The sequence below is a fragment of the Dama dama genome, chromosome 20 (genome assembly GCF_033118175.1).
Source record: "Dama dama isolate Ldn47 chromosome 20, ASM3311817v1, whole genome shotgun sequence".
NCBI classification, from domain to species: domain Eukaryota; kingdom Metazoa; phylum Chordata; class Mammalia; order Artiodactyla; family Cervidae; genus Dama; species Dama dama.
In genome coordinates this window covers 105,966,510-106,027,457 of record NC_083700.1, presented here as the reverse complement: position 1 = coordinate 106,027,457, position 60,948 = coordinate 105,966,510, and the positions used below count along the sequence as shown (strand labels likewise).

The window sequence follows — 60,948 nt, the reverse complement described above, 5'->3', positions numbered from 1 at the left end:
TTTGCATAAAGGGTTGTCGTTACCATCTTTCTAAATTCCATATATATGTGTTAGTATGCTGTAATGTTCTTTATCTTTCTGGCTTACTTCACTCTGTATAATGGGCTCCAGTTTCATCCATCTCATTAGAACTGGTTCAAATGAATTCTTTTTAACGGCTGAGTAATATTCCATGGTGTATATGTACCACAGCTTCCTTATCCATTCATCTGCTGATGGGCATCTAGGTTGCTTCCAAGTCCTGGCTATTATAAACAGTGCTGCAATGAACATTGGGGTGCATGTGTCTCTTTCAGATCTGGCTTCCTCAGTGTGTATGCCCAGAAGTGGGATTGCTGGGTCATATGGCAGTTCTATTTCTTAAAGCATTTACTTTAGAATACATGTAACTGAATTCGTTTTCTGCCCTTTTGAGATGCGTGTAAATCTTTTTAAAAGCTAAATAGGCCTCTTGCCAGTTTTACCACTCAGGGATGTCTTTCTCAGGGACCCGAGAGTGGTCTGTTTGAAATGTAATCATTAAGAAAGACAGAGCCCCTGTCTCCCAGTTTCTGCAGGAGAGCAGGAGCTGGTCTCCAGCTCAAAGTTGCAAACCTCCCTCCTCTTATGAAGATACGAGAAATTTATTTTTCCCTTGAATAAAGGCAATTAGCAAACCCAGGTGGCGCCCCCATTTCCCAGCTGAATTTAGGATGACCCTGTGTGACAAATAGTGCTGTCAAGTCCTCTTGCTTGAGAACTAGTTATTGATTATCTTGAGAAAATGTATGCAATGAGTTGTACCCGCTTCACTGTGTAAAAGTGTAAGACTTTTTTTCGTCTTTGCAAACTCTTGAGCTGCTTGCCCATGACATTCTGGTTTAATTCTCACCCAATTAAAATTTTTTTTCTTCCTTGTCTACCCTTGTGGATAGGTTTTCTAGGCTGGTGGGAGATTTTGTTTTTAATTATATTTTCTTTACAGGGGTTACTTGTTTCCGAGGTCTGTTCGCCAAGTCCCCAGTTATCTGTGACTTCTTTGGTAACCATGGCCACTGTACCCTGGTGGTCATTATTCAGGTTTCCATCACTAGAATGGGAACTCATTGAGGATGGACTAAGCCTAGTCATTTCGGAACCCTACTGCCAGCACAGTGCCTAGGTGCTAGGTGAGGGCTAGTTGAATGAAGGAATTAAAGAAAGAATAAATAAATGAATGGTTCTGAGGAGCACCCCACCCTCACAATAGCTCTGAAAAGAAAAAGAACAGAGATTCAGGCACACTCAAGAGTTGCTCAAAATCAAGCCAAACCAAATCAGACCATAAACCACTTTAAGAGACTGGAATTATAGGATTCAAGTACCAATTATAGGAAACAAAGGCTAGTGAGCAGGCTGGACCAAGCCTTGTCTGGCCTTTGAAGTGGGAGACCCGGCCCATGGAGATTGCGAAGATGGGGGAGGGATGCTAAGGGTCAAAGACAGGGGGAGGCTGGGAGCCTTTCTGCCTTTTCTGGAGCTGAGTGGTTTTTTAGTGACGGGCTTACTGGCATTCTCTTCTCTGGATAGCCCAGGCTTATCAAAGAGCAGGCCCAGGTGGGGAGTCCCAGGAAGCCCTAGAAGCCCCCAAGACCCTCCGCCCCACTGACCCGGAGTCCTTGTAGTAGAGGGAAGTCAAGCAGAGGTTCAAAGATACTGTCGTCCTCTGGATGTGGGACTAGGGGCTCTGGGGTCCCCAGGGGGCTGGTCTGGAACCAGAGGTTCTCGTAGGACTTGGGACTGGGGGTGAGCCCCTCCAAGAGGGGCTGAGTTGAGTCACAGCGGAGGTAGTGCCCAGGCCCTGGGCCTGTGGGGCTGCCTAGCACCTGCACATAAAACACCTGGTCGCTGTTGCCAGACTGGGGCTGAGGCTGAGTGGAAGGTACTCTTGGGTCCCCCTGGAGCACATAGGCCTGGACAAGGGTGGAGAGGCTACCGGTCCCTGAGCCGTCATTGGACTCCCAGGGCCCTGGCTTTTTCTCTTCCTCCTCCAGCACTGTGATCTTGGTGATGGGTGGCATGCCGGGGTCCCGAAGGCTGGGCAGCTGGAAGATATCCTGACATAAAGATGTGTGGTGAGGGCCTGGTTCATTTCAGATGTCTGTCCCAGCCCCTGTCCCTTCCTGAATTGGGGTGGTGGTGGGGCATTCCTGCTGTTCCTTGCTGGAACTCAAAGGATTACTCAGAGGATGCAAAGCATCTCATATGTGCGGGACACATGCTATGTGCTGTTCAGACAGCCTGGTGACTCTCCCCAATGCTTCTGTGTGTGATTTGTCCCATTTCACAATGAGGTGACTGAGGCTTCGAAATGGGTGGAGCTGGGATTCACACTCAGGTCTGCTTTGCTCTATAAAGAGGTGAAGTGATGGGAAGGCCTGAGGACTCATTCTTGGGGGAGTATCCCTTCACTTTGAGCCTGGGCTAGGAGCCTAACCCTCAGACCCATTTCCCTCTCCCTCCAGTGTTCTCACCTCTGCCGTGATGGTTGGCACCCAGGAACCCAGGCTGCTGTGGGCTGGGTCCGGGACACTTGGCCAGAGGGAATACTTCCTGCTGGAGAAGAGGGCAGGTGAAGGCTGGGTCAGCATGCCCTCCCGTCCTTCCAGCATTTCTCCTACCTACTCCCAGCAGCAGAAGGGATGACCCCTTTGTGCAGAGAGGAGAAGGAGGGGGGCCTGACTCCCAGACCTGAACCCTGTGGCCTGGCAAGTCTGAGAGGAGCCAGCCTTGCTCACTTGGGCCTTCAGTTCCCTTAGGCAGGGTTAACTAGGTGTCAGGCCTCTCAGACGGACTCACCTGGGTCTGCAGCAGAACTGGGCAGCCCCACAGAGGCAGATGAGCAAGACCAGGAGGCCAAACAGGCCCAGGATGATGTGCAGCTCAGACTCCTCTGTGGTGAGGGGAAAGCCAGGAGAGGTAAGAAGGCATGCATGTGAGACTGAGCCTCCTCCCTCAGACTGGGCTCCAAGGGCAGGGCTGGGTCTCCTCCTTCAGACTGGGCTCCAAGGATAGTGCTGGGTCTCCCCCCTCAGATCAGAGGATCCAAGGCTTATCCAGTTTCACAATGGCAGTCGTCTGGGTTAGGCCCCCTCCCAACAGCCTTGTCTGGCCAGACCCCATTCTCCCCTTACCTAGAGCCAAGGTCATCAGGGTGAGGATTGTACTGTTGGTGGCTCCTGCCTGGCTGGCGGCCATGAGGTGGACTTGGTACAAGCTGGAAGGCTCCAGGCCACGGAGGACAAAGCTATGGGTGGAGGCATTCAGGACAGTGGCTGGGAGTAGAGGAGAATCGTGAGCCTGGGCCTGCCTGCCGAACCTCCCCAAGGCCTCTGAGCAACCCCTCCCAGGCCTTCTGGGGCTGCGGGTCGCTGAGGATAGACTCACAGAAGGACTGGTCCTGAGTGTTGGTCCAGAAGATGGTGTAGTGGGTAAAGGGGCTCTTCCCCAGCTCAGGGGCCTCGGGCACCCACTCCAGCTGGGCCCATGTCTTGCCAATGTGCCTGAGATGCAACTCTGGGCCATGGGAGGGGGCTGCCAGAAGGGAGAGATACAGGGGCTGATGGGGAGTGGTGTGGGGATGAGGGAGCCCAGTTGGACTTCTTGTGGTTCCCTAGACCCAAGAACTGGGACACTTTGTGGGGGTGGGTGGTATAAGAAAGTGCAGGGGGACTCATATCCAAGCCTCGTTTTCTTAGGAACTTTCACTGAATCCCAGTGACTGCTAATAAGTGGCTGAGCTGGGATTTGAACCTGCTTTTCTTTGACTCCAAAGCCTTGCTTCTTGATTTCTGCCAGGCCTGGTTTTGTCTGGTTCACTATTTGATTTCTGCCGCTCATGTGATACCTGACCAGTTTTTGCCAAACTTGCTCCCTGAATTCTGCTGAGCTTACTTCCCAGTTTCCATTACCCCATCACCTGAGTTCTTTCCAGCTGCAGGGGTCTAGTGTAAGCCAGGGGTAATCTTAGGATTGAGGGGGACCATTTTCTGGGCCAGAGGTAGGAGGGAAAGAAAAAGTTTTCTCCTAATTCCAGATTTTGGGGGGCCTAGACAGGCCTTGAGAGAGAGGAGGGGATTCTGAAAAAAAGACTTGGTGGCTAACGAACCCATCTCTTGGGAGTAGGCATAGACGTGCTGGGAGGGTCCCTTGGTGTCCTGGTACAGGGGGGTCACAGTGATCTCGTAGAGCTGAAAGGGCCTGATGTTCTCTGTAGAGAGAAAATGGGGTGGGCGCTCTGGTTAGGGGCCAGCCTCTGATGATGGCTGGGAGCTAACCTTAGATTTCAGGGGTAACCTGAGCCTCGTTCTTCAGGGCTGGCCTCTGCAGTCTCTTCTTCAGATCATTTGGTGGGGGTAAGGGGCAACACGTGGGGGAGAGAGAGCTGGAACGGTGGCAGAGTCAGGGCTAGAAAGAGAGGCTCCAGTTAGACTATAGGAAGAACTTCCAGATTCGGAGGACGTGAGATGAGAACGGTGCAGGAACAGGAAAGACCCGGTAATATACATCTTTACAGTGGTTCAGGCAGATAAAATGGTCCCCCTGCTCCCCGGCCCTGCCCATCTGCCCAGCCCCCAGGCCTGTCTCACCCTGCAGCAAGGTCCCTGCAATGCTTCCGTTATGCTCCATCCTCCAGGTCATAGGACTGCCGTTGGGGCTGGGGGGACTGAGGCCCCACTCAATCACATAGCCCTGAGGTGGAGGAATGGGGGGCTCCCAGCCCACCCAGAGGCTGTGAGGGTCTCGAGCGGTGGCATGCAGTCTGCCCAGGGGTGGGCCTGGAGATAGAGTACAAGACGATGATATGAAGATGAAAAGAAAGGCCCTAGAGCTAGAAACCTGGGTTCAAATCTGGCCTTTGTAACTTACAAGCTGGGTGACCTTGGGTAAGTCACCCAAGGTGGAAATGATGATAATGAAGTTGCTGCCGTAGAGGGTTGTGGTGAGATTAAGTGAGACAGTACATGAAATAGGCCCGCTGTGGTGTTAGTGCTTGGTGATAATGAAAGCTCACCCTGTGTGGGTCTCTGTGTGTATTAATCCATTGAGTCTGCTAACAGTTCAACAAAAGTCCGTCTAGTCAAGGCTATGGTTTTTCCAGTGGTCATGTATGGATGTGAGAGTTGGACTATAAAGAAAGCTGAGCACTGAAGAATTGATGCTTTTGAACTGTGGTGTTGGAGAAGACTCTTGAGAGTCCCTTGGACTGTAAGGAGATCCAACCAGTCCATCCTAAAGGAGATCAGTCCTGGGTGTTCATTGGAAGGACTGATGTTGAAGCTGAAACTCCAATACTTTGGCCACCTGATGCGAAGAGCTGACTCATTGGAAAAGACCCTGATGCTGGGAAAGATTGAGGGCAGGAGGAGAAGGGGACGAGAGAGGATAAGATGGTTGGATGGCATCACCGACTCGATGGGCATGGGTTTGGGTGGACTCCGGGAGTTGGTGATGGACAGGGAGGCCTGGCGTGCTGCGGTTCATGGGGTCACAAAGAGTCAGACTGAGTGAGTGAACTGAACTGAACTGAACAGTGCCATTGGGGGCACTGCTACTGTCCCCGTCTTAGCAATAAGAAAATGGAGACAGGGCTTCCCTGTAGGTCCAGTGGTTAAGAATCTGCCTTGCTATGCAAGGGACGCTAGTTCGATCCCTGGTCCAGGAAGATCCCTCATACTTCAGATCAGCTAAGTCCATGTGCCATAACTACTAAGCCTGTGCTCTAGAGCCCATGCTCTGCAACATGAGAAACCACCGCAATGAGAAGCCTGTGCACTTCAACAAAGAGTAGCCCCAGCTCGCCGCAACTAGGGAAAGCCTGCATATGGCAACAAAGACCCACCATAGCCAAAAAATAATAAAAATTAAAAAAAAAAAGAAAATGGAGACAGAGAGGTTAAGTGACTGGTCTAGGGTCACATAGCTGGGAAATGGGAGTACTAGCTATTGTTATTGTGAATCTCACTTCATGAAGACCCATGTTCAGGGGCACCTGGGGGTTATAGTGACCAATCCCCTGAGAATGAACAGTTAACTCAGGGACTGTTTTTTTTAAATATTTATTTATTTGGCTGTGCTAGGTCATAGTTAGGAGAAGGAAATTGGCACCCCACTCCAGTACTCTTGCCTGGAAAATCCCATGGACGGAGGAGCCTGGTGGGCTGCAGTCCATGAGGTCTCGAAGAGTCGGGTACGACTGAGCGACTTCACTTTCACTTTTCACTTTCATGCATTGGAGAAGGAAATGGCAGCCCACTCCAGTGTTCTTGCCTGGAGGATCCCAGGGACGGGGGAGCCTCGTGGGCTGCTGTCTATGGGGTCGCACAGAGTCGGACATGACTGAAGCGACTTAGCAGCAGCATCAGCAGCAGGTCATAGGTAAAGCATAGGGGCTCTTTGATCTTTGTTGCAGCTTGCAGGATCTTTAGTTCTGGCATATGGGATCTAGTTCCCTGACCAGGGATCAAAGCTGGGCCCCCTGCATTGGGAGTGTGGAGTCTTAGCCACTGGACTGCCAGGGAGGTCCCAGGGACTGTGTTTCAGCTGGAAAACTTTAGAACTTTGTCTCCCATTTCCTTGGCAGAATAGACTCTGTTTGTGTGTGTGCGTGTTTAGGCACTGCCACCAGCTTAACTTGGTTCTGGCTAATGATAATAATAGTTGCTAACACGTATGGAGGTAAGGGACACGTATGGAACAGTTACTTTGTGTAGGCACGTGTCTAAACTCATGTAATCTTCACAGCAATGCTTTGAGTTAGATACTGTACCATTCCCATTTGCTAGATGAGTAAACGAGGCCAGGGAGGGTAAGTAACTTGCCCAGATCTCATTGCTAAGAAGTAACAGGATTAGATTTGAACCCAGGCAGCCTAGCCTCTGAATTTACATGCTTAACCACCATACTGTAGTAGCTATGGGCCCTCTTTACCTCTGCTTTCCAAGAAGACCACAGGGGTGGGATGAGAGGAGCCAGCCGTGTTATAGGCCTGAAGGAGCACCTCCCGGGCTTCTGGAGGCAGCTGGAAGGTACAGTTCAGCTCCGTGGTGTCACAGAGGGTTGGCTCTGCCCCAGCCTGGTCTGAGGGTCTCCGGGAAACCAGGTAGCCTTGGATCTGCCCGCTGTCTTCTTCCAGGGCTATTGGCTGTTAGTGGGCATAGGACGAAAAAGATAAGGGGATGCCCAGCTCATCTTGAGTGGGGGAAAGCTTCTAGATGGAGTGCCCGTGTCCCCGGAACTGAGCTGCCCAGACTGGGAGTCAGTCCTCCTCTCTCCCTCCCTTCTTCCCCCTGTGCCAGGTCCTAGAAGGGAGGAGAGGATAAAGTAACTCGGTGTGAGCAGCAGGCACCTAGCAAGGTGAGTCCTGCATCGCAGTCTCTGCAGAAGCGCACTGCCCAGCTTCCTAGTGCGCTACCCAGCACAGTGTGTGCGGATCACATACAGATGCATCCAAGCCTGCCAGACCTGCTGGAGTCCAGAGCCCCAGCTTGCAGGGGTCTGTTTGAGTCTGAAGAGGGGGAGGGATGGCCTTCAGAGGGGGTTACCTTCCAGAACAGCTGCACGGCCACTGTCTGGGGGTCCAGCTGCCTTTGACGCCACCACGTGTCCAGTCTGACGATGGGGGCTGAGGAGGGAGCAGGAGGGGAGGGTCAGGGAGGGCCCCGGAGGCCAGCCTGGGTCCTGATGGCTGCTCCCAGCCCCTCACCTCCTGCTCACCCCGTTGTGCGGTGATCAGCTCCAGGCTGGGGCTCCATTCGCTCCAGTGGCCGGGCAGGGGCCAGCGGGTGCAGCGCATTTGCAGGGTGTAGGCTGTGGATGGGAGGAGCCCACAGAGCTCATACTCAGGGGTCCTGGCAGGCAGGGCGCTCACCTGGTGGAAGACAGGCATGGCTCTGAGCCTGGACCTCTGTGCCCTTCGGGGCCAGCTCAGCTTACCCTCCCCTCAGCCACCCCCACCCCAGGCTCCTCAGGTTGCCCTCTGCCTCACCAGGTCCCATCCGGCTTCTCCAAGCCGAGGCTGGTGGCGCAGCTCACACTTCTGTTCTATGTACAGGCTTGGCTTCCAGGTCTCCCAGCGCAGCCTCAGGCAGCCTGGCTGGGGCGGGGCCACCCCAGGGCTGGGCTCCAGGGCCCACAGTGTGGGGGGCTCCAGTTTCACTGCAAGGAGAGGGGTTATCGCACACTTTCTCTGCTTCGTCCTACAGGGCTCTGCCTTGGCTTCTGCTTGTCTCCCTGTCTGTGGGTCCCTTTCTTCTCTGGGTCTCCATTCGTGGGATCTCTATATCTTCCCATCTCTCTCTGTGTCTCTTCATCTGTGTCATCCTGTTTCTGCAGGTCTGTCTCTGTCTAGGAGTCTGTTTCTCTCTCTGTTTCATACTCTTGCCCCAGGGCCTTTGCACTGGTTGTTCCCTCAGTCTGGAGCACTTACCTTCCGAATATACAGTGTCTTGCTCCCTCATTTCCTCCAAGGATCTTCTTAAATGTCATTTTCTCAGTGAGGCTTTCCCTGCCTGCCTTCTCCCCAGCTGTCCCTACCCCATCCCCTGCTTAATTTCTTCATCACACATACCGTTACCTGACATTTTATTATTCTTTGCCCACCAGAATGTAAGTGAGCAAAATTTCGGGGGCAAGATTCTTGCTGTTTTGTTTACTGCTGTATTCCCAGCCCCTAGAACAGTGCCTAGTGTAGAGTGGGTGCTTCAAGAAATTTGCTGAAAGAATGAATGAGTGTGTCTCCTTGCCTGTGTTTCTTCCACATCCCTGTACTCTGTCTCCATAGCTGTCTTCAGTTGAATCCCACTTTGTTTTTCTCCCTTCTCTTCCTGCAGGTCTTTCAGCATCTTTTTGTCCATCTCTGGGTCTGTGTCTCCCTGCCTGTGCCTCTCTGAGTCTGCTCATTGTGGGGACCTCTTTCCTCCCCCACACCCAGCGTCACCCACCAACGTCCATGGGAGCAAGGCAGAGCTTCGGGGAAATGCTGGTCCCCAGCGCGTTCCTGGCCTGCACCCAGATGCTCATGTCCTGGTACAGCTGCAGGTGTCTGCGGGGGATGGAGCAGTGGCTCTGCCCGTCCTCAGGCACGCAGTCAGGGATGGAATCCTTCTGCGTCTGGCATTGGTCCTGGCTCCTGCCAATGGGTCAGGCTTGGATGTAAAGTGGGGGCAGAAAGCCAGGCTCCCTTCTCCTCCCCATCTCTGCCTTGGCTGTCCACCCCAGCAGTCCTAACCAAGCTCTGTCCTAGGACCCAAAGTAATGGGACTGGCATAGGGACCCTTACTCACTTGAAGCTCTTCAGGGTGAAGCTGGTGGACAGGTGGGTGTCAGGGCCTGGCTCCCACTGGCAGATGAGGCTGTTGATTGTGAGGTTCATGATGCAGGATAGGTTGTGGGGTGCAATGGGAGGGTCTGTGGGTAGGGCGGAGAGAGTGAGGGCTTCAGGTGAGACCACTCAGAAAGCTCCCACTGGGACCAGTTGGGCATTTCCTTGCCCTGGGTCATGCCTTTGTCTCCATGCAGGGTGACCCCAGAAGGGCAGCCCTGGGGTAAGCTAAGTTATCCACAAGTACAGGGTCAAGTAAACAGAGCCTCCAACCCTCTCAACTTCAGCCTTTTTGACAGTAACAGTGTAGTGTCTGGGTTTCCATCCTGGTTCTGCCACTCATTAGCAGTGTGATCTTAAGTCACCTAATGGCTCCGTGCCTCAGTTTCCTCATCTGTAAAATGGGGGTAATGGTAATATACCTACCACCTAGGGTTATTATGAGAGCTGAGTGGCTTACTAGGTATACAGTGCTCAGAGCAGTGCCTGGCATATATGAGTGCTCTGTAAATCTTAACTTTCACTATTATTGATTCTTAAACAAGAAACTTGGTCTCTGTTTTTCATTATGAATTGGCTTGGCACAAATCCATCCTTCTCAGTTTGAGCAGAAGGCTGAGACTGGGGTTGGGGTAGAATGTGGTAGCATGCCCACCTCATTGAGAATGTCCTCCCTGGAGACACCTTCCTGCGGCTGGGGAGTTGGGCTCACCCGGCAGCCATATGGAGTAGTGGTTACTAGACTGGTTTTCGAGCCACACTGCTTGATAAAAATCTTGATTCCATCCTTATTAATTTGTGACCTCTAGCATGCCACTTTGCTAATGGTAAGGAACCCACCTGCCAATGCAGGAGACATAAGAGACATGGGTTTGATCTCTGGGTCAGGAAGATCCCCTGGAGAAGGAAATGGCTACCCACTCCAGTATTCTTGCCTGGAAAATTCCATGGACAGAGCAGACTACAGTTCATAGGGGCGCAAAGAGTTGGACACAACTGAGCAACTAACACACACACAGCATGCCACTTACCCTCCCTGAGCCTCAGTTTCTTCATCTGTGAAATGGGGCTGCATAGTACTACCCACTCATAGGGAAGATGTGATATCATGCTTATAAAGTACTTATTGAGCAAGAGCTCAAGAAAGAATAGCTCTTATTAGTATTGGCAGGAGGGCATTGGAGGCGGAGTGAGGGGATGGTCGCAGGGACTCACAGCCCGCCTGCAGCTCAGCCTGGTCCAGGATCTGCAGGCTGTTGCCCCAGTGTAGGCAGCAGGAGAGAAGGACCCGAGAGAGGTTGAGGTGGGGCAAGGTGATGGTGGACTGCAGGGTCCCGTTCGGCAGGTGCTGCTGCCTCTGCCTGGGGTGAAGCTCTGGTTCCAGTTTCCATACAATCCGCCATTCGGTGACCAGGTGGCTGCAGTTCTGGTTGATGATGCAGGAGGCCATGACTTGATCTCCCAGGCGGACGATGGGGGCTGAGAGGAGGATATGCCCACACTGCTCCAGGCCTGGGGTGGAAGAGAATGGGCCGTGACTCCTCTGGCAGAGCGGGGCTCCTAGACTCAGTACTCCTAGACTCAGTGCCTTTACCTTCTTGCTTTACCCTCCAAGATTCAGAGGGGGGCAGGTGCTGGAATGGCAAGGATGTGTGCAGAGATTGGGAGAGGCTCTTGGGTTGAGATGGAGATAGTGGTGTGGGGGTAAATGTTTATCAACCTGCTATACAGAGAAAAATGGGTCCTGGCTTGTAGCCTGGGCTGCTTTCCCTGGTGTAAATATTCCCACCGTGGCTGATTTCAAGCTACCAGGCTGACATCACTGAATGTGAACTTGGGAAGAGAGGTACACGATCAGTGCTTGCAAGCCAACACCAGCACGCCACCAGATGGAGACCAGGCCCCTCCCCAACAATGGTGAAACAATGGTTAGAATGATAAGAAGCCCACAGCCACAGCAATCTTTCCAGAATTCATATCTGATTGTTACTCCATCTTGACCACAGCACTTCAATGGCATGTTATTCCTCTGAAAAGCAGTATGCTGTGATGGATAAGAGTGTGGATGTTGGAACTAGACTGCCTAGGTTTAGAACCTGGTTCTATTGCTTAGTAATTTTGTGACCTTGATGTTACCCAGACTTTCTGTGCCCTGGTTTTCTCATCCATGACATGAAGATAAAAAAGCCCTTAACTTAGTGATGTTGGGAGGATTAGATGTGAGAATATGCGTAAGGCACTCAGAACAGTGCCTGGCATGTAAGTATTTGCTGCTATGATTAGGTTAAAGACTCAGATCCTTCTCACAGCCCTAGACCCAGATCCTTCTCACAACCCTCGTGGCCTGGCCCCTGCCTAACCCTCCCGGTTCCAGCCCAGACCATTGCCTCTCAGCTCCAGTCCCTTCAGCCTACATGCTATTTTCTGAAAAGGCCACGCTCCCTCCAGTCTCCCGATCTTCGTACCTGTTGGTCCTTTTGGAGGTGCGCCTTTTCCTTTCTGCCACCCCTCTTTCACCTGGTTGACATTCAGGCATCTTGCGAGGAACCAGACCAATGAGACCGATCTGATCAATCAGACCATGCCAGGCCCCCTGAACTTTCCCAAAGCTCATATTATCCTTCGTAATTATAGAGTTACGTGATGATTTGCTACTCTGTGCCCCCAGCTAAACCATAGGTTCTGCGAGGCCAGAACCCCTGGCTGTTTCGCTCACTGCTGCATTCCCAGAGCCTAGTGCCGAGCAGGCCCTTGGTGAATGTGTCTGGAATAAAGGAACAAGCACTGGACCTTGCCCACAATGCCTTCTCTCCTCTCCCAGCTGTTCTGCAGCCCATTTTGCTGATGGGAATGCTGAGGCCCCAAGAGGAGGAGCAATTTGTTCTTGGTCACAGAGCAAGTTTATAGGGCTCCTATCGCATCACAGACTCAGAATTTCAGACCAGAAGGACTCTTGCCAACTGTTTACTTCAAAACTCCACCAAGTCCTCTCCCACAGGGCTAGGATGATCTGTTTTTGTATGGCCTACCAGCTGAGAACACTTTTTATATTTCTAGAGGGTGAAAAACCAAACCAAACAACAAATAAGCAAAACATGCCACAGAGACTATGTGGCCTGCAAAGCTGAAAATTACATCAAAGTTTGCTGACCCCTGCTGTGCCTCGGCTTGCATACTCCCAGAGATGGGAGGCTCCGCACCTCTTAAGATAGTCTCTGTAGTACGGAGAGCTCTGCCTGGGATTCATTTAAAAAAAAATTATTATTATTTTTTTGTCTGCACCATGTGGCACGTAGGATCTTAGTTCCATGACCAGGAATTGAACCTGTGCCCCCTGCAGTGCAAGTACGGAGTCCTAACCTCTGGGGACTCCGCCAGGGAACCCAGGGAAGTCCTGGAGATTCTTTGCTTCGGGATTAAAGCTGCCTTCTCCCGGCTTCCGCCCTGATCCCTCTACTGCCCATGAAGCCTGCACAGGACCCAGAGGTTTCTTCTGACAACCTGGTAGAGATTTGCAGATAAGACCTGGGTCTCTTGCACCTTCCCCGGGCTGGCTAGCCCAGGTCCCCTCACCTTTCCCCAGAGGTGGTGGTTTGCCTACAGAGGTCTGTGCGTGGGAGCCCAGTTGCCCCGCATCTGTGGCCCAGTCGATTCTTTGGGGATTCTCTGGGAACCCCAGGAGCACTGTGACAGTTCAGGGAAATGACTCCCTCCTCCACCCCCAGCATCTCTCCCAGTGATCCCTCCACCCCATGGCACCCTCACCCATGACCACACTCACTTCTGGGGAGCAGCAGGATGATCAGAGCAGCTCCCACCAGGCTCCAGGCTCCCAGCCCCACCATCGTGCCAGCTTGGTCCTCACCTGGAGGCAGAGTGGGTGGTGAAGGTCATGGGCTTTGGAGTCAGAGCTGAGCTTAGTCCTTGCTCTACTACAGTGCAGCTTCAGCCAGGTTACTTGACCTCTCTGAGCCTGGTTGCTCTGCCAAATGAAGGTAACAAAAACGTATACTGCATAGGGTTTGGGGAGGAAGACCAAAAATGATGCAAGTCAAGGGCATCGCACAGTGCCTGGCACATAGGAAATGACTCTCAAATGACTGTTATTATTATACGTGCCTTTAAGGAGAGAGGAGAGAAGGGAGCCACAGGGAACAACATTCTTCCCATTCCCTTCTGTTTTAGCTGGTCTCCCTGACCCCAACCTGCTGAAAGCAGAGCCTGAGATGAAAGCTTGCCTGCAGGTAGTTTATTGGGGAAGACTCCAGGAACAGAGTAAGGGAGTGGGGAGAATGAAATGGGTAAGAAGGAAAGCCAACACAAGGGTGAGTCGTCAAACTGGGGACAGCTGGGGCTCGATCCTGCTGGAATCTTGCAAGGAGCCACGTTGAACTTGCCTCAGAACTTGGCTGGCAGAGAGGATGGGAACATTGTCCGCCAGTTCCTGCCCCCTGTTGGTCAAGGGCTGTCCCTTGGGGTATTAACTCCCTGGCACATATCACATTGCACATGTCTGAGTACCGGGTAGGTCCTCCAAGGTGAGCCATGCTCAAAGAGTCAGAGATACTCACTGCCTGGCAGAAAGGGACTGCTCCACGGAACAGCTGAGGACAGGTTACACCTTGAAAAGCTGGCTTCCACAGCAATGCCTAAAGGAAAGGGTGGGTTGAGAGGGTACCCCAATTCTGGGCACAGACCTCTAGAGGCCTTCTGGGACCAGATATCCTGTGGTCATAGCGACAGTGCCCAGATGGAGGGAGCATTAGTTCATTAGTCTCAGGAAGTAAGCAAAGGTTTCTATTGCTGGGGTGGCTTCCAGCCTTTCCACTCTGCTCCCACTGGGGTCTTGGGGCCAGACACCTGGTCCTCCAGCACTAACTGATGCTCTGGATGGCAGATCAGTGGGAATCGCTGACAAGCTTGTGCATGTACATACGTGAACACATACATGTAGGTTGTGTCCCAACCGATCCCCTGTGCTCAGAAAAGATTAAACTTCTTTCCCTCCAAGACAGAGGCGTGAATAAGAACTGCAGATACCCAAAACTGTTTCTGCCTGCAGGGGTCCTTATATGTTGCAGTATCAGGATACCAGGTGAATGCTAGCCCCTATGTCATCTTTTTGCAAATCAGGAAAAAAGCACCCCTTCCTCTGGACAAATGCAGCTCCACACAAGGACCTGGCAACTAGAGAGCAGGCTGGATTTCAGCCTCTACTTTCTGGGCAGCTTTGCGCAGTGAGAAACCCGCACAATTGTTCAGAGGACCCCAGTCTACCAATTAGTGGTTGGCAACCTTGTTCCTACGGCATCCAGTTTGACTATCCACTAACACACACTTGTTGGGGAAGATTTAGCCTCCTTGGCTCAGATTTTGGGACACTGGTGCCCGTCCCAATGTATTTTTGATCATATCCCAGCCCTACTGCCCAGCGAGGTACCACTTCATCCCTCTCCACTGGCTCCCAGTGGGCAACCCAACCCCAAATCCCAAGGGCCCAGGCATCTTCTCCTTGGGTCGCCAGGGGTTGGCACATTTGGCATCAGTCCCTGGTCACCCATGGCAGCCTTGGATGTTCCCCACCCCAGCCGAGAGGGATCTGGGACCAGGTGGAGCATGGCGTCACTTTCTGGGGGCCCAGCTTTGAGTCAGACCACCTAGTCTGAACCCCAGGTCCACCACTTACCAGCTTGGCGACCTTGGGCAGATTATTCCACCTTTCTGAGCCTCGGTTACCCCATCTGTGAAGGAAGGATAACAATAGCTCCTGCATCTCCGGGTCGGGGTGAGGATGAAATGAGATGGTCTGTGATAAAGGCACTTAGCGTGGAGCTTGCATAGAGGAAGCTCTCCATAAGCATGTTATTTTCATGCACCATGAAGCGGACACCACCTCATGGACTCAGCATGCTTAGTACCTCTCTCCCCTGCTCACCAACTGTGTGGTCTCTGCCTCCTAGGACTGCCACCTTGCTTTTGTCTGTGTCGCATTTCATGTTTCAAAGCCCCGTTTCTGGGTTCCCTGTTCCTTAGCCCCCCAGTCTCCCCCTTTGCTTCCAGCCATCCCTGCTCACTCTCTGGACTCTGGAGTCCCAGCACGCTGTGTTGTCCCCTGGGGTCACTGCATTACCAACCCCTGCCCCCCACCACCTTTCTGTTTTCCTCTCCTTTCCATCCCATCACACTCAGCCTTCCCTCTTCCCCCTTCTCCAGTTCACGCCTCTGTCTCCCCTGTTCTTTTTACTCCCCTTCACGTGAAGAGTCTTTCCTTGGGAAGAGGGTTGGGGAGAGGAGGGGGCTGGGACAAAACAAAGGGAGAGGACTTCCTAGATGTGGTTCAGACAGAGAAAGACGGGTGGGAAAAGTAGGAAAGTGGGATACACAAGCCAAAATGCTGGAGAGAGATCACGGAGAGAAAGACTGAGGCGGGAGAGAGAAAGGAGCCTGAGACAAGGGATGGTGATACTCAGGACGGAGGCACTCGGAGGCTGAGAAGAAAGAGATACTCAAGAGAGTTTAAGACTCAAGAGACAAAGGGACCCTTGAGAGACAAAAAGAGGCACAGAGAGACTCTGAGACAGACAGAGAGGAGCTCAGAGCCAAGGCAAGCCAGAGAGGGGCTGAGGAGGAAAGAGAGAAATTTACATGGAGTGGCATTTACGTGGAGACTGGAAGCAGTTAAGGCACAGGTTGTGAGAGAGACTTGGAGGCAAATAATGAGTATAACCTTCCCTGAATCCAGCCCTTTCTTGAGCCCAGCTCAGTGTCCCAGAGAGATATTTATCTGTCTGTGACTTCCCAAATGCAGCACCCACCCCCCAAAAAAGTAGGGGCACCTTTGGAAAAGAGACTCAGTGTTGAGGGCTCCTGGTTCCCAGGGGTAAATTCTTAAGGCTGGAGTGCTGGTCCAAGGTCACCAAGGGGCGCGTGCCCTTGGCAGAGCGGAGGGAGTGGACCTGAGATTCCAGGGTCCCATCATTCCCAGGCCCAGTCCTCCCAGGGGCTCCCCTACTCACGCTGGAGCCTGCGGCTGGCCGGGCGCCCGGCCTCCCCGTCTCTGCTCTCCCCTTCAAGGCAAGTTCCTGAAAACAGCCGCAGCCGGGCTTCTGTCCCCAACCCTGTCGTTAATGGCTCCGTCTCTGACAGGCGCAGGGGCTGCCGATTGCAACACCTGCCCAGCTCCTTCCCTCCCTTGCATTGTGGACGCGGGCACTGGGCACCCCCTTCCTCCCAGGAAGGAGCCTGGGAGGGAAGCCTGCAAGGCCTGGGCAGCCTTCCTGCCTTGGGGGTCTTAAAGGGGCTGAGGGATGTGGCAATGTTGTCCCCCACCTCTGCCTCCGGATTTCCTGACTCAAAGCTTTGAGGCTGGCAGGGCCTGGGCTCCAACCCGCCTGGGTGCCATTCCCGTGCCCCCCCTGCCCTGGGGGAGCATCACTTGGAGATAGACCCTGGCTCGAAGGCTCGCTCGACCCTAAGCCTCTTTTTGGCACTGACTTTGGGGCCCTGATCCTCCCAATATTCAGGGGGCGGCCTCCAAGGTTACAGGGAATTCTGGAACACAGTACCTTCCTCCCTGCTCCCTCTGCATGTTCCCCGCTGCTGCCCGAAGGCCAGCAGAAATACAGAGAAATACAGAAGACAGAGAAATACAGACTCTGGGGAAAAATACAGACTCTGGGGACAAGGCAGGGGCCACTCATGAGGCTCCGGTCTTCATAGGCTCACGAGACATTAATAATCACTGTTCACTCACAGTGATTCTGCCAAACTGAATGTTTTTTCATTGAGTGCAACAGACTACATTTTATGTCTTTCATGGTCTGTATCCATGAATACCCTGCAGCTGTTTACGAATAATTTTCTGTGCATTTTTCTGAAGACAGCATATGACACGTTTTAGGAAAAGTGAGCTTCTGAGTCTGTTGCGAGGGGGCAGACTTGGGCTCCGGTTCTGGTTCCAGTTCAAAATATCCAACTGTCGGCAGCTACCTCTCTGAAGCGCCCCATAGGATCCACATGCTCAGCAAATCCCATCGACTCTTCTTTCAAAATATTAGAACCAGACTCTTGAGTAGATAGGTATTCACCGTAAAGTTCAATTTGGCCATATGTTTGGATATTTTCCTGATGAAAAGTTGGAAAATATAAATATCACTTAAACCAATAGCAGCCAGCTCTAAGCCATCCTTTCTCTTACCTGGATGACTGCAATGACCCCCCCTTCCCCTCCTCCTTCCATTCATCCTTGTCCTGACCCGTACCCCCACCCATCTATTGTTCCTTCAGCAGCCGGTGTGATGCTGATCAAACAGAAGTCAATTCATGTCATCCTCTGCCCCAACTCCCAGTGGCTCTCATCTCACTCAAAGTCAAAGCCTTTTCAACAACCTACAAAGCCCTTTTCAACCAGGGGTTCCCTCTGGCCCTTCTCCTGTGATTATTTTCCCACTTGCTGCTCTGTTCCAGCCATTCTGTTGTACTCTTTAGGCTCCCTCCTGCCTCAGGGCCTTTGTACTTGCTGTTTCCTCTGCCTGGACTAATTTCCCCCAGATAACTAAATGGGTCACTCCCTCCCCTCCATTTGATCACAGAGTGACTGCTCAAATGTCACTTTCTCATTGAGGCCCTTGCTGACCACCCTTTAAAAATTGCAACCACCCCTCACTCCCTAGCTCTCTTTCCCCTTTAATATTACCTCTTCACCACCTGACACTGGCTGTCCCTACCCCCTAGAATGGAAGTTCCATGAGAGCAAGAGTTTTAGTCTGTGTTGCTTAAAAACATATCTCCAGGGTCTTCAATCCATCTTTCACGTGATGAGCCCTCGATACAGGTTTGTTGAATGAATGATTGAGTGGATGCACCTTCCCTCCACTTCACCAAACCTGTCCCCAATCCCTGCATACCTCATCTTGTTAAATGACACCACCCCAAATCCCCCAACCCAGGGACCCGGGAGTCATTCTTCACACCCCTCCCCCACACCCTCACCTCCAGTTAGTTCCTAATGAAGGACAGTGGGCTCTTTGTTCATCATTCAAAAAGCGTGTTCCTCGAGCAGGCGCAGGGGCGTGATGGTGCCTTGATGGAGCTCTCAGGCTCGTTAAGAGCTGCGAAATCCATCTCCTCTCCCTGCCTTTGTCACATCTCCCCAGCCTTCACTTTGGTACCCTGCCGCCTCCCTGCCGGGCCGATATCCCGTCACTTCTGGCTGCCGAGTCTTGTCTGCCCTGAGCATCGCTCCAGGCTGGGTTGGGTGCACCCCGCCCCTTGGTGATCTTATAATGCGGCAGTGGCTGCTGGCAGGCTGCCTTCTGCTAGACTGTGCACTCCTTGAGGGCAGAAACCACTTCTCTCTGCCTCCAGCCTCAGCCCCAGGCACACAGAGAATTCTCAGCAGGTCTGCTGGACTGCGGACTCCTGGTGAAGCTGTTTACCTCTCCAAGCCTCAGTTTCCTTATCTGCCACAGGGATAATAACTCTTCCCAGTGGGTGTTGTGAGGATTAAATGAGCTATGGGAGGTACAGAGCCTCGCACAATCATGTAGTAGGGTAACCATCACGTAGTAGGTGTTCTCAGGAAAATTTCTCCCTGTGGGGTTCAGCATGTCAGAGCAAGGTTTGACCGATCACGCCTATGCTCCGTTCTCCACTGAGAGCCTGTACCAGGCAGTGGGGCTGCAGCCACTGGAGTGAAAATTGGACTTAAGGAAGAACTCTCCTTAGGGAAGAAGCACTAGCATATAGAGAGGTTAAGGGCAGGGACTGAGGTGCAGAGTGCTTAGATGTCCCTCTTAAGGCTGTGTGACCCTGGGCAAGTTGTTTGACCTCTCTGAGCCTTGGTTTCATCATCTTTAAAATGGGGATGAGGTTAGTATTTACCACAGGGGATCCTTGAGCGAAATCAGGGAACTAATGTGTGTGAGGCTCATAGTAAATGCTCAACAGATGTTTACTCCGAGGAGCTGGAAAGCAGGGGACAGATGTGGGCTCACCCCTCCCTCACACCTCGTGTCGCTTTGAGGACACTTCCTCCTCCATCTGTCCTGCCCCGCCCCCTCTTCCATCAGACCGGGTGGCCTCTGTGGGCTGGAAACCCCAGTCAGGGAACCTTGCTAAGGGCGGGTGGGGAACCCCATCCTCCGCAGCCCTGCTGAGGGTTGGGTGGTTTCTGTTTCATGGCCTGTGAGGTGTGGGGCTGTGGGGTGGGTCCAGAGGCCCCCTGTTCTTGAGGGGCCCGGGCGGGGGTCAGGTGGGCCAGCCCGGGTGAGGGTCCAGAAAACAGAGGCTCTGCTTGTCCGCCAGGGGCTGGTTTGTCTGGAAGACGGCAGCCGGCTAAGATTGTGCAAACAGGTCATTGTGCAAACACACCCCCATGTGTGACCTCGATTGTGCAAACAGGTGTTTACTGGAGGATGCCCGGCTTGGGCTGCCCGCTTACAAAAAGCGCCGGAGCTGTTGACTCAGAAGGAACCGGAATCTGGACACTCATTCTTCCTTGAACACACCCTGAACTTTCTGCCTCCCAGCCTTGGCTCGGGCCGTCCTCTCTGCCTGGAGGGCCCTCCTCCCTCCTCTGCCTCCATCTCTGCTTGTTGAAATTGTACCCTTTTTGCAGAGCTCAGAGAAAATGCCAGTAAACCTTTCTCCATAAACTTTCCCCTCATTTGCATACTCAGGGCCTTTGATGGATCTCTGAAATCACAGGTCATTTTTTTACCTGATGGCCCTTTCTGGACTGTGAGCTCCCTGAGAACAAGAGCCTTTCCTTATTGTCCTTTGAAATGTTAGAAACTAGGGCCCAGAGAGGGAGGGTGACCGGCCCCATGTCACACAGCTCGTTCTCCACAAAGCTGGGCTCTAAATCAGGTCTCTGCACTTCCTGCCACACTCACTGCCTTTCTTTCAACCTCAAGCCCCCTACCCCCCTGACCCTGAATTTTGGCTCCTGACCCTCGGGTGTGGTGTAACTCCAGCTGGAACTTGAGGGATGGGTGGGATTTGCACAGAGGAGGGAAGGGTATTCAGGGCTGGGGAACAGCTGGAATGGGAAGAGTGTGTGGAGGCCGTTAAAGAGGTAGGAAGAGGTTGCAAGGGCTTGGGAATGTGGGAGATGGGGGTAGGGCTGCATTCTAGACTCAGAGGTGACATGAACTCTGTACAACCTTGGGTGGCACCTCACAGTCCTGCTTCACAGGCCCCCGTCTCCCCCTAATACTCTGCAGATACCCAGCTAGACCTGCCCTCACCTGATCTCTTCTGCCTTTTCTCCTGAACACCTGCTTTTCAGTGCTGCTGAGTGGCGTCTGGATCCCTGGACTCTGCCCCTTTCACCCCACGTCCAGCCTGTGGCCCCTTCCTGTGGGCTCTGCCCCTTCTCCCCCTCCTTACTGCCATGGGAGGAGTCTGGCTACCATCATCACTCTTCAGGATGGTGGCAGTGACCTCCTCCTGGTCTCCCTGCCTTCATGCCTGGAATAACGCCCTACTTATACTCAGCTGGAGGGCTTCTTCCAAAACACAAGTCCCAGCATGTCACTGACCAACCCAAATTCTCCATTGGGTCTTTGCTGCCTGTGTGATAAAGTTCTGAGTCATCCTCATGGCCTTTGAGGCCATCATCCCCAGCCCTTAATCTTCCCCAGTGCTAGAGTCTCATCTCTCCACACTCTCTTTCCCAACCTCCTCTTCCCCTTCCCAAGCCCGAGACTCCAGCCATTCCATTTATCATCACTGTCCAGTCATGTGCTGCTTTTCTTGTGGCTCCAGAACTTCCCCACCCTGTTCTCTTTGCTTGGGATCCTCATCCCTTTTATCCTTTGTCTGAAGAAATCCCTTTTATCCTTTAGAATTTAGCTGAGGGGCCTCCCTGGTGGTTCAGTGGTAAAGAATCTGCCTGCCCCTGCAGGAGCCATGGGTTCGATCCTGATCTGGGGAGATCTCACGTGCCATGTAGCAACTAAGCACATGCGCCACAGCTATTGAGCCTGTGCGGTAGAGCTGAGCCCATGCGCCTCAACTACTGAAGCCTGTGTTCCCTAGAGCCCATGGTCCACAACAAGTGAAGCCACCGCAATGAGAAGCCTGCACCGCCACTAGAGAGTAGCCCCTGCTCGCTGCAACTAGAGAAAAACTGTGAAGCAATGAAGACCCAGCACAGCCAAAAATAAATAAATAGAAAAATTATCTATATACATGTATATATGTAGAAATTCAGCTGAAATGTCACCTCCTCTGTGAAGTCTCCCTGGATTTCCCAGATTGGGTTGGGTTATGTGCTGCTCATTTGGGTTCCCAGGTGCTCTGTGACAGCTGGGACTGGATCTGTGACCCCAGTATGCAGCATGGGTCCGGCAGGGAGGAGGTGTCTGTGAAAGAGTGCTTAGCAATTTGGATGTGGGACCTGGGTCATCAGGCTCAAGAGATTCCCAGTGGCCATCAGTTTACCTGCCAAGAAATCTGGAAGAGTCCTTCCTGCGCCGTGGCTGCCCATACTGCACTCTCCTGATTCCCTGGTGCTCGGATTGGCAAGGTTTTCTGCCTTTGAGTGGTTCCCAGAATGAGAGGCAAATCAATTAGGACATAACGCTGAATGCTGGAGGGCCAAATGCAGGGCCCCAACCTAAACGGCTGAGATGGCTGCCCAGATGCTGTCTTGGGGCCTGCTTCTAGAGAAGGAAGCAGAATTCTAGCTTTGGGTGGATGAAAGGGAGACCACACCCCCACCCCGACCCCGTCTCTTGCTTGTGGTCTCCTGGCCAGGAGGGCGTTATCTGTGCTTCCCCCCGCCTTGGCCTGCCATGGTGTGGCTGGTGGGGTGTATGGTCCTGGAGATGGTGGTGGTGGGGGAATCAGAGGCTGAGGTGAGATAAAGCTCAGATGTTTATCTTGGCTTGGAGGAAGAAGCCTATCTGGTCTGCAACTCTGTGGCTGGCAGAGAGTCCCTAGGCCCGGCCAGCTTCTGCTCTGATCATGAACTTCCTTCCGTGAGGGAGCTGGATCCAGGCAGCTGGTTCATGTCCCCATGCACAGGGGTGGGCAGGTGGAAGGGAGGGAGAAGATAGGGGCATTTTCCCTAAAAATCCTGCCTGGAAGAGTAGCCAGGAGAAGTCAAATAACCTGGTTAAGACAAGAGAGGGATGAAGGCAGGCCCATAACTTTCAAGGTGAGAACCTGGAATCTGCGTTTTTTCTGCTGCTCCCTGGGGTGCCTGGCCTGGATCCTGAGAGGAAGAGAGGTCATCAGGCTTTGCCAGTCTGTCCCCTTGGTCCTGTGTCCTCTGTCCGTCTAGTCTGGAGCCAGGGACCATAGATGGGGGCTTTTGCCCATAGGTAAGCCTTTGGGCTGGGGGCCCCCAGGAACCTGAGGGATGGCGGCTTTCGCCACCTCCTGTGGTTACAGATGTTCTAATGAGTGGTGTAGACTGCTGGGGCAAGGCCTGCCCTGTTAGCTCTGTCACCTCTCTGACCGCCCAGGCTTCTCCTGTGTTTGCTGGAATGTCCAGTTCATTCACTTATTTATTCACCTCACTGCCCCTCCCCTGCCTGCACATCCCTCCGTCTCACTTTTTTCATTCATCCTCTCACTCACTGGTCCATCCACACATTCATCTACCCATCTGCTCACTCATCTATCCGCCCCCTCATCCACCCATCCACCATCTATCCATCACACTGCCACCCATGCACTCACCCGTCTGCCCACCCCCTCATCAGTTTAGCAAATGTTTTCTGTGGGTGTAAACCTTCCACACACTCAAGCTCTTCATGCAACCTCTGGCTGCCTCCCATCCCTCCCATCCTACCTCCCTGTGGCCCTTATGAAAGGAGGCAGCTCCTCCCAAGTTCCAGGTATGACCGGAACAAGGACTGTGGTGGGATTTCTTCTTGATCCCAAGGTTGTATCCAGATGTGGCTCCTGGGTCCTCATCTGAAGCCATTGCCCATGGAGCTGTGTTGCCCTCAACCTTTCCCTGGTATGCTTCCTCTGGCCTCACTCACTCTTGATTTGTGTCCCTGCCTCATGGTCTTCCTCTCCACTGCCATCCTGCCACCATCTGGGGGCACCTTACTGGCCATGTGGATGATGCACCCACATCCGGGTTCTTCATTTCCTTCACCAGTCACCTCATGGCTTTTCCACTTAAGCCACCAGTGCTGAACTCACACCATGAACCTCAGCGTCACCTGGAACTACTCAACCTCTAAAACCTCACACTCCAACACCCATCTCTTTGCCCACATCCCTCCCTCCATCTAGCTCTCACCCTTCCTGCACAAGCTCCTACACTCTGAGCTCAGAGAGTTCAGGCCCCAGCTCCTTGGTTTCCTCATCTGTCAGCCTCCTCCTCGCCTTTCTTCCTTTCCCTCTCCCTGGGGTGGCCCAGTGATGGCTCACAGATGACTCTCTGACCGGAGACCTTCGGTACTTTTGCAGCCCTATCCTCCTTCCTCCCTGGCTAGAAGAGCCTCATGGATCTTGCTGTCATTGACTGTCTCCCCCTCCCTAGCACACCCTGCCCTGGCGTGGGGCCTGTGAAGACCATCATGGAAGATGAGACACGGGTCTGGTCCTGGCTCCAGTTTTTCCTAGGCTCCCACCTGTCCTTCCAGCTGTATTCTCATCCCATGTCCCCAGACTCTCCCTTCAGTGTTTTTGAGGCACTTGAAGGCCCTTTTCAAGAATTCGCTCCCACCAATTCTCAACTGGCGGGTAAGAGAGTCTCACCTTGATTTTCTGACCCCCAAAGATGCCCGTCCTGGCCTTTTTCCAAACTGAGGCATCTCTCGCATGGTCCAAAACCAACTTCTCCTTCCACCCTTCTTCCAAGTTCCTCCCACTTCCGTAGTGATCTTCGCCACCATTTCTGCCTCTGCTTTTGTACTAATAATAACACAGAAACTTCCTCTATGGAGTGCTTCCTGGGTGCTGTGGCTCTGCTTTAAACGCTCTGCATTCTTTCATGTATCTAATCTTTATGGCTGTCAGAGATCAAATTGCCAGCATCCACTGGATCATCGAAAAAGCAAGAGAGTTCCAGAAAAACATCTATTTCTGCTTTATTGACTATGCCAAAGCCTTTGACTGTGTGGATCACAATTAACTGTGGAAAATTCTGAAAGAGATGGGAATACCAGACCACCTGACCTGCCTCTTGAGAAACCTGTATGCAGGTCAGGAAGCAACAGTTAGAACTGGACATGGAACAACAGACTGGTTCCAAATAGGAAACGGAGTACGTCAAGGCTGTATATTGTCACCCTGCTTATTTAACTTATAGGCAGAGTACATCATGAGAAATGCTGGGCTGGAGGAAGCACAAGCTGGAATCAAGATTGCTGGGAGAAATATCAATAACCTCAGATATGCAGATGACACCACCCTTATGGCAGAAGGTGAAGAATAACTAAAGAGCCTCTGATGAAAGTGAAAGAGGAGAGTGAAAAAATTGGCTCAAAGCTAAACATTCAGAAAACTAAGATCATGGCATCTGATCCCGTCACTTCATGGCAAATAGATGGGGAAACAGTGGAAACAGTGGCTGACTTTATTTTTCTGTCTCCAAAATCACTGCAGATGGTGACTGCAGCCATGAAATTAAAAGATGCTTACTCCTTGGAAGGAAAGTTATGACCAACCTAGATAGCATATTAAAAATCAGAGACATTACTTTGTCAACAAAGGTTCGTCTAGTCAAGGCTATGGTTTTTCCAGTAGTAATGTATGGATGTGAGAGTTGGACTATAAAGAAAGCTGAGCGCTGAAGAATTGATACTTTTGAACTGTGGTGTTGGAGAAGACTCTTGAGAGTCCCTTGGACTGCAAGGAGATCCAACCAGTCCATCCTAAAGGAGATCAGTCCTGGGTGTTCATGGGAAGGACTGATGTTGAAGCTGAAATTCCAATAGTTTGGCCACCTGATGCAAAGAGCTGACTCATTTGAAAAGACCCTGATGCTGGGAAAAATTGAGGGCAGGAGGAGAAGGGGACAAGAGAGGATGAGATGGTTGGATGGCATCACTGACTCGATGGACATGGGTTTGGATGGACTTTGGGAGTTGGTGATGGATAGGGAGGCCTGGCGTGCTGCAGTTCATGGGGTCGCAAAGAGTCGGACATGACTGAGCGACTGAACTGAACTGAAGCGGGTAGGGTCTTTGATCACCATTGCTCCACACCAAAGGTCGGAAAACTGAGAGAGCAGGCCAGTGGCAGAGCCAAGGTCTTGTTCTGAGCCCTGGAAACTTGACTCCAGATTCTGTGCGCATGCCCACTGTGCCTATGCTTTGCTGTATCAGGGCTTTACATGCTGCATGGCTGTGCCAAAAGCGCTGCACCATGGTCCAGTTTCTCCCGTTCCTTCAACATAGTTTCTTTTTGCTACTCCCGTTGGTACTCTTTCTCCTCCTGCACGTTAGTTGCTCAGTCGTGTCGGACTCCTCGGGATCCTGTGGACTGTAGCCCGCCAGGCTCCTCTGTCCATGGGATTCTCCAGGCAAGAATACTGGAGTGGGTTGCCACGCCCTTCTCCACTTTCTCCTCCCACTCACATTCAAATCATGGTAAAGAGTCGTCAGCCTTTGCTATTTCCACTTCCACACCACCTGGTTCTACTCCATCGCCCCATAGGAATGTCTCTCTGCAGACCACCCACAGCCTTCTGATCAAACAGGTTCTTCCTGTTTCTCTCCTGATTCAGCTGCGCTGCTGTGTTTGCCCACATCAGCCCACATCCTATTCCTTTTGATTTAGTGGATTTTTTTAAAGTAAACTTTTATTTGAAGAATAACTATATAGGGACTTCCCTGGTGGTCCAGTGGATAAGGATCCACCTGCCAGTGCAGGGGACACGGGTTCCATCTCTGGTCCGGGAAGATCCTGCCTGCCACAGGGCAACTAAGCCTGTGTGCCACAACTACTGAGGTCTGCGTGCCTAGAGCCTGTGCTCTGCAACAAGAGGAGCCACTGCAGTGAGGAGCCTGCTCACTGCAACTAGAGAAGAGCCCCCACTCGCAGCAACTAGAAAAAGCCCACATGTAGCAATGAAGACCTAGCGTAGTCAATAATAAATAAATAGAATGAAGAAAAGAATAACATACGTACCATTGTAAAACTGTAATCGTAACTTTTAACCTTATTGTAAGTGTATAGAATTATATATGTTTGTGTTTTTAAGCTCTTAATTTTGAGGTCATTTCAGGTTTGTTGAAAAGTTGCAGGAATTGTACAGAAAACTTTTGTCTCTCCTTCACCCAAATCCTTAACAGTTTACCAAATTTGTTGTCTATCTATCTATCTGTCTATTATGGGCAAAATTGTGTCCCCCAGAATTCATCCTTTGCTGTTCCAACTCCTAGCAGAGAGTGACTATATTTGGAGATAGGAGCTTTAAAGAGATGATTAAGTTAATACGAGATCATTAATATCACATATCACAGGCTGGAATAAAGATTGCGGGGAGAAATATCAGCAACCTCAGATACGCAGATGATAACACTCTAATGGCAGAAAGTGAAGAGGAACTAAAGAGCCTCTTGATGAGGGTGAAAGAGGAGAGTGAAAAAGCTGGCTTAAAACTCAACATTCAAAAAACTAAGATCATGACATCCAGTCCCATCACTTCATGGCATATTGATGGGGAAGCAATGGAAACAGTGACAGACTTCATTTTCTTGGGCTTCAAAATCACTGTTGATGCTGACTGCACCCATGAAATTAAAAGACGCTTGCTCCTTGGAAGGAAAGTTATGACAAACCTAGACAGTGTATTAAAAAGCAGAGGCATCGCTTTACCAACAAAGGTCTGTGTAGTCAAAGCTATGGTTTTTCCAGTAGTCATGTACAGATGTGAGAGTTGGACTGTAAAGAAGACTGAGTGCCAAAGAATTGATGCTTTTGTATTGTGGTTCTGGAGAAGACTCTTTAGAGTCCCTTGGACTATGAGGAGATCAAACCAGTCAATCCTAAAGGAAATCAACCCTGAATATTCATTGGAAGGACTGATAATGAAGCTGAAGCTCCAATACTTTGGCCATCTGATGTGAAGAGCTGATTGATTAGAAAAGACCCTGATGCTTGGAAAGACTGAGGGAAGAAGGAGAAGAGGGCGGCTGAGGATGAGTTGGTTAGATGGCATCACTGACTCAATGGACATGAATTTGAGCAAACTCCAGGGAGATAGTGAAGGACAGGGAAGCCTGTTGTGCTGCACTTCATAAGGTCACAAAGAGTCGGAAATGACTTAGCTACTGAACAACAACAAATCCAATATGACTTGTGTCCTTATAAGAAGAAGAGACACCTAGGGTGCTTGAGTACAGTGAAAAGACCACGTGAGGACTCTGGAAGAAGGTGTCTGTCTGCAAGCCGAGGGGAGAGGCCTGAGAAGAAACCAGTCCTACAGATACCTTGATCTTATACTTCCAGCTTCCAGAACTATGAGATAGTAGATTTCTGTTGTTTAAGCTGGCTGATTGGTGGTATTTTGATACATACATGTGAGTGTGATCTATACATATACATGCATGTATATATGTGCAATTTTTTTCTGAATCATTTGCGAGTAAATTGCATGTCATTCTTCATTACTCATAATTATGTCCACTGTATTTCCTAAAAACAAGGACATTCTCTTGCCTGATCATAGAATGATGATGAACATCAGAAAATTAACATCATTACAAAAATAATTATCTAATCTATAGCTCTTGTTCAGGTTTCACCAATTGTGCCTAGATATATACTTTGAAATGTATTATATATGTATACATATATAATATGTACTAAAATGTATTATAATATTTGATAATTAAGAATGCTTGAAAATTATATAATAATAAAATAATCATCTGCCAGTCAATCACCCAACTAAGATTTAGAACAAGGGTCAACAAATTATGGCTGGCAGGCTAACCCACCGTCTGTTTTGGTAAATAAGGATTTATTGGCTCACAGTCACATCTACTTATTTACATATTGTCTGTGGTTGCCTTTGAGGTAAAACGGCAGAGCTGAGTAGTTGTGACAGAGACCTATGTTCTGCAAAGCTGAAAAGTTCACCATCTGGCTCATTACCAAAAAGTCTGCTAAACTCTGGTCTAGAACAGAAGTGTCCGGTAGAACTTTGTGTGATGATGGAAATGTTCTGTAGGTCTGTGCTGTCCACTAGAGTAGCCACTGACCACATGTGGCTATTTAGCACTTGAAATTTGGCTGGTATGACTTGCAGAACTGAATTTTGAATTAAATTTTAATTCATTTAAAAACAAATCAAAATAGCCACATGCAGTTGATGATTGCTGTATTAGAAAGCACAGATCTAGGACATTATCCATGTATTTTCATCCACCTGAAAACCCCTTCCTATTCTGTTTAAAAATATAGTTATTCCTGGGACTTCCCTCGTGGTCCATTGGTTAAGACCCCATGCTTCCATTGCAGAGGGCATGGGTTCCATCCTTGCTCAGGAGACTAAGATCCCACATTCCGTGCGGGGTGGCTAAGAATTAAAACAAAATAAAACAAAAAACCTGTGGAAGAGCATAGTAAAGTATTAACAAATAAAAATAGTTATTACATCTGTATGTTTTTATAAACAATATATTGTTTCATTTGATTGCTTTTGAACTTTGTAACAGTGCTGTCATTTCTGTAACTTGATTTTTTTCTCTCAGCATTATATTTCTGCCATATTGCTATGGGTGATTGAAGCTTTTTCATGTTTATCTCTGAACAGTTTATTATGTAGCTATATCAAAATTAGTTTTATCCATTTCTTATTAGACATGGAGGTAGTTTCCATTTTTTTCCTACTAGGGATACTCTTATATATCTTTCTTGAGGCATAAGTTCATGAGTTTCTTTAGATGAGTTGCTGGTGAGTAGGATGTATAAATATTCAAACTTACAATTGGCACCATCTTGTTTTCCAGTATGCTTGTGCTAATTTACATTCCCACCAGCCAAGGGTAAAAATTTCTCTTGATCTAGATTCTTACCAACCCTTGGTGGTGTCAGACTTTTTCTTTTTCTTTTTTGCCAGCATGGTGTAAAATTGTAGCTCATGTTGTCTTAATTTGCATTTTACTGATTATTAATAAGATTGATCTTTTCATATGTTGAGCAGTCTTTCATGATACACTTCTGAGAAATGCCTGATCATGTCTTTTGCTCACGTTTTTAACTCGGCTGTCAGTTGTGTTTGCTGCAAATAATTTCCCCCAGTTGATGGCTTGTCTTTTCATTTTCTTTGTGATGTCTTGATGGATGAAAGTTCTTAATTTTAATGTAATTGAATTTATGAATATTTTCCATTGTTGTTGGTGCTTTTTACCTTATTGAAGGAAACCTGTCCTGTTTGGAGATCATAAAGATATTCTTTTGTATTTTCTTTCAGTTGAAAAGTTTTGCCTTTCAGATTTAAGGCTTTAATTCTCTTGGGATTCATCATTTATGGTTTGAGAATAGAATGCAATTTCATTTTTGTGTGTGTGTGTGTGTATATCCAATTACTCACATATTGAATAGCTCTTCCTTTCCCCAGTGATTGGCAATGATACTTCTATCTATGAGTGAATGAAAGTCACTCAGTCATGTCAGGTTCTTTGCAACCTCCTTGGAATTCTCTAGGCCAGAATACTGGAGTGAGTAGCCTTTCACTTCTCCAGGGGTCTTCCCGACCCAGAAATCAAACCGGGGTCTCCTGCGTTGCAGGTGGATTCTTTACCAACTGAGCTGTCAGGGAAGCCCACTTCTACCTATGTCATGTATAAAATTTCCATGTGTTTTTGGTTTGAGGCTTTCTATTCTGTTCCATTGGTCTTTTTGACTAGCCCTATGTCAATACCATATGTCAATGTCGGGCTTCCCCCACACCTCAGTCAGTAAATCATCTGCCTGCAATGCAGGAGACCCAGGTTCGATTCCTGGGTTGGGAAGATCCCCTGGAGAAGGAAATGGCAACCCACTCCAGTATTCTTGCCTGGAGAATCCCATGGACAGAGGAGCCTGGTGGGCTACAGTCCATGGGGTCGCAAGAGTTGGATACAACTTAGCGACTGAAACCACCATGTCAATGCCATCCCATCCTAATTACTTTACCTTTGTAAGTCTTCATTTTTGGTAGAGCAAGTACCCTCAACTTATTTTTCTCTGTCAGCAGTGTCTATTCTTGGGCTTTTGTACTTCTAAGGTATTTTAAAATTAGCTTGTCTAGATCTGCAAAAATTCTGCTGTAATTTTGATTGGAATTGCATTGATTTTATGATCAATTTAGAAGGAATTGTTATCTTTAAATATTGAGCTTCCCTATCCATAACAAATTAAAAAATTTTTATTTACTGCCTTCAAGTTCTACAGTTTTTTTCATCTAGGTCTTACACATCTTTTGTTAGATTTATTCCTGTTTCCGTATGCTTTTATTGCAGTTGTAAATGATACGTATTTTAAAATGACATCTTCCAAATGCAGTTGATTTTCCCCTCTCCCCACCCTAGGAAAAGATATCTTTCTTTTTACCTCTTAAATATTGTATAAAAATTTAACTACTTTGTTAAATCTCTTTTTGTAACACTTTATTTGTAGATTTTTGTACTTTCTATGTAAACAAACAAGGCTATAATAACCTAAATCTAGCATAACATAAAAATGTTTAGCATTAACATAAAAATGTTAATATATTATGGCCAACTTGGTTTTATCCTAGAATTGCAAGGAGGTTTAACATTATAAATCTATAAATGTTATTCATCACATTAACAAATTAATAAAAAAATCACATTATGTTTTCAATAGATGGAGTAGGAATCATTGAATATGATTTAACAGTTATTCATGATTTTTAAAAAACTCTTAAAGTAGGGCTATAAGGGAGATTTCTCTTTTTTTTCCCAGTTTTATTAAAAAATAATTGACGTACATCACTGTATAAGTTTAAGGCATACAATACAATTTATATATATTATGAAATGATTACAACAATATGTTCAGGTAATATTTATCTTCTCATATAGATATAATACAAAGAAAAGAAATAAAAAAGGAGAAAATTTATCTTCTTGTCATGAGAACTTAGCATTTACTCTCTTAACTTTCTTATGTATTTACTATACATAGAGCAGATAGAGAGATCTCTGTATTTAGAGAGATTTATAATATTAAGCCTCCTTGCAATTCCAGGATAAACCCAAACTGGCCATATATATTAACATTTTTATGCACTGCTAGAGTTAGGTGGTTATAGCCTTGATTGTGATTTTTTGTGTCAGTGCTCTTGAGTGAATTCCTTTCTCATGTTCTCATTTTTGGGTTTTGGACTCAAGGTTCTACTGTCCCTTTGGAATAAGCTTGAAAGTACTCTGCCTTCTGTTTTCTGTAAATCTGTATACGTTGGAATGGTCTGTTCCTGGACAGTTTTTCATGGTGTTCACCTTCTCTCTGCAATCTGCACAGAAAGATTAATCTGTAACATTTTTCAGGGCAAAATTTTGGTGACTTCTTTCTTTTATCTGTTGTTTTTCAGTCACTAAGTCGTGTCCGACTCTTTGTGACCCCGTGGACTATAGCATGCTAGACTCCTCTGTCCTTCACCATCTCCTGGAGTTTGCTCAAATTCACGTCCATTGAGTCAGCAGTTTGTCTAGTCTTTTCAGGAAACCAATTTTCAGTTGTTGAGTTTTTTTTTTTTTTGGCTTTGCTTTGCATTAATTTTATTTTCCTTGCTTCAAATCAGTTAATTTCTCTTCTTAGCTTTATTATAACTGTTTTGGGGAGTTTTGGTTTCTTTGAGTTTATTCTATGATTCTATTTATAACTTCTTAATTTGGTTGTTTAGCTCATTAATTTTCTGGCTTTTCATCTTTTCTGACAGAAACTTCCAAGGTTCTCTATTTTACCAGAATTATTGCTTTGGTTCTGTCCCACAATTTTGATAGGCACTATTTTCACTATTGTTCTGTTCTAAAGTGCTTAAATTTTTCCATTATGATTTCTTTTTTGACTTATAAATTGCTTGGAAGAAAACTTTAAAATTTCCAAATGTATGCAGGTTAAGTTATTTTCTGTTTTATACTGAGTTTTAATTTAAAGGCATTGCCTTTAAATAATTTGTGTGCTGGTGACCTTTTGGAACTGAGACTTGCTTTATAATCTAGTACGTGACCAATTAAAATCATTTAAAAATATTCATTTACTTGGCTGTGCCGGGTCTTTGTTGTGGCAGGCAGAATCTCTTTAGTTGCAGCATTTGAACTCTTAGTTGCAGCATGTGGGATCTAGTTCACTGATAGAACCCGGGCCCTCTGCTTTGGGAACGTGATCTTAGCCACTGGACCACCAGGGAAGTCCCTGAAATAATTGTTAAAAATGTGTGCTTGAGAAGTGTGCTGTGCTTAGTCACTCAGTCGTGTCTGATTTTTTGCAACTCTACGGACAGTAGTCCGCTAGGCCCCTCTGTCCACGGGGATTCTCCAGGCAAGAATACTGGAGTGGGTTGCCAGGCCCTCCTCCAGGGGATCTTCCCATCCCGGAACCAAACCCAGGTCTCCCGCATTGCAGGTGGATTATTTACCGTGTGAGCCTCCAGGGAAGCTCTTGAGAAGTGTAGTTGGATGCGTTAAACCCAACTTGTTATATTGTTCACAACCTCTTTGAACTACCAATAATATACGTTTGACCTCCCAATAATGGAGAGGTGAGTATTCAAATCTACCTCCATGATAGTGGGTTTTTCTGTTTTCCCCTGAAGTTCTATCAAGTTTCGCTTTCTATTTTTTGAGTCTGTTTTTATTAGGTTTAAAATTGTTGTGTCTTCCAGGAAAGTTCAGTTAAGTTCAGTTCAGTCGCTCAGTTGTGCCCGACTCTTTGTGACCCCATGAATCGCAGCACGCCAGGCCTCCCTGTCCATCACCACCTCCCAGAGTTTACCCAAACCCATGTCCATTGAGTCAGTGATGCCATCCAACCATCTTATCCTCTGTTGTCCCCTTCTTCTCCTGCCCTCAATCTTTCCCAGCATCAGGATCTTTTCAAATGAGTCAGCTCTTCGAATCAGGTGGCCAAACTATTGGAATTTCAGCTTCAGCATCAGTCCTTCCAATGAACACCCAGGACTGATCTCCTTTAGGATGGACTGGTTGGATCTCCTTGCAGTCCAAGGGACTCTCAAGAGTCTTCTCCAACACCACAGTTCGAAAGTATCAATTCTTCAGCACTCAGCTTTCTTTACAGTCCAACTCTCGCATCCATACATGACCACTGGAAAAACCATAGCCTTGACTAGACAAACCTTTGTTGACAAAGTAATGTCTCTGCTTTTTAATATGCTGTCTAGGTTGGTCATAATTTCCTTCCAAGGAGTAAGCATCTTTTAATTTCATGGCTGCAATCACCATCTTCCAGGAAAAGTGAATTTTTAATCTTTATGTACTGACCTTTTCTATCCCTAACAATGTTTTTCATCTTGTTTTTTTCTTCTGATTTTAGTGCAGTTATCCTGGCTTTCTTTTGCTTCATGTTTGTATGATCTTTCAACCCATCTCCTTATGTTTTAGCTGTGTCACTTTAAACAGCAGAGTTAGGTTAAAACCCAATCTAACACTCTGTCTTTTAAATGGCACATTTAATCCTTTAATGTTTATCATGATTATTGATATCTTTTGACTTTTGTTTTCTAACTTATTATTTCCCCTATGCTTTCTCCCCTTCCTTTCTTGCTTCTCCACACTTTGGATTTATTGAGTTTGCTTATTTTCTTTTTCTATCTTTTGCTACCCTCTTTGTTGATTTGGGGTTTATATATTCTACAGTATTTCTAGTGGTTGCTTTTTTTAAAAGCATGTGTGATCTTAGTTCCCCAAGCAGGAACTCAAGCCACACCCCCTGCATCGGAAGCACAGAGTCTTAACCACTAGATCATTAGGGAAGTCCCTAGTGGTTGCTTTTTAAATTCTATTTCACGTACTTAATGAAGTCTAGGATTTAGTATTTCTAAACCCTTCTCCAAACCTTGCAAACAGCTTTGAACCCTTCAACTTTGACCTCCTACAGGTTTACATATATTTCTGTGCAGTGTTTTGGTTCTTTTCTTTCTGTTCCCATGTGTTATTATTTTATACAAATTTGTGTAGACTTATCCCTTACATGTTTATCAATTTCTTTGTCCACCATTCTTTCTTGTACACCAGACCTTCCTTCTGGGATAATTTCTCTTTTTCTTATATCACATCCTCCAGAAGTCCCTTTAGTGAAAGCTTGATAGCAAACTCTTTCTGCTTATCTGCAAACACACACACACACACACACACACACACACACACACACACACACTCCATTTCATCCTCAGCCTTGAAAGATAATTTTTCTAAATTCACAATTCTAGGTTATTTTCTTTCAGTGCTTTGAAGATATTTCCTGTCTTCTGGTTTTCACAGTTGCTGTTGAGGTGTGTTGTCTAATTATCCTTCCTTTGTAGGTGGTATTAATATGTCTTCCTACACAGCTGCTTTTAAGATCTTTGTCTTTGGTGTTAATGCAGTTTCAACTCACTGTGACTAGATGTGGATTTCTCTTTACTGAGCTTTTTAGATATATGTTGTGATCTCCGTATCTGTGGATGCATGCCTTTCATCAGTTCTGGAAAATTCTCAGCCATTATCTCTTCAAATATTGCTTCACTTCCCCTTTTCTCTCTGAGAATTTCATTCAATCTATCATAACTTTTCAGTTTCTTTCAGATTTTCCATTTCCATGTCTTTGTGCTGAAATCTGTGTAATTTCTTCAGATCTACCTTCTAGCTCACTCAGTCACACCTAATATGCTGTTTAACTCATTCGTTGCATTTTCAGTTTTGACAGTTCTCATTTTCATTTCTGAAGGTTCCAGTTTTGTTCTTCTCCAGATCACACTAGTCATTTAAAAATTGTTTCTTCTTAATTACTCTTCTGATGTCATCTTTATTTCTTTAAAAATGTTAATCTGTTATTTCATATACTATAACGATTATAATTTCTTAGGGATCCAAACATATTGTTTGCTTTTTTTCTGTTCTCTCTTACCTCCTTGAGTATTTGATTTTTTTTTTTTTAAATTATGGGCTTGTATGTATATTCTTTGGGAATCCTGAATGCCTCAGTTGGGGATGCTGTCTTCCAGAGAGGGTTTTTACTTTTATCTGGGGTCTAGGGACTCCACTGGCCTGGGATTACTTTACCCTCTGCTGAAGTTCCAGGGTTAATGTTAAGGTGATGGCCCATGTTGACTCCATTCTAGTCTTGGTCTCCTGACAGTAGGATTTGTTCTTACCCCCTTGTTTTCTTACAGCTCCCTTTGCATCCGCATGGGAAAAACTCAGTTTTTTCCTATTTCTCTGCAGATGGTGCTGGCGTAGTTCCTTGTTCCAGAATGCCTAGCAGTGCTTAAATTTTTTTTTTAAAATTTTACTGAAGTATAGTTGATTTACGATGTCATTACAGCACAGTGATGCAGTTACATAGCCTAGCAATGCTTTTAAAAGGTACTTTCTTTCAAGGAGCAGGTTATTCGTAGTGTGAGTGTCCAGTATCCACAATGTTGCTGAAATCCACACTTTCTGTGTGGCCTATCTGTTCTTCTTGTTTCCAGGTTACTAAACTGTCCTCCGTCGTGACGCTAGAGAGTAGATCCCAAAGCACAAATGTGATGAAGTCACCTCCCTGATTAAAGCCTTCCTGTGATCCCCACTGCCCCCAGGATAAAGACCAAGCTCCTCAAGTCTTTCTAGTCTCGCCTTCATGGCTTTTAGCCTTAAACTGTATGGTCTAGTAACTTCTTTGTGATTCTGCCCTCTCTCTGAGTCCCTGTCCATGTTATTTGCCTATTTCCTTTCCTAAGAGCCCAAGCTCTTTCTGCTGCTTGAAATTCCCTTTCAATTGTCTCCCCTCCACTATTTTTTCCACCTGGATACATCTTACTCATCCTGTAAGACTCACCTCATGTGCTCCCTTCTCCCAGAAGCCTTCCCTGACCCTCTTCCATGTTGGAGGACTCCTCTGTCCTCCAGGGAAGACTCCTCTGGCTTCCCAAAGCTCCTGGACTTGTCTCAGCCTTAGCACTAATCAAATCATGTTGAAAGTTACTGTTTACAAATTTCCTTCTCTGCTGGACTGGGGGTTGCTTCTTAGGTCAGCATGGCTTCTCACTGTTTGGGTATTTGCACTGCTTGGCACAGGTCCTGGCTTGGAGAAATTGCTCCATAAACATTTGTTGCATTCAACAGAGGCCCCTTTTCCCATCCTGAAATTTCTCATGCCTGAATACTTAAAAAAAAAAAATTTGTTTATTTATTTGTCTGTGCTGGGTCTTAGTTGTGGCACTTGGGATCTTTAGTTGTGACATGTGGGATCTAGTTCCCTGATCAGGGATTGAACCCAGGTCCCCTGCATTGGGAGCGTGGAGTCTTAGCCACCAGAACACCAGGGATGTCCCTGAAATTACTTGTTGATAATGAGCATTTTTATATGTGAAGACATCATTTAATGTTGTTGATGTGGGACTCCCCACCAGGGCTTGGAATAAGAAAGTTCCTTGAGCCAGATGAGGTCTTTTGAAGAAGCAGGGGTTGCTGGGTCTTTGGCCTCCTTGTTGGGCATATGCGATTGGGTGGGGCCCAGTACTGTGGAACTCCGTTTCTGTCTGGTCCTGTGCTAGGGCTGACAATAATAAAACTTATGGCATAGGTTTGTTAGAAATATTAAACGAGATCCTATATGCAAAGCAGTCATCTCAGTGCTTGACGCACGTGTGTGCGTGCGAGCTGTCGCTTCAGTTGCGTCTGACCCTTGGCGACACTATGGACTGTAGCCGCCAGGCTCCTCTCTCCATGGGGTTCTTCAGGCAAGAATACTGGAGTGAGTTGCCATGCCCTTCTCCAGGGGTTCTTCTGGACCCAGGATCGAACCCTTGTCTCTTTCATCACCTGCATTGGCAGGAGGGTTCTTTACCACCAGTGCCACCTGGGAAGCCCGCTTGACACATAGTAGATGCTAAAAAAAAAAAGTTCTTTTTTCTGTTAATGATTGAATTCCTTGAGGTCAGGAATCCTGTGTTATTTATTTCATTGGTTCTCGCTCCACCTAGTGCAAAACCTGGTGCAAAAAGAACACAGTAGATATCTGATAAATGAAAGTGTTCCTGAAGCCTCAGCTTTCAGAACAGAACTACCTTCTTGGGTCATCTCTGGTTTCCATAGCCTGTGGCTCTGCCCTACCCCCACCCCAGAGTACTTTGGGACCTTTCAGAAAATCAATACTGCTTTCAGTTCTCAAAAGACAAAACTTGGGTTCTCCCTCTCTTGCCATGTAGGAATTTGCATGTGGCTTGCCCATGGTTGCAGATCCTGAATTGCAATTCTTTGCTGATCCTGAATAAACCCACCTTTGCTGAAGAAATATCTGGCAGTTTGAAAAAAAATAAAGAAAAACAAAACACAGCAATAACTGAGACACGTGGGGGAAAATTCTAGCTTTTGCAGAGCTCTGAAATGAAGTGTTAGTTGCTCAGTCATGTCTGACTCTTGGTGACCCCATGGGCTATAGCCCACCAGGCTCCTCTGTCCAAGAAATTCTCCAGGCAAGAATACTGGTGCGGGTTGCCATTCTCTTCTCTGGGTTATCTTCCCAACCCAGGGATCAAACCTGGGTCTCCTGCATTGCAGGTCTTCTGCAGAGTCTTGGCTGAGCCACTAGGGAAGCTCTGGCCTACAGGCAATCGACATGCTGACGACCCTGTTTCCAAGATTGCATCATGCCCTCTCTGTTCACTCTGAGAGTCCTCCATCTGCTCTTGACATCGAATCATTTAGAAGGTTGCTTTTTTTATTATGTCACACCATGTCCCAGACATGAAGCCTCATATGAGAAACCTCTTTCAGAATTAGTTCCTGGAAATAGTTGTCCCTGTGGAGGAACTGATCTGTTTCCTCCTTTCTGATAATAAGAGTGTCAAAACTTCATGTTTTGTGTTTTGCCCTGGCTGCCAGGAAGCTCAAAGTCAAATTTCAGGATCAATCACAGCACCTGTGACAACCCTCAAGATGGCTTTTTTTCCCCCCTTGTGCAATATGAATCTGTTGAATGAATTAATCTTTCCTGTTATATCAGCCATCTCATGTCCTTTTGGGAAAAAGGTGAAGCACACATGTGTTTCAAAACTACGACAGCCGCAGTGGCAGCAACAAGAGCATATGGGGGAACAGGGGAAGAAGTGACCATCAACCCAGCCATGTTGGGTGCTGGTGAGGAGCGGGGCCTCTGGGGCCAGACTGCCTCCATATGAACCTTAGCTTTCCTTATCACTCGCTCAGGACTCTGATGCAAATTACAATTTTTTTTCTCAATTTCCTCAGTTGTGAATAGGGATCTTCATTGTGTCTGCTTTAAAAGGTCACCATGAGGATTAATGTACCCAGGTCCTACAAACTCCATTGCGTGGGGTCTGCCCCAGAGTAAATGTTCAGTATATGTGAGTTGGTTTGAAGCTGGCACTGAGCCTGGTGGCTGGAAAACAAGACCAGAGCCTCACTGAGAGGATTTGGTTTAAAGAGACTCAGGATGTTGACAGTCACCCAGCACTTTGTCCCTCAAGGTCTCACCAAGCTTGGGAAGGTTTCAGTGAGGTCGCTTTAATAGTCACGACCTGTCCTTGGCCGGCTTCTAGTCCCATCTGTTCACCGGGACTTCCAGGAGCCTGCAGTTCTCGTCCAGTTATTTCTGGAAGCCTCCAGGGAGGTTTGTTGGTGTTCATTAAAGAACCGACCAACTTGAGTTACCTTGTGGCCTTGTCATGTCCTCTAGCTCCTGCCTCCTGGATGTCCACCATCTGTGAGGTCACCCAAGGCTGCCTCCTCACCACGTGCCAGCTGCCAGGGCCCTCCGAGGGGCACCTATACCTGCTGAGACATGGGTGCTCCCTTTGGACACTCCCCAAAGCCTGAGTAGCAGCAGCATTCCTGCAGACTTCAAGGCATCAAAGTTATACTGAGCTCCTTGAAGAAGAAACAAGTCCAGCCCTCACCCTGGGTCTGGGTCACACTTTGTTGTGTGGGTGCTGAAGTCAGCCTGCTCTGTCCCCACATATCACAGAAATCCTGGGGACAATTGCTTCATTGGTAACCCTTACACCTGCTCTCAACACCAACGTGAGTCCTGGGGACAGACCTGGGGTCTGGCAGGCTCAGCGTGATGCCCCTGAGGTTCCTTCTCCCCTGCAGCCAAGAGGGAGGGAAGGAAGCGGATGAAATCTATGGGAGACAGAGCGGAGAGGAGGGGGCATTCATGATCCTTGGGTGGGACCCAAGGAAAGGTCTCTGAAGCAGACAGCAGGCGCAACTGTGGTGGTGTGGGAAACGAGGGAGCGCTGGCCTGAAGAGGGCAAGGGAAGAGAGAATGTGGAGGAACAGAAGTGGGGCACGTTGTCTCACTTGATGGATAAAGCCTTTGTCTGGGGCTGTGCAAGTGTCTGGGGGATCCCAACTCTTCAGCTAATGAACCAGGGGACCCATGACTAGTTGCAGCCCTCTCCAGGCCTCAGTATTACATCGTAAAATTAAAGCATAGAATTCTGAGGACAAGCATAGGAGGATCGAGACAAGGGCTGTTTCCAGGCATGGAGGAGAAGAAGAGGACTCCTAGGTCAGGGGACTGACCTCTGGGGTGGGTGAGGATGGGGAGAGAAAAAGGAGGAGAGAAGTCAGGACTTCCTGCTCGGCGGGGCGGAGGGAGTGCTCTGCACTGGGAGTGAGCTGCACCCTCTGGCTGGGTATCTCTCTCCAGGGGGTCCTGTGGATGGAGGCTCCACCCAGAGTCACGCCCTTCATCTCGTCCTGGGTCTGGTCTTTGGTGGTGGCACTGACAACTTGTTCAGAAACTTGGTGTTTCTGAGCTACATGGAGGTGAGAGTGGACGGGATGGATCTGGGGAAGCAGGTCTGGAGAAAGGTAGAAAGATGCTCATTGCTCTTGAGGGCAACCACTGGGCAATCTAGCTGGGCCAGACATGCAGTCACAGGAGGAACAAGCATCAGGGTCCACAGGCTGAGCCCCTGAGTGTCCAGGGGACCAGGGGGAGGGGAGGCAGCCGTGCAGAGCTGCTTTCTCCAGGAAGCCATCGAGTGGAGGAGATTTCAGAGGTAGGAAGGGACCTGGGGATGTGGAATGAAGGTGAATGGTCCACGCCTGACTCAGAGGGACAGAGAACCTGTGGGTGATGGGAACAGTTGTTTTGTTTTGAGGTTGCTTTGGGGTGAGGCCCCCATAGAGCAATCTTCCCTTCCCCCCATGTGTGTGGCCCAGAGCAGGTCCCCTGGCAAACCTGGCTGAGTTTGGAGGATGGGGACCCCCAGGAGTTGGTTTATTGTAAGGATTACTGGCAGTGATGGGGTTGGGGTAGGTGAAGGCTAGTAGAGAAGGTGGGGCCCCATCTTTCTGCTTGTGGTTCAACTGTCCCTGGTCCCACCATATGGCTGATGTCTCTGCAGCACTGGGATAGCCAGAGGCATTCACTACCAGGCCCCAAACTTTCTAATGTCTCCTGTGATGGCTGGATGGGTCCAGGAAAGCCAGCACCAGCTGGTCCTGTCTGTGACTGGCCTCCTGGGGACTGATAAATCCAGCTCAAGGTCAGGTGTCCCTTTGGGCCTAACCCTGGTACTTAGGCCTCAGAATTTTTCCAACAGCTGACATAGGGAATAAAACAATCAGAGGGATCATCGCTAGGGCAGAGGTTGGGTGCTATGGGGCTGGCCAAAAGGGGAGAAGAAAAAGAGCTGGTGTCAGAGTGGACCTGAGCAGAGAGGCGACTGTGAGCCACTGCCCTGCAGAAAGGGGATGAGGAGGAGTCTGGGGAAGGGAGGTGGAACAAGAGGGGAACTTCAGCCCTGGGACTTGTCCAGAGAAATATGGAGGCAGGGAGAACACAAGAGCTGCTACCCTTCTGGTTGGAATTTTCCATAATAAAATGCTGTTTGGAAGATGAAAGGCACAGTCATTTGGCTACAATCACTATGGTGGGTGAGAGAGCTGCTGTTGGGTCTCTGCTGGGGATGCTAACAGGCAGGATCAGAGATTGCAGCAAGATTTGCACGTTCATGGCAGTTTGCATGGGTCCAGGTACCAGAGGCATTCAGCCTCTCACCTGGCTCAGGTGTACTAACAGCTCAAGTCTGGGGTCAGAGATGGATCCAGGGGAAACTCCTCCTAAAGCTGCCATCACCTTTAGGGTTTTGAGAACTCCAGGGAGTACCACAGGGTTGTCCTCAGGGAAGCCAAAGAGCTGAAGAATCAGAGATGTGACAAACGTGGGTTACACTCAGGAGAGGTCTAGAACGATGGGTGGGTGAGGTCTTAAAACGTGGAACGGTGATGGGCCCACTCACATGATAGGCAGCCTGAGACTGAGGTCAATTCTATGTCCAGCAAGTTCTGGGCCTTCAAACATGTCAAAGCAGATTCAGGAATGAAGATACTTTGTCTCATGGGACTTATTTAGAGGCCACTGAAGTGACTCCCTGGGTAAATGGGATTCTTGAAGGAGTCGGGGTTTTAGAGGTGATGAGGAACTGCAACTTTTCACCATGTGGTGCCCTCGTACTTATCTGCAGCTTCCAGCTTCAGGGAGGAAGGAGCAGTGGGCTGATCAGGCCCCTGGATGAGAGTGAGAGTCAAAGGGAAGAACAGGGCCCCTGACTGGAAGGAGCGAGACCTGCCCCAGGGCTTCTCTATGTTGTTCTGGGGACTGGGGTAGACAAACTCACTAATGAGAAACTGCCAAGGACAGTGGGAACAAGCAGGAAAGACCTGGTTGCCCCTAAATACTGCCCTTTGCCCTTCTGAGCCCCACAGGATGGCTTTGACTGCTTGGTGAGGGGCAGAACTCTTAACTAGCTGGGCTTGTTCTTCCCTGTTCCAAGATGGCAGAGGATGTCAAGGACCAACGGGAAACCTGATTTCTGATGGAAGAGACTCACATGAGAAACTCATCAGAGAACCTTTCAGGCATGGAGCCTCCGAAGTTTGTGCCAAAAACCTCTTGGTTGGAGTTGATCAGCTTCCTACAACACCTGGGCTTATCCTTCGGGGTGGGGATCAGATGGCACTTGGGTGGCCTCCGTGGTGTGAGGGAGGCATCCGTCAGCATGTGGGTTCCCTGTGGAATTGAACTGGGAGATTTATGAAGGCTGCTGACTGTGAGAAATGCTCCTCTGCTTGGAATACCCAAGTCCAGGTCACCTGGTTCCATCTACATGACAACTGAGAAAGTATATCTGTTTGTTTGGGGGCTTAAACAAGAGAGACATTTTTTCTCTGTCATATAGAGGTCCAGGACTGGTGAGGGGCTTGGGGTGTTTATGGAACAAGCTTCTTGCACGTTATTGCTCCTTACCCTCTGGGAGTAGCTCTCATCCTCGTGGTTGCAGATGGCAGATCCCTGTTTTAGGAAACAGATTGGAGGATGGGGTGATGGGCTGCAAAAGGCGAGCTCCAGCTTTCTTTCAAGTAGAGTCCCAGAAGCCGCCACAGCACACTGCAGAGCCCGGGCATAGTGATGTGCCAGACCTACTCGCAAGTGAGGTTGGGCCACGTGGGTTTTATTTGGGGGGAGGGGACCTGTGTCAACAGGAGGTGGTGGTTAATGGAACCTGGATACATATGTGGAGATATCTTGACTTGAGCAACAGGACAGGGGAACCAATTGATAGCATTTTAAAAGAAAATTTATTTTTGGCTGTGCTGGGTCTTTGTTGTTGCACACGGGCTTTCTCTAGTTGTGGCGAGTGGGGGCTACTCACTGTGGTGGTTTCTCTTGTTGGGGAGCACGGGCTCCAGGCACTGGGGCTCAGTTGCTCCGCAGCATGTGGGATCTTCCTGGACCAGGCGTGGAACCCGTGTTCCTTGCATGGTGGATTCTTTTCTATGCTATTTTCTGTTGGAGTGTAGCTGATTAACAATGTTGTAATAGTTTCAGGCGGACAGCAAGCAGACTCAGCCATACATACACATGTATCCATGCTCCCGTAAACTCCTCTCTGGTGGGCAGGTGGATTCTTAACCACTGGACCGCCAAGGAGGTCCCTGAGAGCATTTAAAGATTTTTTTAGCTCTTTATTTAGCATACATAGTATCAAGCTGGTTACCAAAATAATAATCGAGTTACTGTAACACTTCATTACTGAAAAGTCACTCTTGACAGCCTCAAATCTATTGCGATTTGTAATAGGTTGAATTTTTTTTCTTTTCTGTTATGGTTTGCTACAGAATATTGAATATAATTCCCTGCGCTATACAATAGGACCTTGTAGTTTATCCATTCTTTTTTTTTTAACTTTTAATTTCATATTGGAGTTTCAGGTGAACAGTGAAGAGATTCAGCCATACACACACACACACACACACACTCACACACATGTATCCATTCTCCCCCAAACTCCCCTCACATTGGCAGGCAGATTCTTAACCACTGGACCACCAGGGAAGCATTTTGGATTCATGATGGCATTTTGGATTCATGTCATGTTCATATATGGCTTGCTTTGTTCTGGTCACTATTCTGAGTGTTTTATTTGTACTAACTCATTTAGTCTTTATGAGAATCGATGAGGCAGGTTCTAGCAACATCACTGTTTTAGAGATGAACAAGAGAGGTTAAGTAACCAACGTGGAGTTGCCCAGAAAGTAGCTGAAGAAGGATGAACCCAGGCAGCCTAGCTTTAAAATGCGTGCTCTCAGCTCCTGGGCTGTTCTGTCCGTCGCTGGCCGGGGGCCACTGCTCTCGGCTTCTTCTGCTGCTGTCCTTCACTGGGGGGTGGGGTGGCTTAGCAGGGCCACCCACCTCAGGAGTGAGTAGGTTAAGGGATGGAATGAGTTGACTGCGGGTACCATTTGCTGCATCATAAGCAGGGCCAGCCCTGGGTGATGCTGGACCCTGCTCAGCGTGCAGTGTCTCAGCTCAACCTGGGGCTGGAAGCATAAAGCGGACCAGGCCCAGAAGCTGCCTCTTACCTCATGGCAAGCGAGGAGACTTGGGATTTTGCCAGTGTTCAAGGGGCAGGCTGGGGCGAACCCCAGAAAAAGTGACAGATTGCCCTGAGGATGAGAAGTTTCCCCAGTGCAGCTCAAGGTGGTTGTGGACCATCATGGCAGGCAATAGGGGCACCCATAGACTGAACATGAGGATTGTGACCCCAACCTTCCAAGGAACAAGAGGTGAGGATAAGCCAGCAAGAGTCAGGTTGTGCTGTGGGGGCAGCAGCTTCTCAGGCCGGGGATTGGATTCTGCTCTGCTTTGAGAATTACTCACCGAGGGGTTTGGGGAAAGTGAAGGAACTTGAGTCTCTCCACACAGGGGAGGACCTGGGGTCGTGCAGAGGCTGTCTTAGGTGGCCCAGGCCATGGGGATGAGAGAAAAGCATGGGCTGGAGAGATTTCAAGGGGGGAGGATAATGAGGGCTTGGACACTGACTGGATGTGACCAGGGACACGTGACATGGACACATTTTCTTTCCAGTGGGAGGAAGAGATGACAATGATCCCAAGCGTGACTCGGGCAGCCACAGCCTAGGAGGGCTTTCTGGGGGCAAGTCCCCACATTGCAGACCACACTATGGTTCAGAGAAGGCTTCTGGGCAGAGGCAAGGGATGAGCAGGCTCTGCTGGAGGTCAGGGGTGCCCTGGAGCCTGCCTCCTGCCCTCTTCCAGGCTGCTAGAACTCTGGAGTCAAAGGGCATGTGGGTGAGCCCAGAGGAGCTCCCACACCAGGTAAAAGGCGTGGAGGTGTCCTGGGAGCTCTGGGGACCCCATCTGATAAGCGCAAGGCTTCCCACTCAAGTCTGAGCCTAAGGACAGAGGCCTCAGCAGGCCACAGACCTTTCCATCAGGCTGGTCCTGGAAGCTCTCCAGGGTCCCCAGAGACCCAGACTGGGCTCCTCAGTCACAGAGACCAGACCTGCCGGTCTGATGACTGTGAGCGTTTACTTCCTGGCCTGAGAGTAGGCTGGTCAATTCCTTCCTCCCCTGCTCAAACTCTGGGCTGATTGACATCGGTGCCCCCTCTTCCTGCCCAGCGTCTGATTTCACTGCCATTCCTGGGAAAGAGGAATTACCAGCAGGTCTCAAAACAGCACGGCTTCCTCCTGGACATGAGAAAGCAGAAATCAGAAGTGGCACCGTTGGGCTGTGAGCCCTAAGCTCGGGATACAGACCTGGGTGTCCCCTGCTTGTCCCATTTCACAGAGGCAGACACAGAGACCCAGAGGGGGGTGACATGTCCAATCACTGGACAGCACTGGGCATGACCCTGTCCACCTACCTGGCCCTTGGAATCTCACCATGTTAAGGAGAGTCTGGATGGGGTTCCCCTCACTTACAGAACCCCGCCAGCTGCACCCCACACCCCCCAGGCTCTTTCTCACCTGCAGACCTTGGCTTGTGGGTCCCTGTCCAGCCTGCCTCCCAAGCCCTCCCACTGCAGGTTCTGCTTTCGCCCTCTTCACACCAGCCAGACTATGGCCCCCCAAGTCGGGAACTGGATTTTTCCTCTTCTCTGAGACCCAGGTCCTCAGCAAAGCCTTGCAGAGTTGGGTTGAAAAAGATGTTCCTTTCCCTGTGCTGAGCCCATACCCTGGGGCTTGGCGGGAAAGCTGCCTCCGCTGTAACCCCCAACTTGGAGTCCTGTGCCCTGGTCACCACTGGAATATCTGGGTGGTCCCTGAGCCAGGAAGAAGAACCCGGGAGTCCAGTTCAGGTCAGGCCCTCAATGCTGGTGCCCCTGAGGTCTGGAGAAGCACGCCTTCTCTCTCTAGTCGGTCTCTTATGTATTTCCCATAATGGCCAGCAGGTGGCACTATGCCCCCAGCTCTGCCCATCTCAAGACCTGCTCTGCAAATTCTGCTCTGTCCTTGCTGGGGGCAGGGTCGCAGCCCAGGAAGAGCCCATGAATCCTGCCAAGGCCCCTTTGTGGCTCTCTTCCTGCCTCTGCTGAGGGCTTCAGGTGGAGTGGGACGTCTCTCAGGGCTGGCAGAGCCAGGCCTTGAGAAGTTCGAGCACAAGCTTCATGGCAAGCCCCTTGCTCCTTGCTTTCCTGACAGGCCTCTCGCTGCCCAGGCTGTCTGTTCTCTGTGGGCCTGGGTGTTTCATTTCCCATCTATTTCTATGTGCCGTGCATGGGGGTGCAGCCCACATATCAACTCACGTATTCATCACACAACTGTGTGAAGTAGCTACCGCTTGCACAGATGAGAACATCAACATCAGGAAAGGATACCCAGCTAGCATGTGGGCCTGTAATCTGACATCTGTCTGACCCACAGCAGTGTTCTTGCACTGGACTGTAGCCATGTCCTGGAGGAATTACTGATCTTAGGCAAAGGGCTCCAAATGTGGGAGCCTTCTTTCATCCTCCTTCACCCTAATCCTGGGGGACTTTGTCCATCTATGTGAGGTCCTAAGATGAGCGAGAAGGGACGGCCTCGAAGAGCAGCGTGGGCCTGCCTGGTCAGCGTGTCTTGTCCTGACCACCCCACCCCTGCTGCAGGTGCGAAGGGTGGGGGTCAGGTGAGGGAGCAGCCGTGGGAACCACGGGCCAGAAGGGGTGCTCTCCCAGCCCTCCGCTTCCTCACCTGCTTCTCCCCTCCCGTCCCTCTCGCTCTGCCCGACTGCATTCCTGTTCTCAGCTCTCTGGATGCCTTGCCCTCCCGACTCTCTGCCCCTTAGTTCTTCCTTTTCCTCTGTCTCTGCTGCTCTGTCAGCTCGTCCTTCTCTCCTTCCGTGTCTCTGTCTCTCTCCAGCAGAATCGGAGTTAAGTGACAAGAGAAAAATGATCCCCTCCTGCCAGGGTTATTAAAATCTTGTTCTACAATTGAGCCGCCAGAAGAGCCCCAGTTAATGACGGATGGTGAGGCCACAGCTTCCCCGCAGCTGGGAGTGAGGCGATAGGCTGGCTGCGGGATTACCACCAATTACTCTGGGGCGGAGAGGGAGCAGCTCTGCTTCTCTCCTTCACATCACCTCCTTCCTGCTCCGGGGAGATAAAGTCTCACCCTTGGCAGGAAGGATGGAGCTGGGGTGGTGGGGGGATGGAGGAGGGGCCACATCCCCAGGAGCCAGCATGCCTCCTGTCTGCGGGGATTATTTCAGTTTACCCAGGGCTTCTGCATCTCACAGCAGCCTTGGAGGCAGGCAGAGCACGATTCTGAGACCTGTGGAGATCAGGGCTCAGAGAAGTTACATAACTTGTCCAAGGTCACACAGCCAATAAGTGACAGAGCTGGTTCTTGAACTCTCAACTCCAGTGTCTTTTTTATTCATTACCCAACCTTGTCACCATGAACAGAACTTTGGAAAAGATTCTGTTTGGAGGAAAATGACAAACTTTGGTCAATCAGGCTTTGATTCTATTGGCATCACAGTAACAGTAAACAAGTATATTGCAGAAAATTAGATTCAAGTTAGACACTGGGAAGGACTTCCCAAAGAAGTGAGCATTAACAGAGACTCTCACGTCTGTGGTTTTGCCTTCTTTGATGTTCTTTCAGAACAACAGGGACCATCTTGGCAGTCCTTCTAAACTAGACGAGGTGCTGGAGTTATGGAAATCTGTCCAATGGAGCTCGAGGGTCCTGGGAGTGGGATGTGCCAGAGTCAGGGACACTAGACAGGGCAAATTGCAGAAGAGATGAGGAGGCTGTTTGTTGGACCCAGCCCCGGGGCCCAGAGCGTGTGGGTGGGAGAAGCCAGGGCTGTTTGGGATGCAGATGCTGCCGTGTGGGTGGGGTCACATCTCCTGAAAATGTTCTATGTGCAGCTCATTAATTTTTCTAGCCTCTTTGGGTAGACAACTGAGGAATTATTGTCCCCATTTTGCAGATGAGGAAAATGAGTCTTGAAGAGGGAAATGGGTTAGTTAAGTTCACACCCTAGTGAGAAGGCCACCAGGGGCTGCAATGGCCTCTGGCTGCAAGCCACCCTCCCACCCAATCCCTCATTCTGCTCCAGCCTTACCACTTGTTCCCCAGAGAACCCCAGAGGTGGGGGGGAGGCTGGCACTGCAATCTGTGTAGGACGAATGACTATCTCTTTCCCATCTGGATTCTATTATTTTTCAGTTTATCCTGGTCAAAAAGCACAAGATGAACGTCTGGAGGAAAAAAAATATAATCTTTGAGAAAATTGAAAATATATATCATTGTTTGGGGCTAGGGGCTCTGACGCCCTGGTGCCTGGTTCTCCCTGGCTGATTGCTCAGGCCTGGCTCAGCGTATCTTGGCAAATGAGGATGCCCCATGACACCCCCCGGGGATCTTCCTCCCGCCTCTGGGGTCCGTCTGGGACCTGGTCTCCTGGGTGTGTATGTGGGGGGTCCTCCCGGGGAGGGGATAAGAGGTGGAGCCACAGCCCCTCAACTTCCTTCCCTGGGGACATGGACCTGTTCTGGATATTTCTGGGACCCCAGATTATTCTCTGTAGGAGAAAGACCCACTTCAGTGTTAATAGCTAGGGTGTATTGAGCCTTTCCTATGTGCCAGGTACTCTTCCAAGCACTTTTCATGTATAATAAGTCCTCTACATATGGACCTTCAAGTTGCAAGCTTTCAAAGATACAAACATCCATCTTCACGTGTGAGTCTCTCCTATTGCTGACAATCCTTCAGCTCCACCGTCTCCCACCTCCAGTAACTCTTCTTGCCTGTTACCTTGATGCCAGCCCCTGTATGCCAGCTGTTGCACTGCACTATTGTACTTTTCAAGATACTGTATTGTAAGACTAAGCGTTTCCTTTATTTTGCGTGTGTGTGTTTTTTAATGTATTATTTGGGTGAAAAGTATTATAAACCTATTACAGTACAGTACTATATAGCTGTTTGTGTGATGGGTACCTAGTCTAAATTTGTTGGACTTATGAACAAATTGGACTTACATGCTCTCAAAACTTGTTCACGTGTAACTGTACTTTAAGGACTTTACATTTACTTTATTCCTCACACAGACCCATTTGATAGATGAGGAAGAACCGGCCCAGAGAGCTGAAGAAACTTGTCCATGTGCACATACCTAGGAAATGGCAAGACACTCAAATCTACTTCTCAACCACTCAGCTACAAAGCCTCCTTTCGTTGGAAAGAGAAAGGGAAGAAGGGAGAGGGAGGGAGATCGTGCACACGTAAGTATGTGAGTGATGATGACGTTGGTCTTCGTGTCTAGCCATGGCTGTGTGTGTTCCTTGCGTACCTGGCTGCATCTGTTCACTCGTCTGTCCTTCCACCACCCAGCTACCCGCTTACATCCCTCTCTCCTTTCACCTTCCCCCTCCCCCACCCATCTATTATCTATTTATCCATCCATCCATCCACCATCCATCCATCCATTGTCTATGTATTCAACTACTAGCTAATCTGCCATCCATCCATTCATTATCTATCATCTATGACCTGTTTTTAAGTGTGGGGTCACATGTATGTTGGAATGCTCCCCAGTATGTCTGTGTACACTTGTGCACATCTGAATGTGTCTGATAGATGTCGGTATACATTCAGGTGTCCAGACATGTAATCCACTCCGCCCCCTCGCTGGAGGCCCTTCCCCCATACCTGAAAAGCCACATGAGTGAGTGGAGGGAGGCCTAACATGCCTGCCCTGGGCCCTGGCTCCCCTTCCAGCTCCAGCGGAGAGTTAATTAAATCCCTTTCCCAACAAGTGTGGTAATTAGTGCTAATGGTTGGCAGCTGAAGAGGTTCCTGCTGTGTGTGTGTGTGTGGGGGGGGGGGGGGGTGTTGGGAATGGTGGGGTATGTGTGTGTGGAGCAGGGCCTTCTCAGCTCTGGAAACTCCTGGGGAGAGTACGTGGGCTTTGTAGCTCCTTGCTCTTCTCTCTCTCCATGTCTCCTGATTTGGGGGCTCCAGAGGGCTGGTGTGTGGTGTGCCCGCCTGCCTAGGAAGGGCCTGGTTGAGGTGCCCTTGGCCTGACTTCTCTGGCCCTCTGGGGGTCTGAGTGTGACTGAGGGTGTGATTCTGTGTGTGTGGGTGCTCATGTGCTCACGGGCCTGTGTACACCAAGGACACTAATCTGTGTGCTTTGCTGTGTGGGTGTAAGAGATCGTATATGAGAGCAACAGTGACGTGACGGGTATACCTGGGGTTGTGCAACGGGGTGGTCCCGATTCACGGACCCTGGGTCTGTGTGTCCATGACATGTGCCTGATTGTGTGTTTTTGGGTGTTCTTTGTGTGTGCTCAGGACATGTGTGTGTGTGTTTGTGTGTGTGTGCACGCACGCGCACACGTAAGGAAGAGCGAAGAGCAGCAGGGCAACCCACTTCCGGGCCTGACTGACACCCCTTGCAAATAAATGTGACAATGAAATATAGTCCTGGAATTGCTTTGGATGCTCCGTCAAGCAGGCGACGCGGAATAGGTGAAGTTGTAAAGTGTTCCCTGGGGAGCTGCAGCGGCTGAGTGACAGCCTGTCCCCGCTCCCGCCTCCCCACCCGGCTCTCCTCCTGTGGCCCTGGGCTGACGCCGCTCGTTCTGGCCCACAGGCGGGGGCACCTGGGCCCCGTCTCCGTGGCTGTTTGGAGGGTGAAGGGCAGAGTTGGTCTGCCAGAGCTTCCTTGCTTGGTATTTGTCTCGCCACTCTCTTCAGATTGGAGAGCCCCAGTAAAGGGCTCCATGTTCCCGTCGAATGCATGCAAAGTATGTCCAGTCCCTCATGCTGTGCCCTCAGTCTGGACTCCCTGAGGACAGACAGTGTCTTCCCCCTCAGACTGGGCTCCCTGAGGACAGGGTCATATCTCCCCCCTCAGACTGGGCTCCCTGAGGACAGGGCCATATCTCCCCCCTCAGACTGGGCTCCCTGAGGACAGGGCCATATCTCCCCCCTCAGACTGGGCTCCCTGAGGACAGGGCCATATCTCCCCCCTCAGACTGGGCTCCCTGAGGACAGGGTCATATCTCCCCCCTCAGCCTGGGCTCCCTGAGGACAGGGCCATATCTCCCCCCTCAGCCTGGGCTCCCTGAGGACAGGGCCATATCTCCCCCCTCAGCCTGGGCTCCCTGAGGACAGGGCCATATCTCCCCCCTCAGACTGGGCTCCCTGAGGACAGGGCCATATCTCCTCCCTCAGACTGGGCTCCCTGAGGACAGACCATGTCTCCCCCCTCAGACTGGGCTCCTGAGGACAGGGCCATGTCTCCCCCCTCAGACTGGGCTCCCTGAGGACAGACCATGTCTCCCCCCTCAGACTGGGCTCCTGAGGACAGGGCCATATCTCCCCCCTCAGACTGGGCTCCCTGAGGACAGGGTCATATCTCCCCCCTCAGCCTGGGCTCCCTGAGGACAGGGCCATATCTCCCCCCTCAGACTGGGCTCCCTGAGGACAGGCCATGTCTCCCCCCCCAGACTGGGCTCCCTGAGGACAGGCCATGTCTCCCCCCCCAGACTGGGCTCCCTGAGGACAGACCATGTCTCCCCCCTCAGACTGGGCTCCTGAGGACAGGGCCATGTCTCCCCCCTCAGACTGGGCTCCCTGAGGACAGACCATGTCTCCCCCCTCAGACTGGGCTCCCTGAGGACAGGGCCATGTCTCCCCCCTCAGACTGGGCTCCCTGAGGACAGGCCATGTCTTCCCCCCCAGACTGGGCTCCCTGAGGACAGACCATGTCTCCCCCCTCAGACTGGGCTCCCTGAGGACAGGGCCATGTCTCCCCCCTCAGACTGGGCTCCCTGAGGACAGGCCATGTCTTCCCCCCCAGACTGGGCTCCCTGAGGACAGACCATGTCTCCCCCCTCAGACTGGGCTCCCTGAGGACAGGCCATATCGCCCCCCTCAGACTGGGCTCCCTGAGGACAGGGCCATATCTCCCCCTTCAGACTGGGCTCCCTGAAGACAGACCATGTCTTCCCTCGCAGACTGGGCTCCCTGAGGAGAGACTGTGTCTCACCCCTCAGACTGGGCTGCCTGAGAATAGGCCATATCTTCCCCCACCAGACTCTGCTTCCTGAGAACAGGCCATCTCTCCTCTCTCAGGCTCTGCTCCGTGAGGATAGACCATGTCTTCTCCCTCAGACTCTGCTCCCTGAGGGCAGACCAAGTCTCTCCCCTCAGACTGGGCTCCCTGAGGACAGGCCATGTCTCCCCCTCAGAGTGGTCTTCTTGAGGTTGGCTACATCTCCCTCCTCAGGCTGAAGCTCCAGAGGACACAGTTCTTTCCCCCTTCCTTGAAGGTGGGGATATTTCCTCTTAGACTGGAAGACCCCTCAAGAGAGTGTCAATATCCCTAGGCTTGCCCCAGGCCCCCTCCAGCTCGCACACTGTGAATACACATCTGGTTGAAGGCACACCGGCGTGCATGAACCTTTGGAAGCTGAAGAGCAAAGTTTCATCTAGGCTTTCAAGACCTGGGTTCAAATCCCACATGTGGTGATTGACTAGCTATGACCTCAGCTGGGTTCCCCTTCCTCTGAATCCCTCAGGGAAGATGGAGGGAGTAACAGCTTGCACAAAGCCAGGGTGCTGCTTGAGGCCCTGGCCAATGGGCTGTAGGAGATGCCTTTTTTAAAATCACAAAGACACTTCCGCCGGCCTAGTTCTGGAGTAGGGCTCAGTGGCACGTGTGGTGTACCCTGTATGGAGTTAGTCGACAATGTAACGATCCTGGTCGACCCTGGGACAGGCCTTAGAGGGTGAGAATGTGGGTCCCAGGGGCGAGAATTCCCTCTCGGCTGACGCTTTCAGCCTTTACCCGCGCTGGGCGATTTTGCGTTCTGAATTCCGTAGCGGCGAGGTGGAAGGACGTCCCGGCAGAGAACTGTCGTGGCTTGTATGATTTCCATCCTCAGCTGGAGTCCGATGTGGGATTTGTAAAATCGTCCTCGCGCCTGTACAAGTCCCGCTCCGAGCCCAAGCGGTACGTAACCAGTCCGAGATTGGCTGAGACCATGGTGCGCATGCTGCGGGGAAAACGAAAAGCTGGCCAGCTAATCCTGGAGTGCAATCCAGGTCCTGGAGTACTGACCCGAGCATTGCTTGAAAGTGGTGCCAGAGTGGTTGCCCTTGAAAGCGACAAAAGTTTTATTCCAGAATTGAAGTCCTTAAGAGACAGTGTGAATGGAAGACTAGAAGTGATCTATTGTGACTTCTTTAAACTGGACCCTAGAAGTCATGGCACAGTGACACCGCCCGTTATGACTTCAGATATGCTCTTTCAGTATTTGGGAATGAAAGCACATCCTTGGAAAAAAGGTTTCCCTTTAAAAGTAGTTGGGATCTTACCAATTAAAACTGAGAGAAACACACTTTGGAAAATTTTACATGACCTGTATTCCTGTTCTTCTGTATATAAATATGGACGAGCAGAACTAAATTTGTTTATCTCTGAAAAGGAATGCCGGAAACTAACGGCAAATCCCCAAACTCCAGGCTTGTATCAATCATTAAGTGTGCTCGGTCAAATAGCTTGTGGGATTAAGGTCCTGTGTACGGAGCCTTCCTCATCATTTGACATGTATACCATCAAGGGACAGCTGGAAAGGCAAAGGCATAGGTTCATTGAGTCCAATTGATGCAGTGCATATATTGAAGCAAATAAAAAAACATAAAGATGTGAGAATAATAGATATGTACCCTGAAGACTTTCAGCGCCTTTTTGAAACCATAGAATGTTCGAAAGATGATACCTGTAAGTGGTTATATGATGAATTCATGGAGGATACACTCGCATAGTGAAGTGGACTGCTAAGACATTAACTGGAACTGTTTATTATTTTGAAAATTATGACACAAATGAAAAAGAACCGAGTTTGAAAAGCTCACATCCTTTCAGAAGATATCTGTTATTGTTTTGCACAACTAGGCAGATCATTTCTTCTGCCACTGATAATGGTTTATTGGATAAAACAGTGGTTGCTATTTTATTCAAATGAATGAAATGAAAATGTCTGTTAATTGTGGATTTAATCAAATTGAATTTGTTTTGTTTTAATTTCCTGTCTGTTGTAAGCATACTGGTAGTGGTAGGGTATTACTAGATGAAATTTAGTTTTAGAAATTCTTTTGGCCTTATATCGTACGCTGTATTTAAATTTTCCATTTTCGCTGTCGATTTTTATATCCTCCTGGGGGAGCAGAAGAGTGTACATAAAGTGGAAAGTAAACTGATTTAATTGGTTTGTTTTACTTTCCAGTTTATTGAATGTATTATCAAGTACTGTACAGTTATTTAAATTTTAATATGGTTTAAACTTTTTTAGAAATTAAAATATTTTAAGTAATAAAAAAAAAAACATAAAATCACAAAGAGGCCTTCTGCTCACCATACCCCATGCCCTCCTAGACAGCACCTTTTTTCTAATCCTTTAGCCTAAAGGGGGACCTTGTTAAAATTCACCCCCCAACACCAGTGGCCATGGGTATCGGGGTACGGGGAGGACCAGTGAGACAGGCGTGTGAAGCGCTTGCTCAGTGCCCGGCCCTGGGTGAGGGCCCACGGGGCAGCACCACCTCTGTTGGGTGGCCGTGAGGGTCAGGGTGTGTCTGGGTCTGAAAGCTCTGTGGGGGACACTTTGGTCCCTTCGTTTCACCTCTTTGTTTTGGGGGTGACCATTTGTCCTTAGAACCAGAGGTCATGTGTGTGTGTGTGTGTGTGTGTGTGTGTGTGTGTGTGTGTATGAGAGAGAGAGAGAAGCAGAGAGAGGAAGGAAGGAAGTGCTGGAAACAGAAGACAGGACTCAGTAGTGAGGGGACGTGAGAGTTTGGCTGAGGGCACCACGGGGTGGACTGAAGGCCAGTTTGGAAGGTGAAAACTTGGGCTAAGAGCCTCCAGGATGAAGCGCAAAAGTCATGGCTGCAAATCGTCTCTCCTGCCGGGGTCCAGATGTCTGGTTGAGATGGAGATGACACTGGGAGGAGGGGACATAGACGTTATGGTCCCTTCAGGCCTATAAAGCCTGTGCAGAACCCCTCATCCCCTCAAGCTGGGTCCTTTCCACCCCCTGCAGGGACATCACTGGGGTTACTGCCGTTTCTGGGAACCTGCCCGCCTCTTTCTCTCTCTCTGCGCAAGGGATTCCAGGCTGTGAGTAGAGGCCATGCACACGGAAAGGCTCTTGCCCTCTGTCCAGTGTCTCCCCCAGGAAGTCCTAGGGAGGGCCGTGGCCAGATAAGACCCTCTCTGCCCCTGACCTGTCCCTGGGGAGTGGGGCTCCTCCTGCTCAGAGGCAAGACCACAAACCCCATGAAGGCCTGGACTGTGGCTTCTTTTCCGGAGGCATTCTTAGCTCCTGGCACATAAATAGGTGCTCAGTGTTCATTTCACAAAACTGTTTGGACACCAGGGTCCATTCTCCCATAGGTGTAGCTTCAGTGCTGCACGTGGAGTGAGGAAAGCTAAGACTGAGACTGCTTGGCTGGTAGAATGTTCTGGGTGTTTTGTTGACAGGTGGAGTGTTCCACACAGTGAGGGGCAGCGAAGTCCTGGGTGCAGCCTCACCCAGAGAGAAGGGTTTTGCACAGGCTTTAGAAGTCCCAAAGGGACCATAACGTCCATGTCTTCTTCTCCCAATGTCAGCTGCATCTCAACCAGACATCTGGGCCCTGGCAGGAGAGACAATTTGCAGCCATGACTTTTGCTCTTCATCCTGGAGGCTCTTAGCCCAACTTTTCACCTTTCAAGCTGGCCTTCAGTTGACCTCTTGGTGCCCTCAGCCAAACTTGAAAATTCCTGAATTCTAGACCATGCAGCCCAGTCAGACAGAAAGGGACGTTTCTACCTTCCCCGACTGTGACCCAGGTTAACAGGTGGCAGTAATTAGACTCAGGTTGGAGGCCTCTGTGTTTAATAGAGGTGTGAATTCTGGCCAATTTAGTTGGGAAGAAAAAGAACAAAGGAATCCGTGATGCAGATGTATGATCATTTAACACTGCTCTGACTTTCCCTGGGAGGAGAATGGGGGAAGGAGCAGGGTTTGAAAGTGTCTGCCCATGCCTAGGTTGCTACTAATTTCATTTTAATATCAGGCTATTATATAATGAATAATTACATCCCTCCACAGATCACGTGAGAGACGGGAGGTGTGCATGGGCAGGCAGAGTGCAGAGGGTCAGAAGCACATGGCTTGGCTCATCTGCTAACAGCAGGGTAGCCCTGCATAAGTTTCTGAGCCACTCTGTGCCTCAGTTTTCTCATCCGTAAGAAAAGAATGATACTTTCTTTGCAGGGTGTTGTGAGAATGAAATGGAATTATGCACACTAAGTGCTAAGCACGCTAAGCCTGCTGTGGAGTAAAACAGTAACTATTACTATATTGGTTACAGGGTTTCCCTGGTGGCTCAGCGGTAAAGAATCCGCCTGCCAATGAAGGAGGTCAGGAAGATCCTCTGGAGGAGGAAACAATCCACTTCAATATTCTTGCCTGGAGATCCCATGGACAGAGGAACCTGGTGGGCTACAGTCCATGGGGTTGCAAAGAGTCAGACATGACTGAGCACACGTGCGCACACACACACACACACACACACACACACACAATATTGTTACACTCAGGTGTTTGCATATGTGTGTGTGTATGTATGTGAGACAACACCCCTGTGTGTGTGTGTGATGGACACTGTGTATGTGTGTACTGTGAGGGACACATGAGTGTCCTCACTCATGACCTGTGGATGAGTGTCTTTGTGATGGGCACCCATGCGTGTGCCCGTGTGTCATGGCCCCCCGGGCCTGTTGAGGTCTGTGTATTAAGAGCCGATTGGAGGACAAACGCACTTGACTGGGAACTGCGTTCTGTGAGTTTGGTTGCTGTTTCCACCATATGTTTGTTATGGGTGACCTTGAGCAGGCCATTGTACCTGTTTCCTTATCTGTAAATTTGTGCTGAAATGATCATGGTAAACATGGTCAGTGTTTAATGAGTGCTCGCCTTGTGCTGGGATAATGAAGCTGGCCCTGGGCCCTCCCAGGATGGCATTAGACTCCAGGGTGGTGCCGAAGTGTCTTCCCAGCCGAGGTGTTCTGGGCACTCAGGAGGAGAGGTCGTTGGGGAGGTGCATACGTGAGAGTGAGTGTGTGTGCACAGCAGTGTCTTTCTCTGAATCTGTTTCCAGGCTGGGCTGAATGAACACACACCTGTGTACAGACAACTCCATGCACCTGAGTGTACACACACCACCCACATGGCCACACCTGTGGTTTCACACATGCACACTCAGGTCAGTGCACTTACCCACACCCCCCAGTGCAGATGTATGCACCCTCCCACTTCCATGCTGGCCCTGTTTCATCCAGATACTCACATCTGTGCACTAGCCCAGGTACTCCCCGGCCCTGCAATTGACAGAGGCTAAACCACGCTCTATCCCTGGGTGCCCGTCCATCACTAACAGATTTGTCAGTTTCCCAGGGCTGCTACTCTAACAACATACTGGAGACTGGGTGGTTTCACAGAAGTTAATTTTCTCAACTGTGGAGGCTAGAATTTTGAGATCAAGGTGTCGAAACGGGTGGTTTCCACTGAGGCCTCTCTGCTTGGCTTGTGGGCGGCTGACTTCTCCCCGTGTCCTCACGTGGTCTTGTGTGTCTATGTCCTAGTCACCCATCTTACAAGGACACCAGCCATACATACATCAGATGAGGGCCCACCCTGAAGACCTCATTTTACCTTCACTGCCTCTTTAAGGACTCTCTCTCCAGGACTTCCCTGCCTGTCCAGTAGTTGGGACACTGCACGTCTACTGCAGGGTTTGTGAGTTCGGTCCCTGGGAGGGGAACTAAGATCCTGCCTGCCTCATGGTGCAGCCCCAGCATAGAAACAAATAAACAAAACAAAAAACCCTCTCTCCAAAAACAGTCACATTTGAGGTACTGGGAATGAGAATGTCAACACAGAAGTTTTGGGGGACACAAACCCCCCAAAACCTGGGAGAAACTCTCCAGCACAATGTTCTCTGTAGAAAACACCTTGAACCAACTCTGCTTCTGTTTCCTCATCTGTAAGACGGGGATAATAACTGTACCTCCCATATAGAGTTGTTGTGAAAATCAACCAGTTAATCTACGGAAGTTCTTAGGGTAGTTCCTGGCACACAGTAAGTGTTCAATAAATATTGGCTGTTTTGTGGTCACTTCTTAGTATTAATATATATTATTGAGTTTTACATTTGCTGCATTATCGGTGATTCTGTGCCTTGTAATGAGTAGTAGGTCGAGGTAGCCAGAGGCTATGAACTTGGCCCAGGTCTCTAAGGTGGGCTTCCTGCTCTGTACTGATGGCTGAGGAGATTGTGTCTACACTTGTCATATTTTCTTGCATACCTTCAGTGACGGGGAGCTCATTTCCTCTCAGAGCAACCTTGATAGGAAGTTCTTTCTGAGTGCTGCCCTGAGTACTAGCATATCATTCTGCCCATGCTTCTTCCTTCTACCCTCTATGGCTATTCAGCAAGCCCACTTCCATTTCTAAATGGTTTTTCTGGGGAACAGCAAGCCTCCAATATTTCTTTTGTTACCTGAATTGTGGTGCAGTCAGGTCCTCAGCCTATACAAGCGAGGCAGACTTTTAAAGAACCTGTTAATAGCTTTATTATTTTTCTTGATTTAAAAATGTAACACATGGTCGTTAGAAAAATTCAGACAATACAGAAAAATACAAAGAAGAACGTAAAACAACCCATCACCCCAGCAACCAGAGATAACCAGTGTTAACATCCTTTAATTTAATTTTTGAATAGGCAATACATTCACAGGGTTCAAAATTTAAAAAATTATAAAAGAGTATTATTCAGGGAAAAATTTCCCTCCCACGCTCCTGTCCTCTAACCTTAGTTCTCCTCCTCACAGACTGAAAAATAGTTATTAATTTCTTATGCAAGTTTCCAGGGATATTTTAAGGTATAGAAGGCTATTTTAAGATCTTTTAAGATAATATTAGGCTATTTTAAAGGATATTTTAAGCTTTATAAAGATACACACACACATACACTTTTCCCTCCCCAACCTCATTTAAAAAAAAAAAAATTTTATTGGAGTATAGTTGATTTATTTATTTATTTTTTGTTTGCACTGGGTTTTTGTTGCTGTGCTCAGGCTTTCTCGACTTTCAGTGAACAAGGGCTACTCTCTAGTTGCAGCGGGCTCCTCACTGCAGTGGGCTTCTCTTGTGGAACATGGGCTTTAGGTGTGCTGCATCAGTAGTCATGGCACGCGGACTCAGTTGCTCCGTGGGATGTGGCATTTTCCTACAGACCGGGGATCACAGGTGAATTCTTAACTACCGGCCTACCAGGGAAGTCTCCCACCCTCATTTCTATTTACCTACTTTGTTCGCTAAACAGCACACAGTGGAACCCTTTACCAGTCCGTTTTCAAAGAGCAGATATTTTACCTTGTCCTGTTGCGTTTTGCTTTCTTGGCCCGAATGCACTGTTTGGGACTTTAAGGGTCAGTCGACATTCTTCTGTTGACTCTTCCAGCTTTATGACATCTTGTCATCTTCAGATGTATTTGCAATGATCCTCTCCAATGACATGGCCTCCGAACCATTTAATCAACACTCAGCACAGCTTCAATCAACATACGACAATATTTTTACCCAACCCACATATTACAGAAATCAATGTGGCTCTCCCAGGAGAGTATTGCATGCGTTTCTGAAAGATATAAAGTGTCTTCTCTTGGAACTGCTATTCGATGTAGAGGTTTGCAGGACATAAGTTTTTTAAGTGAATTGTTGGCTCCTGGGGACTTCTCTTTTCTTCCTGAAATGTTCATAAATGAGTAACCACAAACCACAGTGAGCAGTCTACCTGCTGGGTATGGTTATGGACTCACCTAAGGTCATTTTTCTCTCCCAAATAACCTTATAAGGAAGGTACTATTACCACCTCCAACTTATAGGTAAGGAAAGCTGTCTCAGATAGGTGAAGTAATTTGCCTGAGGCCACACAGCTTGTAGGGGGCAGAACCCTGCTTAAAGTCTGAGTCTGTTTGCCTCCGGGGCCTGCTCTTGGCTTCCCCACTTTACTGCCAGTGTTATCACTGAATATATCTGAATATATCTGCTATCACTGAATATATCACTGAATATCTGCTGAATAATGTGCTGAGGAATTTTGCCAAGGATTGGTACCTGCACCACTGCTATCCTGTTGAGCCTACTTGGCACAGTGGTCCAGGCTCCTTATGGGGTATCTTTTTTACCAGTTCTAGAGAATTTACTCAATGGGTCACCCATGCTTCTCCACCCTTGTAAATTTCCTTAATGCAGCTTTGTGGAGTGGGAATTCATAGGAACTGCAGCAGCAGATGTGAGCCAACCACAGACAACCAAGGTTGTCCATGTGGTTGTCCTTGTGAAGGCTTGGGTACAGTGTTGCAAAGAGTAATGATTAAAGGCAGAGATTAAGGGTAAAGATTAAGGGTGAGACCACTAGGATTTCAGCCAGGTTCCATGCCTTTCTGCTGTGTTACTTTGGACAAGTTACTTAACCTCTCTGGACCTCAGTGTTCACATCTGTAAAGTGGGGAGAATAATTGAGACCATGTGTGGAACACTCAGTAAATTTACCTTTCCTCATTAGTGTGGCCATTCCAACTTCATTT

At 49.1% G+C, this 60,948-nt stretch overlaps 1 protein-coding gene and 1 pseudogene across 5 annotated transcripts; one reads left to right on the top strand and one right to left on the bottom strand.

Annotated features, from left to right (window-relative positions):
* Positions 1–1,295: 1,295 nt before the first annotated feature.
* CSF3R (colony stimulating factor 3 receptor) lies at positions 1,296–17,348 on the bottom strand. 5 transcript variants are annotated; one of them, XM_061122363.1, is made up of 18 exons: positions 17,330–17,348; positions 15,027–15,081; positions 13,912–13,989; positions 13,122–13,205; positions 10,556–10,852; positions 9,303–9,426; positions 8,961–9,148; positions 8,006–8,175; positions 7,735–7,888; positions 7,563–7,642; positions 6,949–7,162; positions 4,608–4,796; positions 4,127–4,228; positions 3,406–3,552; positions 3,153–3,293; positions 2,818–2,911; positions 2,493–2,574; positions 1,296–2,075 (listed from the first exon to the last, which is right to left on the bottom strand). In XM_061122363.1, the coding sequence occupies exons 4-18, from the start codon at positions 13,183–13,185 to the stop codon at positions 1,596–1,598; spliced, it is 2,526 nt and encodes an 841-aa protein (XP_060978346.1). In that variant the 5' UTR covers positions 13,186–13,205; positions 13,912–13,989; positions 15,027–15,081; positions 17,330–17,348; the 3' UTR covers positions 1,296–1,595. The 5 variants fall into 5 exon arrangements, with proteins under 5 accessions (XP_060978346.1, XP_060978345.1, XP_060978347.1 ...); XM_061122362.1 differs by lacking the exon at positions 17,330–17,348 and adding an exon at positions 16,357–16,520; XM_061122364.1 differs by lacking the exon at positions 17,330–17,348 and adding an exon at positions 16,357–16,519 and having other exon boundaries at positions 2,493–2,571.
* A 35,593-nt stretch (positions 17,349–52,941) lies between these two features.
* LOC133040376 (dimethyladenosine transferase 2, mitochondrial-like) lies at positions 52,942–54,631 on the top strand (annotated as a pseudogene).
* Positions 54,632–60,948: the final 6,317 nt, after the last annotated feature.

What these genes read in the sequence shown, in the direction of transcription:
- CSF3R (XM_061122363.1), bottom strand. Translation starts at nt 13,185, where the DNA reads ATGGTGGGGCTGGGAGCCTGGAGCCTGGTGGGAGCTGCTCTGATCATC. An exon ending in TTCACCCTGAAGAGCTTCAA is followed by an intron (nt 9,149 to 9,302) that starts GTGAGTAAGGGT and finishes ACCCATTGGCAG; the next exon opens with GAGCCAGGACCAATGCCAGA. An exon ending in CCTGATGACCTTGGCTCTAG is followed by an intron (nt 2,912 to 3,152) that starts GTAAGGGGAGAA and finishes CCCTCACCACAG; the next exon opens with AGGAGTCTGAGCTGCACATC.